Source organism: Glandiceps talaboti, chromosome 7 (assembly GCF_964340395.1).
Source record: "Glandiceps talaboti chromosome 7, keGlaTala1.1, whole genome shotgun sequence".
In the NCBI taxonomy this organism is placed as follows: domain Eukaryota; kingdom Metazoa; phylum Hemichordata; class Enteropneusta; family Spengelidae; genus Glandiceps; species Glandiceps talaboti.
This window is the reverse complement of record NC_135555.1, coordinates 19,690,538-19,762,626: the sequence shown is the minus strand read 5'-3', so window position 1 is coordinate 19,762,626 and position 72,089 is coordinate 19,690,538. Positions and strand designations below refer to the sequence as shown.

At 36.2% G+C, this 72,089-nt stretch overlaps 4 protein-coding genes across 5 annotated transcripts; 1 reads left to right on the top strand and 3 right to left on the bottom strand.

Annotated features, from left to right (window-relative positions):
* Positions 1–5,076: 5,076 nt before the first annotated feature.
* LOC144437746 (zinc metalloproteinase nas-4-like) lies at positions 5,077–18,311 on the bottom strand. The gene is made up of 15 exons (XM_078126759.1): positions 18,207–18,311; positions 14,182–14,262; positions 13,880–13,910; positions 13,335–13,409; positions 12,752–12,795; positions 11,443–11,518; positions 11,037–11,154; positions 10,368–10,546; positions 9,789–9,989; positions 8,710–8,742; positions 7,880–8,005; positions 7,497–7,517; positions 6,876–6,995; positions 5,954–6,085; positions 5,077–5,276 (listed from the first exon to the last, which is right to left on the bottom strand). The coding sequence occupies exons 1-15, from the start codon at positions 18,297–18,299 to the stop codon at positions 5,167–5,169; spliced, it is 1,440 nt and encodes a 479-aa protein (XP_077982885.1). The 5' UTR covers positions 18,300–18,311; the 3' UTR covers positions 5,077–5,166.
* A 6,555-nt stretch (positions 18,312–24,866) lies between these two features.
* LOC144437547 (uncharacterized) lies at positions 24,867–48,000 on the top strand. Of its 2 annotated transcripts, XM_078126500.1 has the most exons (14): positions 24,867–25,009; positions 34,374–34,478; positions 37,289–37,353; positions 38,239–38,391; positions 39,035–39,169; positions 39,513–39,644; positions 41,128–41,262; positions 42,004–42,138; positions 43,105–43,239; positions 44,023–44,154; positions 44,470–44,835; positions 45,638–45,756; positions 46,017–46,166; positions 47,262–48,000. In XM_078126500.1, exons 1-14 carry the CDS (start codon positions 24,894–24,896, stop codon positions 47,394–47,396), a joined length of 2,013 nt encoding a protein of 670 aa, XP_077982626.1. In that variant the 5' UTR covers positions 24,867–24,893; the 3' UTR covers positions 47,397–48,000. The 2 variants fall into 2 exon arrangements, with proteins under 2 accessions (XP_077982626.1, XP_077982628.1); XM_078126502.1 differs by lacking the exon at positions 34,374–34,478.
* On the bottom strand, positions 27,628–32,796 carry LOC144437303 (low-density lipoprotein receptor-related protein 3-like). The gene is made up of 5 exons (XM_078126227.1): positions 32,661–32,796; positions 30,751–30,893; positions 29,787–30,006; positions 28,550–28,675; positions 27,628–27,923 (listed from the first exon to the last, which is right to left on the bottom strand). The coding sequence occupies exons 1-5, from the start codon at positions 32,746–32,748 to the stop codon at positions 27,628–27,630; spliced, it is 873 nt and encodes a 290-aa protein (XP_077982353.1). The 5' UTR covers positions 32,749–32,796.
* Positions 48,001–49,543: 1,543 nt separating the features above from the next.
* On the bottom strand, positions 49,544–62,509 carry LOC144438065 (tryptase beta-2-like). Its single transcript, XM_078127096.1, has 6 exons — positions 62,419–62,509; positions 61,943–62,074; positions 58,398–58,763; positions 57,865–57,977; positions 52,948–53,094; positions 49,544–51,497 (listed from the first exon to the last, which is right to left on the bottom strand). The coding sequence occupies exons 1-6, from the start codon at positions 62,507–62,509 to the stop codon at positions 51,354–51,356; spliced, it is 993 nt and encodes a 330-aa protein (XP_077983222.1). The 3' UTR covers positions 49,544–51,353.
* Positions 62,510–72,089: the final 9,580 nt, after the last annotated feature.

The window sequence follows — 72,089 nt, the reverse complement described above, 5'->3', positions numbered from 1 at the left end:
ATTGCTATGATTGTGTTTGATTGAATGAGATGGTCCATTGAAGTGAATTGGTACTGGTTCATATTTTTTTTTTCCTGATTTGTGATAGGTGATACTGCATTCTTGTGTATCTCCGGTTTCTGATCATTCTGTATATATATATATATATATATATATATATATATATATATAATTCTGTATATATATATATATATATATAATATATATATATATATATCGAAAGATGAGCTATATATATATCGAAAGATGAGCTATGAAAATGTGAACAATTACATGTTTTGATTCAAAAAGAGGAGGCTTTCACATCTCATACGTGAGCGAGTTTAGTTGCCATGGCGAGCCATTCTTCTCTACCGCGTCTTGTCGAATCATGCGTTAGATCACGTGACCACAAAGCAGCGCGTACAGAACGTATTTTTGGTTCATAGACATGTGTAGGAAAACATTCCAGTTCAGAACACATGAAACTTGTGACTTGACTAGTTAGGCGTCTCTGCAGTGAGTGAAATTGTATGTATATTGGCTATATTCCGGTGGTTCATCGTACGAATATGGGTCAGAATCAAAGTAAACGCTTCAACAACTTGAAGTTCTCCATTCTGAAGAAGTTTGGACGTGGTCGTAGGTAAGTTCAAAATAACTTTTCGGTTCGTAACTTTGACTCGACTCTGACTTTTGTTGATAAGCTTACGCGTCTCGTAACAATCACTCAGATGTAATATTGTAAATCTACAGGTAGATTTAAGAATATTTTCTGATACCAATATTTGATATTGTGTTCAAATCTGGGAACAATTACTAAAATGAGAGAACACGTTTGATGGACAAACGGGTGACTTTGAGGTTAAAAGACAATACTCTCACGTTCAATTTTGTACACATCACGGAATAAAACGTACATGACTTTCCCTCTCACACATTAATGATTACTCTGCTTTTTTTTTGTTTTCTTCACCGTTTTCAGTTCTGTTTAGACTAAACCTATACATGTAAGTCTTATCTAGCGCCCTCAACATTTCTTTGATTATTGGCTAAATTGCGGCAGAATTCTCGTCCAATGCACATCAGTGGACGAATTGTGCATCAGGAAATGGGTAGTTGTATAACATATTATTGCGTTGTTGTTTTTTCTTCAGGAAAACTGTTGTTGAAACAATCAACCTTCCGTGTAGTCAAACTATACGTAGGAGTCTAGGAGATAAGACTAGTTTTGATGACGGACAGATAGTCATTGAAAGGAAGAGATCTCCTCTATCCAGGTGTGAATTAACGATGGACATGTCATCCAAGACTGTGCTGCCTAATGCAGTGAGTGGAGCAGTCTATGAAAGTGACATCACTAATGTTGTAACCAGTAACCAAGGTATGACTAGTAATCACGTAATGGACTTGTCCTGCATGTCAGAATTGTTAAAGAATTTAAAGATACCAGTCGATGGTGATGACAAAGATAGTACTCATCTTAAAGTAACTAATCTAGACCAATCTAAGTCGAAAATTCAGTTTATGAAGATTCCTGTTGCTGAGGGTCAAAGGTCAGATGATCGAGTCCTTCGAATTGTGATGGACGTCCTTCTGAAGAAAGTTGATAACTTAAAAGTCGATAAATGTATTAATGAAAATGATATATTAATGAGTAATAGTGAGAGCAGTTACCATGGTGCTAACGATTCAGAAACATCGTTGTCAGGCTTATCAGCATCAACAGTGGCTGTTTCAACGCCAAAAGGTAGCAGAGATGTATCTGTTGCGTCGGACTTAGTCGGCACGTTTCGAGGTAGTGACAATGACATGTCAAACTTGGACACCATAGCAACAAACAAAGGTGACGATATAGAAGTAGACCATGCAAAATACATTGAAATAGCAAGGTCTGAAAATACGGATTCTTTTACCACAGTCACAGAAATGTCTAAGTCTTGTAGCTAGTCTATAGGAAGTACTGAAGAAGGGGGTTCTTGCGGATCTATTGGCAGTCTCGCAAACTCAGTTACTATCTCATTTCCAGAAAGCATTGAAGGGAGTCCTTCTGGATCCATTGAAACTTTCGGAAACTCGGATAGTACTCGTATCTCCTTTGCAGAAAGTATTGAATGGTGTCCTTGGGGATCCATTGAGACTTTCGGAAACTCGGTTAGTGTCTCGACTGCAGAGAGTATTCAAGGGAGTCCTTGTGGATCAATTGACTCTATTGGAAACTTAACGAATTCCAGAGACACAGTGAGTGTAAAGTCTGTAATGGTGAGGAATGACGTCACAACAGTTCTTTCTGAAGTGAACACAAGTCTGGGGTCTTCAGAAGTTATTGAAAGCACAGTCGACGTCATTGGCAAATCACTCTACGCGAACGAAAATCTAAAATTCCGGTGTATGCACAGAAATTGGTATTGACCAAATACCTTTCAATGACTGCTCGTGGTCATAAGAAAACGAACAGGCTTACTAAACAATCTACAGGTGTTCCAGCTTTATCTAGACCAAAAAGTGTGGGCGCGAGAAAGGAAAAGCACCTGGCAACGGGTAACGTTAGGTTACTATCCAACGTTGGTGGCGTACATGGAGACGTGAGGAACAAAAGGTCAGTTGGTAGTAAATTCCATAATGAGGAGAACGGTCGGATTGGACCCGGAAGAGGGCATCTTAGCAAAATTCCCATCAGTCAGAATAATCATGTGCAATTGCACGAGACTTTGCGTGATTTGGAAGAAATGATGGAGAGACTTATTAAATCTGTCAACGTGACAAGGAAGTGGTGGAACCCACTGGTAAAGAAAACTTCACGTGTACATCCAAGAGGGGGAAATTCCACTGGAAAAGTTTTCAATAATATACACCCATCTGTCAATCATAATCCACTGATATCAAGAATCAAAGAGAAGATGATGAGACATCCCAGAAGATGTTGACTATCAACACCAAACCAAAAAAAAAACTGGTTAAGTTTAACCCCAATGTATGTATGTATGGCAGGATTAGATGTATCAAGGCAAAGAACTGTCTCTGTCATCAAAAAACACCTGTACAGCCAAACCAAAGACCACAAATGCTCAGGCGCAAACTTTCCAGGAAGAACCAACTGTTACAGGTCTGAACAAAGTGTGTGATGGAAAGATTTCTGACAGATCTCCTTAAATGTGATTTGCCACCTCCATACGACATAAAGAATATGAACATACAAGGAACACCCAGTGGTATCCCAGAAACTTCCTCCAATTATGCAATGTCCGAAGAAGAGGAAGACTATATTGCAACACATTCCATATCAAGAACACGATACCAACTCAGAAACACTATTATAGGCCTAACTGTTTATGATACACTAGAGGACATGAGTGTAATCATATAAGTATATACAGTCAACTCCAAAATATCACCTCCTGCAACTTAAACTCCCTGTTAAACTGTCATGTTAGTGATGGAATACCAACGGTAAACTGTCAAACATTGTTATAGCTACTGTAGTTGCAACTTGCGAAAAGCAACGTATATTAATATAACGTAACCCACAAAGAGGACAGTTTGACACAGAGAAAGATATCCACATCTACTCAGAGTGGCAATAAGACTGTGGACAAAATAACTTATGTGTTCAGATAGATCCACAGTGCCGGTGAAGCTGAAATGATGATATGAATTTGAGTCACGATTGAAATACAGGACAAATAGTTTGTATCGGAATGGTGTGTAGACAATATCTGAGTGAATTTGAAGAGACTCAGTTGATATTGAAGGGGAATATATTTAATTTATTTATAATTTTAATAAAGGTTGTTTTAAAAGTGTTGTTTCATATCCTATACAGCTTGTTGGTGTTTTTTTTTCTAATTTCAATCATCTGCATAACTAATGATCTTTACCAATTACAAATCTAACAGATAGCATAAATCATATGGCAGTTCAGAATGCTGGGTTAGTCTAGAGACTCGTCTTTAACTTTCTAATGTAGAGATCCATAGATATGTCGTCAAATGTTATGGGAAGACCATTTACTATTCCTACTTTGTTTAAATACGAGAAAACGCAAACCTTTCCTGTTATATACATGTATGGGGTTTAAAAAGAAAAGAAAAGAAGAAAAAAGAAGAAACATAAATGGATGAGTTGATGGATGGATAGAGGGAGGGATGAATGGACGGGTATGTATGTATGTATGTATGTATGTATGTATGTATGTATGTATGTATGCATGCATGCATGTATGTATGTATGTATGTATGTATGTATGTATGTATGTATGTATGTATGTATGTATGTATGTATGTATGCATGCATGCGTGTGTGTGTGTATGTATGTATGTATGTATGTATGTATGTATGCATGTATGTATGTATGAGTGTGTGTGTGTGTATGTATGTATGTATGTATGTGTGTGTGTGGGTGGGTGGGTGCATGCATGTGTTTGTATGTTTGTACCTTTATATGTATGTATATATTTATGTGTGTGCATTTGTATGCATGTGTGTGTGTGTGTGTATGTATGTATGTATGTATGTATGTATGTATGCATGCATGCGTGTGTGTGTGTATGTATGTATGTATGTATGTATGTATGTATGTATGTATGTATGTATATGTAGGTAGGTAGGTATGTAGGTATGTATGTATGTATGTATGTATGTATGTATGTATGTATGTATGTGTGTGTGAGTGTGTGTGTGTGTGGATGGATGAATGGATTGTTGAGTAGGTGGGTGAGTGGATTGAGGGAGGGATGCATTCATGCATAACGGAATTGAAATACAATTCTTCTCATTGTTTCCTACGAATACCCTAGCTTTGTTGTGATGACTTCATCACAGATCATCATACCACTCTCCACTTCGGAATTCAAACTAAGTCACATAAGTCGGTTGTCAGGGGCAACATGGTATTTAAAGGGGTACCGTAATTCAAGAAAAAAAATTTAATATCGTCGAAAAACCGGAGGATATAGACCATGTAGTCGTTTGATGAATTGAAATATTATTTGTGAATTGGCGGCCATGTTTTTTACACAAATATAAAAATATATGTTTTTACACCGATTTACATTCAATAATCACCCAACAAGCAATTTAAGATTATTGTATTGCAAGAAAATTTTTATTTCACCAGAAAAGGAGGATTTAAAAAAAAAGTTGAAAAAAAACCACCAAACAAATATGAAAGTCAAGCAAAGGTAATAACTAACACCATCCACAACTCCTGCGGCAGTAGTCCATCATATACAAAGGATTTTTGCTACACTCTCCACTTTGTGACCAACTATTACAATACGTATTGTAATCATTACAACCTATAAGAGATGAAAAAACATGGATTATAATAACGACTATTGAGTGATTTCCCGCCAAGGTGTATGACAGTGACGTCGACGTAGTCGCTGGTGACGCTCTGAGACTGTCGCCGCACAACGAGTGAACGACGCGTGACTTACATTTACTGTATACATATGAACACAGACCACTATTTTCTGATATTGAATGTTATATTATCTGCTGAAAAAAAGAAACGAAATTCGTCTTTTTTTAAAAAAAATAGTCAGACGCATGCACTGGGACCTTAAACGTTATTGCATAACATAACATGGAAAATTAGAAACACAAACAGTTTGAGAAAATTCTACTTCACTTATACTTACAACCTTATTGTGAGATATAGGCTTAGATTTATTAAGAAAAAGGCATAGCACTACTCTTTAAGGAACGCCATGAAATGCCTCACACATCAGTTAACCCCTCATCAGGAGGCCGGTGAGAACAGAGCGACATGATGTATTTTACAGTCTAGAATAGCACTAAAGGACTTCATAAAAGGGTACTTCATGCAGTCTGGGACGTAAATTATTCCAACGTCATTTCATGAAACTGTTTTTTTCCCCCTTTATTTATCTGTTTACTACCGACCGAGTACACTTACAAATCCTGCTGTAAGTATTCACCAATCTTTCTACAAGTGTCTCTTTATACTTACTCTCACTGTAGGCACTGTTGCCACACGAGTTGCAGCTCTTAGGGCAATTATTACTCATGTACGAAGCGTGTGTTCCCTGACAGAAACCTTGCCCACTCCACCATTGGCAGTTGGTATTCTTGTCTTTGCAGTCTGTTGGGAATTAAAAGAAAAAAAATTAAAATTGATATTCACTTGAAACACTCGCTATGTATGCTCGTCATTTTTATATTACTATTCATTTTTATAGAATATATTTTTGTATATTTTATAGCAATTGTTCAAAATGTCTCACCAGTTAGCTATTGTCTTGTGGTGCGGATCCAATATGGCCCCCAAATACATTGTAAACGCTATGGACAAATAAAGAATTGTCGATATCCCTGAAAACACGACCGTGAACCCCCAAGTTGCTGTTATTATTAAAGAAACAAACTTTCTTACAACAACTTTAAAGTTTGAAGAAAATTTCAGATAAAGTAGTCCATAGAACATCCGGGTACTGTTCTTAATGATTTTAGAACTAACATTGGTTCGTTTAAAAAAGTAAAGAAAGTGAAAAGCAAGACTATGGTGAAAAGATTTGGAGGGAAAGACACCTGTTCTGACGACGTCGTTTTTCCGCTATTTTGTTTTTGTTTTGAATATTTTAATAAAAACGCAACAATACAGACTGGGCAGAGATTGTTGGTTCGAAAATGGTGACTGACAAACATGACACATTTTACTTCATAAACAAATTATAATAAAACATCTTGATCGTGCATTTAACAGCCCCCCCCCCTACACACACGCGCAGCCGTTGCCAGTTTACCTAAATTCAAAGAAAGTAATCTATAATTTTTTTCTTTCTATTTTGTCGTTTTGAATATCGGCCACACTGGTACAAAAGATAGTGGTCGTTTGATATCATATTTAATTTTGAAGACTGTCATGTACTTACTCTGTCCGCCACCACACTGGTCACAACTTTTCTTACAATTTGGTAACATCCAGTCAGGGTTCTTTTCACATTCTCCACTTTCGGCCCAAGGACCACAGTTGTTGTGATTATCAACACAGTCTGAAAGAGAGAAAATCAACAGTGTACTACTCCAAAAGGGTTGGGTATACACTATTTGTGTGTAACACTAAAAACCTGACCGTTTTGTTTATAATATGTGCTAAAGCTGGGTTGTCTCGTAGTAGAGCCCCCAGCGGTGAGAGTCTGGGTTTCCGAGACTCGACTGAGTCGTGATTATCAATTCCCACAATGCACTATTCAAGATGGCGGATTGAACGTTTCCTTTTGCATTTTATCGTTTGATCCTTATTGCTACTGGTTTCTGAAGGTCGGCAACGTGTTTGTCACCAAGTTAACGTTGATGTAATAGTAAGTCACAAAAGAGCGATCAAAATTTACTTTCAGAATTATTGAATATGTAAACTCATACGTCATAGAGTCTGGGTAACTAATTCTAATTCAAATTCTAATTCTAATTTTGATATGTGATTGTTTCGTTTTCTTTTCCTGTACTTTTTATCTAAATTAATCATTTTGTTCTCTCATTGAACGCTTACTTACTTCCATTGCCGCCACCACCATCTGTAAGGACATGTAAAAAGTGTAGAAATTTAGATTACTTGAATGACAAACACATACACTGGAACGACATACATACATACATACATACATACATACATACATACATACATACATACATACACACACACACACACACACACATGCATACATACATACATACATACATACATACATACATACATACATAGACAGTGTCACATAGCTACATACGTGTGCATATTATCTGTAAGCCAAAATAATAATCCATGAGCTACGTTCGTCTATCTAGTTGCTGTGCAATACCAAATACAACTGGTTTATTTTGAACAAGGCGCAGAACAGACTTGAAATTGACAGTATTGACAATAAACTAGTTACCCTACCTTCATCGTCATCATCACATTTATTACAACTCTTCTTACAATTCTCTGCCATCCATACTTTGTATTGGTTGCTGTTACAATGAGCACTAGCCCAGGTCGAACAACTTCCGTGTTTATCTTGGCAATCTATATAGCATAAGATAGAGAAGATTAGTCAAGATGGTGTCTGCGTCTTTCCGATTGGCCGAGTATACTATATACAACATTTCAGAATAGAGTCAAAGTATGTAGTACTTGCATGATGACAACATCTACCCGGGAGCCAAGTTAGGAGTTTTATATTCAATTTGAATCGCTCCGATCCCAGGGTATGGTAGTAATAACTAATATTCAATATCAGGGCACATGAAGGCTTGGTCATATTTTGACCAATCACGATGCAGCAGTCGTGCAAAAAAGGACAACGGACTATTTCATACAAGGCTCCGTAAAATAATTATCCATTAGCTGATATATACTTGTCTTCTTGTATAATATGTAAAATTATATTATACCACTGTAAAAATAATGACCCTTTAAAGATAGAATTTTACCGATGTAATTAAAATGAACTACCCGGGAATCGTCTGTAGCTATCAGAATCCCCCGACAGAATGTAAGTGACTCTATAGAAATAGTTCTCCTCTCGTAGAGTCAGTTTACACCAAACAAACAAACCAGGCTGTATGAATGTTCCGTGTGTTCAATACCTGTTGCTGTACAACTTCTGGACACAACAACCCCTGATCAACATGTATAATGTCTTACAACAATATCCGGTGAATGTTTTGTTAATTGATTGTCTGATAAAGAATTACTCCAGTTACAACTAGTGCATCTTTAATACATACCTCCATTTCCACCAGTACCTGTACCAGTACCACCTGAAACACAAAAGAAAAGGCTATGCTTACAATAGCTATAATGATTTCTTACAAAGATTATGTAAATTTTGCATCCCAAACTATATTTTAACTTGTCGCCCTCAGCTTGTTTTACTTTGAAGAAACCGGCTAGGGTAATATATATCATATTTGGTTTATTTAAAACAAATACTAAATGTTGTCCCTCTACAGTGCGCTATTGGAAAAAAAGAGACTCCGAAGTGTAACATGTTAATTTCTTCTTTAACAGTCGGTAGCAGTCGGTGCCACAGGTGCTATATCATCGAGAACAACGCAAGTAAGGCGCCGAAAGTGTGAGCTACGAAGCCTCGTTCACGAAGTTCTCCGATGATATAGCAACGTCCCGAACACCTTTGGCCAGTGCTACAGTTAATTTTCTTGTTGAAGTTTCATAGGGCATTTCTTGTAGCTAAAACTAGCTACCTAGGAATCTCACAACTGCTTAGCACACTCTTGGTTTGTGTTTGTGTTTGTGTTTGTGTTTGTGTTTGTGTTTGTGTTTGTGTTTGTGTGTTTGTTTGTTTGTATGTATGTATGTATGTATGTATGTATGTATGTATGTATGTATGTATGTATGTATGTATGTATGTATGTATGTATGTCTGTATGTATGTATGTGTGTGTGTGTTTTTTTTTCTTTGTTTGTTTGTTTGTGTGTGTGTGTTTGTTTGTGTGTGTGTGTGTGAGTGTGTGTGTGTTTTCGTCTTAGGTCTCATGAAAAATATACATTTCTGTCATATAATAGTCTTTTGTTGTTGTTGTTGTTGTTGTTGTTGTTGTTGTTGTTGAAAAACCGTTTAGTAGACTGTAGGATGTGCCTTGTTGTTCCTGAGCCTTGTCTGACAGACGTAGACACAGGCTAGGGCGGAAAATGGAGTGATTAGCCGACAACGTGGTGCTACACATCGTATCTTTTAGACTACAGTTTAACACAATCGGTTTGAATGTTTATTTGTATGCATGTGAAACGGGTAATTTCTTTCAAACGAGACTTTCGTTACAATCATCTTATTTCTGTAACTTACTGCAGCTGTATAGTTTGTTGAGTTCTTGAATATCAGTTTGACTGAAGGAGTTTCGGTTTCCGATTTGGACGCTCTGCCTTGGAACAATTGTATCCCGACCATTGTTAGAGAATGCATTTCTAGGGTAATGCATGATAGAATAATAATCGTACTGAGTTCCCTGTGGGTCAAGGGCATACTTCTGGAAATTGTATTCCATTCCTGTAACCAATCACATAAAATATTATCAACGTGTAATAATTATTTTTTGGAACAATTTATCGATATGACACTCGCTCATAGATCATTGGCTTGTCAACGAATTACATTATCACGCCCCCAACGTCCAGCCAGACGTTTGTCTGTTGGATTTTTGATTGGGTTCAGTGATCTTGTCATGAGTGACCCAATTTGCAAGAAGTATTCAAAATTTGCAAAAATTGCTTCCAACAAATTCAATCAAAATTCGTATAAAAACTTCAAAAAATCAACTGTCCGATGTAGTTAAATAGGGCAGAGAAGCCATACTGAACATATATGATGTCCCATGACTTCGAATTCATGAAATTGTTTCAGGAAACACTTTGTTGGAGTACGTACCTCGCTGAATGTTTTGCCAGTAGATGGTGACGTAACTATCTCTATCCTGTCTCGTCTGTTCATGATGGAAGCCAGCAGCGTGCATCATTTCATGCATTATAGTACCACGTGACCAGTTACATGAGCCGCCAACTGACAATTCCTGCATGCCACCTGTTCGCCCAACAGCTGACCAACACCTGGTAAAGAAATTCGTTTTAACCAATCAGTGTGATTTATTCAGATAGTAATATCATCATATTGAATGCAATTCCTATTTTAATTTGTAAAAACACAGTCCCACTGTCACGTGATAGGACTGTAACTAAATAGAATAATTCGACTAAACATAAAATAGTCGTTGAAGTGATGGTCGACGACAATAGCGCATGGATACGGTGACGTAGACACTTAGGAGAGACCTTCACAATAGAAATATATACATATGTCAAAAACAAAAAATCCTTCTGAGAAGGTGAGCTATGAGTTGTAAGGTGAATACTTCATACTATGCGCTTAGAAAGTCTTCAATGAAATGTATCACCCCCCCCCCCCCGGGCTAGGGAGTTGAGAAAGTATAAAATGGTCGCTGTGCCGTTTTAGGTCCGTACCAGGGGGTAATATTGTAAGGCGCTTGGAGTACAGAAAATATTACAAATACATTTTTGACAACAAGGATGTAAAACTTACCCTGATTTCGGAACAAATCTTACATAATCCCTCTCATTGGTTCTTGTCACCCATCTCATGCAAGTATGCGTATGGTATTCGTTAATGGCGGCTTGAATACGAGCAACAGCGCCGCTATCTGCCGAATGAAGACAATTTCGGTCGGTAAAATATATTTGCATAAATCTGATTGTACAAGACATAGAAATATATTTGAATACACAATGCAATGGATATCCTCAATTGCGAATACGAAATGCTATTGTAGTCGTATAGCCAATACGCTATGTAGTGAATAGAAATCGGAATATGAAGATGAACTGAAGATGGTTAATTAATTGACTAATTAATTAATTAATTAATTAATTAATGAATAAGACAATGGGTGAAATGTTGTTAAAAGTTCCCTCAAGTTTAGTGAACTTACCGAATCCGTAGATTTGATATGGCACGCGAGCATTTGGCCATTTCTTGTTCATGCCGGAAATAGCATTTCGTGGGATCTGTGAAACAAATAAGTTAAAAGTGTATTCAAAATCTACTTGTCTCCTAGGTGATATTTTTTAAAAGAAAATTTACTTTTGATAGTTTAAGAAAGAAACTTGAATTAATATTATATACAGTAATATATATTTATATAATATATGGATATATCAACCTTTATACCACGTTCAAACCAAGATGTACATGTTCGAACTTTAAAATTATACCTGGTACTTTCACGTCACGAGAACTCGTTTCTACGTAAATTGGTTTTAGGATACTCAAAAATCGTAAAATCATTAGTATCACCTTGAGGTCTCGTAATGGCGCCCTCAGCAGTGAGAGTCAGGGTAACCAATTACTATCAAATCGTTAGAATATAGCCCTTATATTCACCATTTTTTTCAAATAAGCCTGCTCAGATATGCCATGATTATGTCTTTATTCAGTAAGAAAATACTGATGACGTCAGCGTTTAGTCACCCGTATTTCAAGAAAGAAACGTACCGGTATAATTTAAGGAATAATCTCTAACTTCACAACCACAGCCTTAACATTTTTCGATTTAAAAAAATGTACCATTATCATTTCTGTTTTCCACGACCATGTGTTTCTAAACTTCAAACAACCTTACTATAATTATCCATGTAAAGAATAATATGACACTTATCGTTGTTACAGTCCAAACGTTAATTTGAAATCGTGACGTTGTCATCACTACAATATTTTTTTTAACAGAAAACAATTTCACAAAGTTTTGGTCCAAAACAGATTTTAACGACCAATGTAAAGTGAATGAGGTACAAACTAAGATGTCTAAGATGACATACAGTTATCCATGCAGCGTGTGTATGTGTTGGGTGGGTGGGCGGGTGCATGTATGTGGGTGGGCGTGGGTGTGTGTGTACTCTAAAAACAGCCAAATCAGTGAAATTGTATGAATTATCAGTGGGAAAAGTGACCAATTTCACTATTTCCTGTTATTATTATTATTCAGTCGTTAATCACTTTCAATTCTATATAAATTACATCGATCGATAATTATAATACAATTCAGAATAATGTGGTCTCGGATTACTATTAGTTTAGTCATTTGATATCGATAGGGCATCGTTTTACTTGTCATTATAAATTAGAATGATGCACTTGAAAGTTCAACTTCCACTTTTTAAAACAACTGTAGAGAGTCAATATTAGGTGCTTTTGTGGTGATAGCACAATGTCATGTGTATGCTGTAAGACTTGTAACTCACCATTGGGCCGATGAAGATATCACCCTCAAAGAAACCATTTTCTCCTGTTCAAAAATCGAAAGAAAGAAGATTAAAAATGTCATATTTCACAGTATTCTGTCATCACATACTATCGCTTTACATCACATACGACGCATCACTTCGCCCCACATCACATCGCACCACCCTACATCACACTACAGCACAACACAGCACACTTCATAACATCACATCACATCACTTTACATCACATCACATAAACAACACCACATCTCACCGCACCACATCATGTCACATCATCATGACATCACAGCACATCACATCACATCGCATCGCATCACATCACATCACACCACATCACACCACACCACACCACACCACACCACATCATATTTCATCAAATAATGATTACAATCATAATGCCTCGTATCATGTGATATTGTATGATATCAAACCGCATAATATCTGATACATCAACAATTTACCGAACCAGGACTGTTCCTTCTACCATTGCGAAGTAATTGATACAATAAAATGTAAAAGTCTCCATAAATGCCAAGACAAACGAACGAACAAAAGAATTGAATGAATGTCATAATCTCACGTGTGGCGATGTTTTCGTTTTCTAGAAGGATGTACTTCATAGCGTCTTCTTCATCTTCACCAAATTTCGTCTGAGCTTTAAAACAAAAAGAACACTAAACTTGAAAAAAAAATGTACATTTAAAAATCACAATCTACAACTGCCATACTTGACACGAACTTAACGAATGTTACTTCTCAGATTAATATGAGAGTATGTTTGAAGTTCCACGGAAATCTTTCCAGAGATTTGTAGTGACAAGGCCCCCTAGGTCACCTCGAGCTCTATTTTACTTTGTTTAGCGACGAAAAATATTGGAGAGTAATATCCAGTTAACCATTATGAACTAGAACAGGATGTTAGATGCAGACATGTACATCACATCACATCACACCAGATCACATCACATCATATCACATCGTGACGTCACGTCATGTCACGCCACGTCACGTCACGTCACGTCACGTCCAACCATTGCAAGCGATTACATGAGTAAATATGTACTTGATAGTGGCACAAAATATGTCGAAAAAAATATGTCAGTAATCATTATATTTTGTTATTACCGTCAAACTGTGGTATTCTCGTATCAGTTGGCTGAAACATACAAAATAAGAATTATTTTAGCATTCATTATGATATAGTAAAACTTGAAAGTTAGGAATTAAACACCGAGGTATGATAACTGTATCTTTAATATTAATATCAACATTCAGAATCATCAATCCATAATTATATACATGTTAGGAGATATGAATTCTATTATTTCACGTTTTGAGCTTTGTAAAGTTAGAAAGTTTTATCTAAAACAAATTAACGAGACGTTTTTTTTGCCAACATGAAAGGAAATTTAGAATTATTCTCTTACCAAATCTGGCCAGATAGCGATGATTGGTTCATCAATGTCACCGTATGGATCGTCAACATCGCGTTCTTCACGGTGAATTTCCTAAACAAAATAAGCAAAAAGTACCAGATTTTTTAGGTGAATTTTCGTAGAATTATTCGCTCAGGTCTTCGACAATGATGAGTGAGACACTCCCGCGTAGCTAATATATAGCCCGAATATTATGTCTCACTTCCCAAAAATGCAATAATCGCCAGACAATGTGTCATTTCATTGAACTGTGCACATGCGCCTATCCGTTTAATTCGTAAGTTTTGACACACACACACACACACACACACACACACACACACACACACACACACACACACACACACACACAAAACAAACAAATTAATTTGATACTTTGAATATACCTTCGCAAGTGCTAACAACAACAGAACACTATTACGCTATTGAATGCATCTACCAGGTCACGCTAGAAGAGTACCAGATTTTTAGGTGATCTTTCGTAGAATTGTTCACTGAGGGTAATTTAATCGACTGGAAGGTTTTGTGGGTATTTGTCTCTTCGAAAACAATGGATTCTATTGTGCCACTTCATCTTTGACATATAACAAGATTATTTAGACTGAGGTGTAAACACTAGTTGTCTTGAAGAATCTATTCTGTGAAACCCCTATATTCTTACAGAAATTGCTGCGATGATAAGACAAAACTTGAATATTCTCATTACGGAAAACCTCGTATTGAAACATTGGCCTTTAAGAGTGTAGAAAACTACATGAGAATTCGAATTGCACTTCACTAAACAACTATTGAATGTCCATATAGCCATAATTCCATACACTGACTTGGTGGCCGTAGAGCTCGAGTCACGTGACGGGATTATGCCATGATTTCCTCCAAAATACATAGTTCTTTTCTTTTAGCTACTGAGAAGCAAGACTGTCCCATCAAAGCTTTTCTACTAAACGTACTAAGTAGTTAGACTGTCCAATCACAACATTCCTTCTAGTTGCTACGCTTCAATTTACACTCATGTTGATTGCAATCATGGTTGGGTCCTCATATCAAATGTGCGAACAGGGAAGTTTGAAAGAAACAGAAAACTTGTTGAGCTGTGAGGTGAAAAAAATGATGTCCGTTGGAGTCTATTTTTCTTGTAATTTTCTTGTAATCCATGGATTACTCAAAGTCGCGAACCCCAGACCCCTTTGCGACACCATCGTTGTAAAACCTCCCAGACCTCTTTGCGGCACAGTCGACGTCACAGGACCTTCAGACAACAGTTGAACGGGGGGGGGGGGGGGGGGCGGCTGACTGGGCAAGTTTGCCTAATTTTGAGACAACTAAATGTAATTACTTATAAACACATGTTCAATGACTTGTGTCGAAGACTCAATTGTAATATTCGTAATTACGGAAATGTACACAATTTGAAATAAATTAAACTTAATTAAATCTGAGAGATGTACCGTAACCTACAGTAATTAAAATTGAATAAATCGGAACTCTGAATCTGATAGAAACATTTAGAGTTAATATAATTACCATGAAATTACTCAAATTGACATAAAGTTAATTAAATATCGAATTTTGATAACAAATGTACCTAACCTACAACAATTAAAATTGAATAAATCGGAAGTCTGGAGATAGAAAATTTGTTGATCGGGAAATTTTAATGTAATTATTGGTGACCCCTGATTTAATAAATGGTGTAATTACATGACTATTTGGGCGGAAGAAGAAGAAGGTCGTTGTATTCTCTCATTACTGTACCATCCCTAAAAAAATTATATTCCTACATTTTCCTCACAGCATCAGTTAACAGCTATGTATTTGCAATTGTTTTACCAAATCCATATCGCAGGAGTTGTAATTCTAAATGCAAATAACGTATGAACTTGTGGACAGACAGTCCGGATTTAGAGAAAGTAAAGTTGTCGCAACGTCTTGTTAAGTTATTCGTGTGAGTGAAACTTCCATCACCTTAACTTCTCTTCACCCCCCCCCCCGTCTTTATCATCTACAGTTTGACTGGACACCAAATATCGAATATGTACGTCTTTTTCGAGTATCATTTTTTGTGTCAAATCATATCGTGCAGGATCTATGGTCAAATTAATGGATGGGATGCCATGGATAAGTCCATACACATTGTCGTAAGATGGTTTGTCGGACTGTGGTTGGCTGTCTTATGGTATTTGATGGTCGTTTCATTTGATTACATCCCGTGAGATAGTCTGTTTACAGCACCGTAAACGGGTTACTCGTAAGAGGGAGGTTTTATGGAAGCCCTCAACTCCCCCACCCCCACCCCCCAACACAACATCGACAATATGCGAAGGAAATTGAGGTAAATAAAACAATCGAGCCGGAATTCACAACATCAGATTTTAATCAGATTACACCCGGTTCCTTTTCATCACGCTCCAGTTACAAAATAAAGTTATTTGTATATAGTTGAAATGAACACAATGCAAGATTCACATAACGTCACGTAGGAGCATTTACCTTTTTTTGGTTTCTTATCTCATGACATCGATCATCAGACATAACCCCAAACCAGCCAGACTTTAATCAGTGACTGAACTTATACACAGTGTACACTAGCTGATTAATATCTGCAGCAGCTACATTTGTTTGATCTATGCTTGAAATGTCCATCCAGGGAAGCGTCCAAGACGAAAACATATAGACTAATACTATATGTAAATATTACGTATAGTATAGGAAACATTGCAAGGATTAAAATTACAAGACTCAAGCGGCGGTGTAAACAAAAATACAGTAATGCAATGGGACAAAAAACCAGTAGACCCCGGATTTTTATCAGATTGCCCAACATCGTGTACGTGCCGACACGTAGTGGAAATTCCCCGACCACAGCTACAAATTTATGGTCATCCAAACTTGCAGAAATCGTCGACTAGAAATTTAAAAAATCGTAATGACTGAAGGTTTACTCAAAACTCATGATTCTGAAAACAACTTTTGAGATGACATGTCTGTGTATGATTTATATCATCATAATCATAATCATAAAGTTTAATCCTTATAAAGCGCATTACATTAAAAAATAATCTGACTGCACTACACAAGGCTGTATATATGCTCTGCCATGATTCGATTTGAGTGACAGGAAGCTAGGTTTATTTCCAACAAGTTGTGAATTCCTCTGAGCAAAGTCTTTTCGATGGTTCAAAGTTTGTTACTGAATACAGCTAAACTCTTTAGGTTGACACTGTCAATGACAATCTATGTAACAATAACATTAAGAACTAACAGAATTTTGATACTCGACGCTTTGACAACGCTGCTAATAAATGTGTGTTTGGATTTTGCACTTTGCCAAAGTATGAAACTAGGGCGGGAATTGATTCCAACAAGTGTCTTCTACGTTTATTCACCACAGACAAGGAAAAGTCACTTTTCCCTTGTCTGTGGTTTATTCCATAAGGACTTAGAATTTGATGCCTAAGATTACAAATCGCAGCTTTGCATATAATACTGTCAATCGTCGGAAGGGTCGTTAACATAATATTATGAGATTATGTAACATCGATCGGCGTTAAAGGTCGAATGGTATACATAAATGTGTCGACTCAGTATTTCAATAGTATCTACGCTGCGATCACAATAATCGCTCTGTCCTTCAAGTTAGTGACTGATTAATATTCGAATGTAAACAAACAAGTAACGAAAAAGCAACGAGTTCAAGAAAAGAAAAACTCTACTTTTTGCATACAAGACAGGAACAGTTGCAACACAACGAAGTAACAACAATTTGAACAGTACGGTAACAAAGAGTGGCAGTATCGGGTAAGCCGCATCGACGCTCCGCAGAAGTAGCGCTGAGCAGCTACGCGACGCGACGACAACGGCCACGGCGGCAGCCGCCAACAACTTGGAGTTCATGCCACGACTCAGACGTTCTTCTAGACGTACATTACCATGCCTTGATTAGTTTTCCAAAAATCAATGACAGAGGCAGCATATGTCCGCGCTCGTGTTGTATTTTATTGTACTATAGTACTCACCTGTTCTTTTAGGTCTGGTATAGGTGATGACCCTGCAATGGCTAATACTAAAGCAACCACGACAAATTTCAACATCTTGGTCTCCGACATCATTCTTAGTGTTGCACTAAGGGGTAAATTAAGTTTCTTACCTTACTACGGTTCCATTTATATAGAAAACAAATAACACAAAATAAGGTTCGGAGTGTCTCCCCCGTGTCAGTATGACGTCAGAATGTACCAGGGTTCGGGGAAATTAATTTGCATACAATAGATAGGATGAGAAGCACTTCTACATACGTAAAACAAAGATTAACGGATGTCGATTTAAAAGATAACCATGACCACCTCCACCATCAACAATACGTTATGACGACATTGACCAGTCACAAAGTGTAGCTTTTGTCTGACGTTTGAATCACGCTTACAATTAGGCCCTCGTAGTAAGACTAAACCTGTAACGTAAACACGCGATTTCTTCGTCAATAAGATTGGCAAGTAGGAACTGAACAAGGACGGGACTTATTTACCACAACCCACAGGGAGTAGGAGGCATTCATGAGAGAGAGAGAGAGAGAGAGAGAGAGAGAGAGAGAGAGAGAGAGAGAGAGAGAGAGAGAGAGAGAGAGAGAGAGAGACAGACAGACAGACAGACAGACAGACAGACACAGTGTGTGCGTGGTGGGAATGTGTCTGTCTGTCTGTCTGTCTGTCTTTGTTTGTTTGTTTGTTTGTTCGTGCCTGCGTGCGTGTGTGTGTGTTCGTTTGTCCAGATTTTGTGTGCTATCTCATATTCCTAAGTAGTTACAATCACGGGCATTTTGTCACGTAAAACAAAACAATAATTTACCAAAGTAGAATGTCAAATGTTCAAAGTAGAATTATTTGATTTTGATTAAGTTAATATATCGTTTAATACCCCTAGGCCTATTAAAGCGGTCATATATTTTCATATACATTTATTTAGTGATACAGCCCTGTGTGTCCATATATTGTCTGTATTTATTACTCAACGAGCTGTACCTATTTGACACTAGTACTGTACAATATTTGTCAACAATTGTTTATAAAAGTGCAATGATCATGCTATGACAGGTCTGCTCAATGTATACATAAATAAACCCAAATTGTTAACGATAGTTTCGGGAAAACGAGGATATAGGTGGTAAACAGTGACAGCAGCGTCAAGATGTAACGAACAGAAACGTAGGTTACCAAGCCTAGTTTGGGGAGGGCACACCTTTTTTTTTCACGAGCGGGGGTGTCAAATTTTTCCCAACGAAATATAGGGATGAGGGTGGAGCATCCAACATATTCTTGTTTTATAGGAAGCATTAAAAAAACAAACCACGTGGTTCTTTTATGACTGTACATTTTTACTGTAAACGAAATGAATCGCGACTCTGCCACTTCTCAATAAAACACGACCTCGAGTCGTGGTGTCACTAAAAATCCATCGTCTTTATCTGTTATTATGTGATTCACTTTCACTAGCGAAACTCTCACCGGCATAGACTCTCTAACCAGTCCTCGGGATCATCGCTATTTTGTGTGCACCAATATCTACCGAATAATTGTACTAGAATATCCTTGTTCTATTGACCCTCATTGACTACATAGTGCTAATCATTTGTTGACATGCATGTGACTGTGACTCCGTTCCGGCATCGCAGTAACACCATAACGTCAACACATGATTAGCCCTATATGTAGTCTATCTGCTCGACCTCGGATGTTCTTCCGATAAAATACGACACACGACCGAACTTCGCTATCGAGGATGGGACACTCACTAGTTACTTGCCCACATTAACGCATTATGCCGTGAGTGTAAACATCCACTGATCCGACTAATGGAGGAATGCCATTAGTCGGACCAGTAGATGTTTACACTCACTGTGCGCAGTGTGTTAATTGGGCAATTAGAACGTGAGTTTGTTCATAGGGTAAAGGACAAATAATCAATTTTGTTCTCGTGATTTTCCGGATTGCTAATATTATTTTCTCTACATTTCAAATAAAGTTTTAAATATTGTTTCCTCTCATTCCCCCCCCCACTAAGTTCTACTGTTACCACTGTCTTATCAGAGTTTTCCAACTTTGCATTAATTAGCAGATTGCTAATCCTAGAACAAACCGGTGTTCTAATTGCTCAATTATCACATTGCGCAGTAAGTGCATAGACCCTGGTAAGTGTAAACATCTACTGATCCGACTAATGGCAGTACACGGACTTTACCTCCATTAGTCGGATCAGTGGATGTTTACACTTAGGATTATTAGCAAGCTACTAATTAATGCAAAGCTGACAAACTCAGATAAGACATTACAGTGATATCAGGTAGTAAATAGAAAAAAACAGTGAGAGGAAACAGTATTTAAAACTTTATTTGAAATATACAGAAAATAATAATAGAAATCCGGAAAATCGCGAGAACAAAATTGATTATTTGTCCTTTCCCCTGTGGTTTGTTCTAGGATTAGCAATCTGCTAATTAATACAAAGTTGGAAAACTTCTGATAAGACAGTGGTCAAAGTCAATGGAGCAAATATACATTGTGGTTCCATATCTGATGGCATCACATCAACCACAGTTCCTGTATTGATACCTTAATATACACCCTCAACGTGATGTCACTAACCAGCATATGCAATGACAGTGACTGTGATAGTGATAGACTCTATCACAGTCCTCGGGGTAGACTGTCGACAGTCGTTCGTGCCTTTTTTGCTACGTTTTATCTAAAACTAAAGTCGTCGCCTCGCCGCTCCCATCCGGAGCAATACTATAACCGCGTACTGATTGAACAGCGAGTGCCGCCGGATCGAGGCACTCACTTGTTTGTGCCTTCGGCACTGGCAGTTCCTACCAGTACGCATTGGTATTCAGTGCTACGGAGCGAACCGACGACTTTGTTTTAATCAGATTGGGTGAGTGACAAATAACTCCCCCTTTAAGTTGATGACAAATCATCCTCCCCCTGGAGTTTAAAATGTACACTTCCTTAGTCCGCTACGAAGGCCAAACAAATGATGACCGCTACAAAAAACTTCATCGGTTGGTTCATTGACCTGGAGGTCGAAGTCAGGTTCAGACTCTACTAAAAGGCCACCTTTTGTTTGCCCGCGATGTGCGCCGGGGTAGGTTTGTCGCCGGGAGATTTAGAAAAACCAAACACCTTTCGTTTTGCTCAAAAGTTTCGTAAAATGCCGTATTTATACTATTGTAAATGGAAAGACGGTTCAAATATCTTCAGCATATTAAAGTGCACACATATCTAAATAGTTATTTAAGACAATCAAACTTTGGACTGTGACATTTAGATTTCACCATGACTGTCTAGTACAAACAGAAAATGAATCACCAGAAAAGTGAATTTTAGATGATATGCTAGCATTGTGGGTTTTTCTGTGTTTGTCGCCTCCCCCCCCCCCCCCCCGTGTCTGCGTGGAATGTTTCGGGGGAATTCAAGGACGGCAAACAAAGCATTTATTTGACGAAGACTTAGACCCGTACGAAAGCCCAGCATTGCAAAAAAGTACATTGTGGTTAAGCAATTAAAAACAAATTAGGTGCTAAACTACAAATGACGAAGATAATATTTCAATTTTAGATTTACGTAATAAAATACAATTTTCGAACTACGAAGAAAATGGATTTGACATTGCATTTTGCAATTACAATTGGAATATTCATTATGTCATTAGTGGAGTCGTTTACTGATATGAGCGCATCTATTACTCATTGCATTCATGACTATAACATAAAAGTGATGGGGTAATACAAGCAGTAAGTTATCGGCTGTATATACATATGGATGGAAGAGCGACTCAGACTTCCGACTTCCAACTTCCGACTTCCGCTTTCGTAGACTAGCAAGGCAAGCCTCAAAATAATTATTTACTTCAGACAATTTCTGTGAATTACAAAGAGTCGCAACACAGACGGTATAGGAAGAAGTACAAAATGTGTACTCCACATGTGTTATTTTGTGGAACTGAAATCGTGATTCAAGTATTTGTAGGTTGGCGTACTTGAACTGATCAGAACCACTTAAAAATTACCTTGAAGGGGGAAAAATAGGAAATGAAATTTACAGTATTGTAATGAATTTTAAACCTGCACTAACTGTTTCACTAAAAATTTGGTCAATTAATTATAAAAAAAGACACTGTATATCGGCGTAGGGTCAATGTTATAGTAGCTAGTGTAAATGGCAAGTTTAAATCTTGTCTTGTCGCCATGTTCAAGTTAAAACTATATAATTTTTCGATCAGACAACCACACTGTGACATATTCACTGTAAATTGTTAAAATGCCAATAATTAGACGCCGTACATGTTTATCAGTAGTTGATTATTTCCATCATAAGTATTACAAAAACAGGTTGAAATTGTAATTGCCGTTGAGGGTGCTAATTTTTAGGTGTGGACCCAAAAGTCAATTTGATTTGATTTATCGTAAGTACAGCTACAAAAAATTATTTCTCGAAAGGTGATGCTGTTCACGGTGTACAATATTACGAGTGAATTAATGTACCTAACAAAAACATTTTTTCGTATATAAAAAAATAAAACGTTACAATAAAGCACGTAACATCGTAATTCAGAGGTCGGCTTTTATTTTCATTGTAATCCGAAAATTCGTACCTATTAAAGACAAAATAACACCAAAAAAGTGTACAGTAATTGTTCGATGTTTGAAGGACTTATCACGTACCGTGCCCTCGAGCCATAGTAATGATGATCCTAGTACACCACTGTGTTGTCAATTACCGTACATGTACTTAACTAAAAATAGAAGGAAGTGACTCGATGCAATGTATCTCTGGGGCGGGGGTCGGCCGGGAATCCAACCCATGCTTAAAGTGTTGGGAGGAAATGAATGATTGAATGTCCCTCTTGAATGGTGGAAATCAAAGTGATCAGAAGTGCGTATTTTTTAATCAGTTTAACACGTTGATGACGCAATATAACACTACGTAGAGCGCATACTATTGGTCATAAGATTTTAAAATGGTGGGAGGGAGACACTCCGGTCCCAATCCTGGACCCAGCCCCCACTCGGTCGCTCCGCTCCTCGTTATTATAGTAATTTCCGCCTACTTTTATTATTGCCTGTTACATCTAGAATAAAATTCATCACAGGAGTCTTGAGTTGCTCTTCCATCCAGATGTATATACAGCCGATAACTTACTGCTTGTATTACCCCATCACTTTTATGTTATAGTCAAGAATGCAATGAGTAATAGATGCGCTCATATCAGTAAACGCCTCCACTAATGACATAATGAATTTTCCAGTTATAATAGCAAAATGCTATGTCAAATCCATTTTCTTCGTAGTTCGAAAATTGTGTTTTTTTCAACGTAAATCTAAAATTGAAATATTATCTTCGTCATTTGTAGTCGACTATGGTTGTCTTTTTACTGTCACTTTATTTTCAATATTTTTTAATGTATAAATTTAAGGTTTTTCCTTTTAAATTTATATTTCTAATATTAATATATTGTCACAATTCAGTAGTATGGCTGTCAAGTAGAGCTAAACCACTGTTATTGGTCTGTGACTGATCGCGGCCAACCTATAACATATGTGAAATAGGGTGGGCGCGATCGGTCATGGACCATTTTTATTTATCATGATTATTTTATCTTCCACTCAATAGTCATGTTATTATCGTTACAAAATATTCTGACATTTATGACTATTTGTTGCTAAGGGCGTTGTCATGGTTGCTAGGGCCAGTTGTGTCAACGTCTTGAACAACATCTGAAGAATAACGCCTACAGCAGCTAGACTATACTGAAAGATCGGCCGTTGTGGACACTCGTCTTATCACTGGGATTGAGAATGGGACGAGATGATAAAGGCGCCCCCAGCGACGAATGTTATAGTCTACTTTAGACCCAATCTACACCCAATTTCAGCCTCGTGCAAGAAGGTTTCTAGATATAATGTTTTGACCAAAATTCAACCTTTCAGACCTATCGATGGCAAATAGCGACGATGTCGTTGTAGTAAAATATCGATTATATTCAAAATCATTCATTAATCAAACAATTTATAATCAATATTGATAAACTGTCATCTTTGGCGAAAATAACATTTATATATGCGATCAAATAATCTTCCTTTGAAAAATATCATACCGACGCCTTAACAAACACCACTACTAACTATCACATACTAATTGTACATACTTGGATATTATTAGGGAGTCGTCACTATTTACAGCCTGGGGTCAGAGGAAAAAATTGAGTAATGCCAATATCTCATCAATCTCAATTAACACACACACACACACACACACACACACACACACACACACACAGTATATTAGTAACGTACGTATACTTTCCACATATAAGTGATGTCAAAAATATGTATGGGATGGGGGCACGTTGTTGGCTTTGGTCATCGAAGCTGGAGGTGATCAGTTTGAGCAAACCCCTGGTCAGAATCACAAGACCGACCTCTCCCAGTTACAATGACTGGCCCTTATACCTGTCAGTTTACGACTCAACAACACGGCGTGATATATGGACGGAGTAACAAAGTTCATAAGACAAACACTCATTCTATGTTTGTTCTGAAAAAAACTCTACGTGCACTGACTTTATTATTATTTAGTATGTAGGGTGAAATGAGAATATAGAACAAGTACGGTAAACACCTCCAGTGCGTTGTGTGGTTCTTGTCGAGTATGGCTCGTAAACAGAGATTCTCGTTCATGTTTGTCACCGTCGTCGTTATATCGTGTTTGGTATTTCTACCTAACCGTGCAACAAGTGGGACAGTGAAATGTAGCCACTTAATCAGGTACGTTAGTCTTCCCGTACTGAGGGTGAATACTCGAGTTCTTCAGACATTTCTAATTATTGACGTGTACGTACCATACGTTTAAGAGAATACTGAGGAGTGAAACACTTAAAGACCCGTCTTATTACGATTAACATTCAAGTGTGAAAAACAGTTGTCTAGATCTCAGGCCATTTTATTCTCTATAGTGGTCTGAGTCTAGATCTGGCAGAGGTGTGTGGTAAAATTGTTTCAAAACAAAGGAAAAATCCGATATACACCTTATGGTTCCACTGATAACAAAAACACTCATAAGAGAATCTGGATAGCAACCCGGGTCCTTGAAAGGAGAACAGAAGTCTAATTTCGTCGGAGCTGCATTTTGTATGCTTAGAAAACAAAGCAAGCCCAGTAGCACTGACCTGCTACGTGCAATTTTTCTTAAATAGAGAATGTAAAGATTGTCAAATTTTGCTTGCTAAGATAAGCTCTGGGAAACCTTCAGTAATTACATATACAGGGAGAGGGCCGGGGAATAGTGTTGAAATGGAAATGTTGACACTGTCCCTTCAATTTTGGGAGTGTGCTCATCTTTGGGAGTTGTGGGCTTCAGGTCAGCCAATGAGATCCAACACTGCCTTCACACATGTTCACTGTGGTAATAGTAATGGAAAACAACAAGTGCCTTTAAAACTACCAATGTGGTAGCATTGATTTTGAGAACTTTTTTAGACAACATTATAACCATGGTTTCTAATTTACATATGTTTTTAGTGCGGAAATTTGTTTTTATGTCGACCAACACAAACATAAATGCAACCACTCATTCTACAGATACCTACTCAAGTTTGGGACTACGTGACTCAAATTCAAAGTCGTATTGTGAGTGGGACAGCATACCCATCGATTCTGTAGAAAACCTAACCTCTGTTTGAGGTCAAAGAAAAATCCCCTGTCTCCACTGGGATTCGAAGCCATGACTTCACGAATGCTGATCCTGAGCTCTAACCCACCACACCACACAGAGCGAGATTAAACTGTGTTTTTGAATGAACAGTTGAGGGCCATGTTTTAGTGAAGGGAAATTGAGGGAGTGCCATTTTTTAGCTCATTGAAGCCAGAGGAGGTCATATTTTATGCAACAAACCGGGCTTGATTTCCCCAGTTGTAATTGCTGAAGACTCTCTTAGGAGCGTGGCACCTCTTAACCTTTCCTGAACCTATTTCTATTTGACCTCGTTTGTTTGTTTGTTTGTTTGTTTGTTTGTTTGTTTGTTTGTTTGTTTGTTTGTTTGTTTGTTTGTTTGTTTGTTTGTTTGTTTGTTTGTTTATTTATTGGTTTGTTTGTTTGTTGGTTTGTTTGTTTGTTTTTTGTTTTGTCTTCTGCTGTTTTACGTCATGAGCTACCAGTCTTGCATGGAAACTTCTAAAATTCACAGCCTTGTTTAACCACATATAATCTGATGCAACAAATTAGCTTTGTGAACTAACTCATCACGTGCCATGGCTGTTATTTTGATCTGCTTCTTAATATCGAGCCGATAGATTTACTTCCAACTTTGCAGCATTAGCCTATAGGTTTGCAAACAGTAATTTAATTGGCCCATCCATTTGTCCAGTATATATACATGTAATTTCTTTACAAGACTCATGGACACCGAAGGGTCCATGCTGCTAAAACCAGCGATTCGATTGATACGCATGTACCATATGGGGTACTTCAAAGTTTGTAAAGGGAAAACGAATTGGTTAATTGTGTGGTGACCATATCGAATTTGCTGAAAACAACTGATCAATTTTCAAGTTCAAAAACAAAATTTTGATTAGTCACACAATATGGCAGTTATATTTGATGTTTGTAAAACATACTTGTCCTCTTATTGACTTAGCATTGCTCAAATACGGTACTAATTTAAACACTTCTTTCCATTGAGACCCTAAAACATCTCAACAAAAAAGCAAAACTGATAGAGTCATTGAAAAATGCCTTCAGTACTCTGACAGGTGGATGTAAGGGAACAGTACAAAATAGACATAACAACACAAATGCATGTATATTGAACTAATGGACAAACAGGTAAAAATTTACTTGCTGAATGATAAAGTACACTCGTGGTCGCTCAGGTTTGGGAAGACAATTGAAACTGAGGGTACTTCATGAAATACTGAAATAAGACTTCTGTTTATTCATTGAAAAAATGCCAATCACATCATTTATGATATAAGTATATGAGTTAAGGATTGATGGGTTTTTTGTCACCTGTTGGCTCTTGAACAAGTCCCTCTGTGACGTCACGCTATTGCGTGGCCGAGGTACCCCGGAAATATTCGAAAACACTCGAAGTAAATCCTAAGGGACGAGACTGAAAAAAAATGAAATTTCTAAAGGCGAATCATGGGGTATGTAAACCCCCTAGTAGTCCATATAACTTCATGGGGTGGTATGGGGATATTGTCAAATATATGAACAACATAGCGACTCCTCTTTGAAAGTCCATCACAACAATGAGCAGCTGGTGATTTTCGTAATGGATTTGGTATGTGTGGACGTTTGTTAATATTTGTACATGGTACATACAATTTTGGACAAAACATGATTGTTCGTTACTTGACTACTTGTACTGAAAAGCCGTTACTATTCAAATCGAATGCCTTATCCCAGGAAGTCTATTTGAGCACGCCGGCATCTCAACCACGTGAGTCATATTGGGTGTTGTTGAGTGTGCGTACATTACATAGTCTTTTGTACTTTGTTTCCTTCTTTTCCGGAGTTGTAGATAGTCATTGCCTGGTCCAGGAGTCGGTTTTCTGTTGCCTTGACGTCGGATGCAGTAATAATAGAGACAACACCAAAACATCAAAAACAAGCAAATGGCAAGAATGCCCCCGTTGATGACCAATAAAAGATCACGACTATCCAGCGGTATCAATGAACCTATGGAATATAACATATAAACTAAATTCTTTACTTCAATGTAGAATGCATTTCGGAAATAATCTCCTTTACAATTTTATCGTTACTTTGTTCAAGAACATTTCAACCTATTCTCAGTCAAAATCAATTTTAAAAAGCTGTGGTCACCATGCAAATTTTTGAAATAGAGTTCAAGATGATATCAAATTTAGTCATTTTAGTTAGGATCCAATATGGCAGCTCTATTTGAAAATGAAAGCTTGTCGATTTTCTTGAAAACAAGATGGTGAACGCCAAATTTATTTTATTATAGAGGAATATAGCTAGGAACAAGCATATGACAAAACGTTTGAAGATAGTGAAGAACTTTGAAATTTATCCCAAATGCTAATTTTTATACAGTAGATTTAAATTTGATCCAGTTTTTAAAAAAAACCATATTGCTATAATACATTTTTGGGAGTGGAAGTATTTAACTAACATTAAAACACAAAAACCGAATGAATAAGAACATATCCTTAACCCACTAAAATGAACTGTGAATTTTGCCAAGCAACAGTTTTCAAAGAGAAATGACTTAGTTAAAGTGCAACAGCTTTACGGAATGATTATGGATGCATAAAGGAGTATATGTCAATGGAACGTACCAGGACAGTACCACTCATCAGACAGATCGCCACAGTTGTCTACATCGTTACAACGGAAAGTTCCATTAACACATCGATCATTGTTGCACTTGAAATGGTCTATACTGTTACATGATTGTGAGATACCTGCAAAAATATGAGTAGAAATTAAATGTATATCTGTACTACTGTAAAACTTACCATTTGAAAAACTATGTATTACCACTAACTTACCATTGAATAACTATGTATTACCACTAACTTACAATTGATAAGCTATGTATTACCACTAACGTAGCACAGTTTTTCCACTAACTTACCATTGCAAAACTATTGTATTACCACTAACCTACAATTGAAAAACTACGTAATACCACTAACTTACCTTTGGAAAAGTATGTATTACTCCTAACTTACCATTGAAAATCTATGTATTACTACTAACTTACCATTGACAATATCTAGGTATTACTACTAACGTAATTGAAAAACTATTTATTACCACTAACTTACCATTGAACATATAGGTATTACCATTAACTTACCATTGAAAAACTGGGTATTACCACAAACTTACCACTGGAAAACTGGGTGTTGCCACAAATTTACCATTGAAAATATAGGTATTACCACTAACTTACCATTGAAAAACTATGCATTACCACTAACTTACCATTGAAAATGTATGCATTACCACTGACTTACCATTGAAAAACTATGTATTACCACTGACTTACCATTGAAAAACTACGTATTACCACTAACTTACCTTTGAAAAAGTACGTATTACTCCTAACTTACCATTGAAAATATCTAGGTATTGCCACTGACTTAATTGAAAAACTGTTTATTACCACTAACTTACCATTGGACATATAGGTATTACCACTAACTTACCATTGAAAAAACTGGATATTACCACAAACTTACCACTGGAAAACTCGATGTTACCATAAACTTACGATTGAAAATATATGCATTACCACTATCTTACCGTTGGAAAAGCATGTATTAGCACTAACTTACCATTGAAAATTTGTGTATGATCACTAACTTACCATTGGAAAAATAGTTATAATCACAAACTTACCATTGAAAAACTTGGCATTACCACACACTTACGATTGAAAAGCTATGTGTTACCCCAAACTAACCATAATACTGGATATAATCACAAACTTACCATTGAAACACGATGAATTACCACAAACTTACCACCTTACTTACAATCGTAAACTAGGTATAATCATCAACTTACCGTCGTAAAATGCTGAATAAACAATACTAAACCCCTTCCCTGTTTTGGTAGCATCACTGACGAGTCTCAACGTTATGCTGTCGGACGATGATACGACATCAAAGGGTACATAATTACCACAAAACCTTTGTATTGGTCGCATTGATGTATCAGCACCATCGTAAATTTCTAAGTAGTCAACGCAACCATTCTCATATTTTTCAAAATCTATCCAGTCAAACTATAAAAAGCAGAAGTTAGAAAACATAAATCGCAATCGGTAACTTCAACGTTAATAGATTTGTGAACACGCAGTTGGCTCAATAACTAAAATGCTAAACTTACACAAAATACTATACTGCAAAATGTCTATATTGACTCATCATGTAACAAAATCGTGTTATTAAAACTGAAATTGTAGACGCCGGAATTCTTAATTGGAAATTTGTGCAGATGAAGAGAGCCAGATTGCAACAAAACTAGAACCGCGACAAAAAGAAGACTTGTGTCGATGCAGTGCTCTATCATGTTGTTCCACTTTAACCACCACCACCACCACCACCACCGCCCGCCACCACCACCACCACCGACATCAGCAGCACCGGTACCAGAGCAGCAGCAGCAGCAGCAGCAGCAGCAGCACCACCACCACCATCATCATCATCATCATCATCATCATCATCATCATCATCATCATCATCATCACCTGAACCAGCACCACTATCACCAGCACCAGCACCAGCACCAGCACCACCACCACCAACAACAACAACAACAACAACGACAACAACAACAACAACAACAACAACAACAACAACAACGTTAACAACAACAACAACAACCTCTAATTATCACCAACCAAGCAACACCTTACATAAAATCCCCCATCATCCATGATATTAACAGAAAATTGCAGCAGATCTATTTTGTTCTTTCAAGTTTCCCCATTATACTACTAGCTTGTATGAATATATGACGAACTTACATTTAAAAGTAATCGTTGGTACGGCTCTATTGGTCTGAGAGTTACAATACAGTCTAAATTGTCGTCATAGTTACTGGATAATTGTGAATTAAGACGGCCACCCATAACGTACACAGTTCCATTGCACAACGCAACCAGTTCTCCTACAATGAAAAGGTGTAATAGATGATATATACTGAGCTAGCCTTCACTTGCCCTGAAATTTGTCATTAGCTTTCTAATCCACCACCACCACCACCACCACCACCACCACCACCACCACCACAGCAATAACAACAACCACCATCCCCATAGCAACGGTAACAACAATAATTATCAAACACCGATGAGTGCCACTGGCACATGTACACCACGTCAAGTTGTAAGCGTCTCACATTTTTATTACATTTTCGTTAAAATTCTACTCCTTTATATTTGTCCCTTCGCCAACTCCGAGTCTTGCCCACTGAGGAAATGGCGGTTTCCCCTCCCAATGACAATTACAATAATTCCCCCCAACTCGTGTACGATAAGCAATTTGTAGGAGGACCTTAATTGGATGCATCTTATTCAGAACCGACTCCTGTGATGGAAAGATCATATGCTTGGCATAATTTATAGAACGATAGATAGAAATCCAAAGACAGGTGCATTTATATATTTGCAATGATACCTTATGTTCGATATATCGTTGAACCGTTGCTGGGTTGTTATAGAGGTCTTCCTCGAAACAACATAAGTTTAATATTATTAATAAATGACCATATTTCACGACTTGCTTTCTTCTCATTTATGCTACAACAATATGCATGCCTGAGGTGTGCACCGTAAAACTGTAAAAATGCGATAAATTATAACCACCGGGCCTGTTGCATACACAACCCGCGAAAAAATACCAGTGCATTTGCCGGAATGAAGTTAGCCAAGTAAATAGTTCATACACAAACAGATTACTAGGTAAAAAAAAAAAAAAAAACTGATATAAAAATAACATCGGGTGTCTGTGATGTATGTCCAAGCAAAGCTTTCAATTTAAAAAAAATATGTTTGTGGAAGTTATAATGTAACTAACAGTAATAGTCATACTGGTAAAATGTTGCATAATATTATTCAATCATTTGTCATCAAACATAATTGTATTCTCTGGGCGAGCAAAAAATACCGTGCACTGCCTAAAGTGTACACCATCGACAAGTGTTTATATTGAGCTAGTCATACGCATATAGCATGACCTCAAAAACCTGCAATGTTTCTGGTTAACAAGCATGTAAATGTATGTTCCAAATATAGCTCGTACACGCAAAAATAGGGGTAGAGACGAGACAGCCGCTTCCCCATGTTTCAACATGAATGATACATAAATTATGTCGTGGGTAGCCATTATTTTCGTTTAATTTTGTTTAATGTTTAACGTATACTACCAAACCAGAGTGTCTATAGACTTTCAATTTGGCGGCAAGGTGATTTTTTATCGTCTGACACAATGTTATTTTGTTACAAATTACTTAAAACTAATTACAGACACTGATGGCGGGCAGCAGGCACATAAAGTGATACATTTTATCTCACTATAAACACAAATCAACATCACTATCAGATGAAACAAGGAAGATTCAAACACAAGTGTTTATATTTGTGTTCATAGTGGGATAAAATGTAACATTACATGTGCGTTCGCGCTGTCAGTTTATGTGTTTTGTTTATGTAATTCGTAACAAAAAATAATATCTGAGATGTGAAAAACATCATGTCACCTTTATTGAAACTCTATAGTCTGTCTGGTTTGGGAGTAAGGTAAAAAAACAACAACAATTTTACGTGTGAACATTTCCATAAACTGACACACTTAAACATTTTCTGAAGCTAAAATTGACAATCCTGAGCTATCTGTAGTTTAAGTCGAAGACTAAAACACAAGTAGACCTACTTACCACCAGCGACCAAACGACCCAGGCATGTGAACAAAATACATACAAATTGATACAGTATGGTTCCAGTGGATGATATCGGCGTTTTCATCGTGGCGTCCAAAGTTCAAAAATTCCAAATAACATGTTCGTGGTTATTTTTCAATTATAAGGGTTGGTATATCGCATGATTTTGTGATTTTAACAAAACAGACCGTAAAATTAACACAAAATGGTGGATAAACGTAACGTTCAACTTTAACTCAACTGTACCAGTCGATATCAGTCACGACCTGGTTCCGGGTTCCAGTGGGATGATATCGCAATCGACCCCTATGATATCAAAAATTAATCTATGTCATGAGGTCAAAGGTCACTCTCGACCCACGTAATTTACAACCTGTCCTGACTCGACATAACTCCGACTTTTTATAATATGTATTCAATTTAGTCAACATGGAAACATGGTTGAACTTGGATTACGTGTAAACTTAAATCGAAGCCCCCATTACTAAGTATTACAGCAGAAATTGATACAGACACACAGTCACAAAAACACGCACAGAGACGGGCACACACTGATACACACAGAGACACACATGGACACAGACACACACATACTAACACACTTGGTACACACACACATACACACACGCGCGCGCGCACACACACACACACACACACACAATTTCATAGATGTGCCTCATACAGTTGAGGACAAATTAATAGATCTGCCCTCAAGTCTACATTTTTTTGTGTATGTTCACCAAATTTATGTCTCTGTAATTGTTAGGCTGGTATTGAAGTATTTATATCTGTATGTTAAAACAATCTTGTTCCAAGGGTGAAATGCCACACCAACCCACATTCTGCTGTAAATTAGGAAATAATCAGTCTGAGTGTAAGTCTGTAAGTAACGTCGTGACGGGGCGCCCTCACACATTGGTTAACCCATTCAGGTATGAATATTTATTTTGATAGAGCGAGCCGGTGAGGGCGGAGCGATACAGTCTGAGTTAACCCGAACCCTTCCTGAAAAGTGTACAATTATATAATCCACTGATACGAAAAGTGAAACCGCAGGGGCATGAAAGTACAATGAATTTGTTTTACTGTATATTTTGTTATTTTCAGAAAGTTGGATTGATTTGGTATAACCTTAGAAGGACGCAACAGTCTAGCCATAATACTTTTTTTGAGGGGTGATGATATGTTTTCAAAGCCATTTTGCTGCACTGGGTTAAGTGATTATAATGCTAAAATTGTTGGACAACATAGAGCAAGTCCTACATATATCATGTATATTGATCGCTACATGTTTACCACAGGTGCACAGAGATGGATGTTTTTTATGTTTATGTCACGTTTTCGATCATCTTTTCTTATTATGTTTATTGTAGGATACTCATTTATATATGTATGTATGTATGTATGTATGTATGTATGTATGTATGTATGTATGTATGTATGTGTGTGTGTGTGTGTGTGTGTGTGTGTGTGTGTGTGTGCGTGCGTGCGTGCGTATGCGTGTGTGTGTGTATGTATGTATGTATGTATGTATGTATGTATGTATGTATGTATGTATGTAAGTATGTATGTATGTATGTATGTATATGTCTTTCTCTCTACATTATATGGGAATACAGGGTTACAAAAGACAATGGAGATAACCAAGAGTACTTAGATCTTGAGAATTCTCAATAAGATGGCATTATTTGGCTTTTCAAACATCTACAGTTCAACTGTTTCACGTCAAATACGTGTGGTAGACAGGCGAAGGTATACAGTATTGTGTGATACTAACCATGGCAATCTGTTCCTAAGAGAATGTACCAAATACAGGTATGAATATTTATCTTGTCTTGTCTTGTCTTGTCTTGTCTTGTCTTGTCTTGTATTGTATTGTATTGTATTGTATTGTATTGTATTGTATTGTATTGTATTGTATTGTATTGTATTGTATTGTATTGTAAATCCCATTACCATTCAGAACATACAGAATTCAATAATGGCAGTACTACCAAACCAGAGTTTCAATAAGCCGGCACATCTCCCATTACATAGTGTTTTTTTTTACACAAATGAACTACAGGCATTGATAGTGCGCGTGCACGTGAAATGTTACCTTTCATTTCATTTCACTGTGAACAAAAATAATCAGTTCTGTATTTTAATCTTCCTTATTTCACCCGACAGTAATGTTGATTTGTGTTCACAGTGAGATAAAATGTATCATTTTATGTGCTTGCACACTAACAGTGTCTGTGTTTTGTTGTATAGTTAACAAAAATCTTTGTGGGGCAGTGTGTCTAATTGTCGATAACTGCAGTAACATTCTGCCACCTAGGCAGGTCATGAAGATAAGGGAGTGTACATTTTTAATTTCCAGGGGGAGGCCGAAGGATTTCTAATGAAGCAAGGGATTTTTATTGGTGCCCCCCCTACAAAAACTGGTATAAATTATCTGCCCCCCCTAAGACTTCTTGTTTTTATTTCATGCCCCCCCCCTGAAACCACTAACAAAAATACGCACAGATGAAACACAGATACAGCAACACATAGATTTGCCAGCAGTTGCTACATGTATTAACTTATTCCATATTTATACTTACTTCAGAATTGAACCAGTGCACAAAGTTGTTGAATCATGGTCCGCATGGACACTCATAAAATCACAAATAAAGACTATTATAAGTTAAATTGGCTGACAGGATGTCTACTTACAACTGAGGGGTGACAGAATAGACTACTGGTCTGGCTTCACTTTTTCTTGGATTTTTAGCCCATCACTGACATAAATAAATTAGCAAATAAATGAACAAGTAAATATATATATATATATTACTTATTTATCACAGGTTTGGAAAAAATAGTGCAAAATTGCACCATGAGGAAACTTTTTTTCCATGTGAACATATTCAAATTTTAGGATTAATTTGCAGTGGTTGGTCACACAATCATTTATTATTAGTTTAAACACTTCATAAATTACTCATTTTAGAAACATTTTTAATTGCAGTGCAATATATTATAGTATTCATATTATCTCTACGCAAAATATAAAACACTTCTGGACTATATTTCAAGAGACTTTAGTAAACTGATGCGCTGGGGAGGGGGGGGGGCAGTACATGTATCACTTCAAAGGGTTGAATAATATTTTTATGAATGCATGGCTTGTTATGAATACATTCCTCACCCAGCACCTGTGAATAATTTTGTGTTTAATTCAAACTCACAAAAGCTATCATATAATACTTGAACCCTACCATGGTGATAGAATGAAAACATCTCTTCAAACTTTAATTTCAGAATTAAAATAATTCTACCAAGTGAATATTAAATATCACCTCACACTTTGAAAAGTAGGAACTGTTACAGAAGGTTTATGTTTAGTTGATTACATTATAAGTAATGTCCATACCAAATATCAAATCAATCAGTCCCATTGATTTACACACTCATGCACACTGTTTGACTTTAACACTGTTTGACTATAATGACTATGACTGGTTGCAGTTATTCATAAGTGGAACTCTAGAAAAACTGAACCTAAAAGAGCTAGATAAATATCTAGACAAGCATAAATTGCCAAAATATAGAAAATTAAAAGGAGAAAAAGTAGACATAATATCAACGCACATACTTGGAACACCTGAATTTAGGTCAAGAAAAATGACTGCAAATGAACTTCAAACTACAACTACAGACATCAGTGATACATATAGTAGTGACTCTGAAAGTGAAAATGCTACAATAGGTGTTATAGACAGTGATGATTGTTTTTCTGATAACTCTGAAACTTCAAGCACGGCTGATATCTCAGACAGTGATTGTGATGAAACAAGTCCTACACAATTTCATGGGAAAGTTACCTTGAGAAGTGGCAGAGTCGCCGGTCAATTTTTGTTTCACTGAATACAAATATTGTGATTTAATAGGTTTGTGCACTGTTTTATCATCGATCCATGTTAAATGCTACTTCTGTAGGACATTGTGCACAGTCAAGTGTTGGGTTTTGCCTATATTTTATTTTATATACTTATCTGGCACTTGTCCATCCTGACATTCAGGTTTAGTTTTTTTTTGTGCCCCCCCTAACAAATAGTGAAATTTTTGTTTAGCCCCCCCTAATTTTTCTTGAGAAAAATTGGTGGCCCCCCCCCTGAAAATCCTCCGCCCCCCCCCGGAAGTTAAAACTGTACACTCCCTAAAGACTATTCGATTTTTCTGTCTAAACCATAACTTTCGCTCCACATGCATTACTATAGGCGCGCATAAGAATAAGTGGTGGGTGACCTTCTTGTTGCATTTTGACCATCTATATGTTATTTCAGGCACCGAGAATTGAAACTCTATTGTCACTTTGATTTGGTAGTAACATTTGGCTTACAAGGTTCCACTGGCATATAGTCTCAAGCTTTTATAGTGAGTTGTCTTTGGTAAAAAATATCGTCAGTTTAAAATCGGTCATTCAAACTGCTTTATTCACGTTTTTGTCCTGTTTCCAACAATGTTGTTGACATTTTTGTTGTTCATATTATCCACTTCATATGATCGTTTGTGCTAATAGATATCTTAAAGTTGTACTCACTATCGAACGAACATTCGGTTGGTATTACGTTCGAATTCGTTCTGTTTTTTTTTAACAGGGAGATTGTTGAATACCGAACAGAGTATAGTAAACAGTACATGATGGGTACAGTCATATGTCCAGGTAAGAATTGCTAGAATGTATTGTGACAGAAAGTTGTCAATTGTTTAAACCAGTAAGCATAAAACAATAGCAGAGCATGGCCTAACTCAACAAATTTCTCACTAAAATTACACCAATTTATGAGCTGGCCTCACAAACATCATTATGATAAATTAGTTAACATTGTTTCAGTTTGTTTGCGTATGATACCTGTCTAGTATCTTTGATCTTACCGGATTGTTACATTGTAAATAATTTGTTCTGATTAGGCCTAAAGAAAAGGTGTTTGGTTCCAGTTACCCGACCCCACCTAAAAAGGTGTTTGGTTCCAGTTACCCGACCCCACCTAGTTTTTCACGCCGACTCTAAACTTTAAAAAAAACGCATTTAAGAAAAATATGAAAACAATTGTGAAATCTCGCAAGAAATGGTGCATGCGGAAAGTGACATCAACTCTAATACAACAGACAACATAAATCTGAATGGCTGGACATCTGATGAGAAGAAACCACTAAGACAAAGACCATATGGAAAACAACAGAAAACATAACTACCCGAACTAGAAACTCAAATATGAAAAAATAAATAGATACACAAATAAGATAACAAATCTACCTACAACAACTATTCTAAGATTGAGCGTAATCGGAACCATACATTTTTTGTTAGGCCTTGAGGCACGTTTTTTTTTAATTTGTTGAATGTATTTAATTTGTTACATTGCGAAGTGACCCAGTATTAAACTCAAGTAAAAAAATCTGATTTTTGTATGACAGACAGATGAAACCAAAACTTAAATACTTATAATGAAATCTATGGTTCCATATTTGCTGAAACACCTTAATATTGCATCGATGTATCAAATCATTCCATTTCTACTCCATAATTGATGCATTTTGCTTTCAGAATGTAGAAATTGGCATTTCACAGAAGATGTCTGCAAAAGTTGTGGTCACTGCACAAAATGTCAGTGCAATATTAAGAATTCGCTCTCTTGTAGCAAGACTGACGGAAGCTGTTCATGTAAAGCTGGATGGAAAGGTGTCAAATGTGAATCTCGTAAGTTAGATAAATGTTCGTTTATGTGTCATGTTTGATTGACTGATGAGGCCTGTTTTTTTGAGGGGATGGGGGTGAATAGATGTATATAACCCTTAACCCCAGATTTCCTAAATGTTTCACTTAAGGTCATATCTTGAAAACATGAATGGAAAATTCATCGTTCGTCTGATATGAATGGCTGGATAATGATGAAATGCTGTTTGTTGACAAACACGGTGTGTCGCGATCGCTACATTATTAAGCTCTCATGCCACGGTATGAACTATACGTGATCAATTTAGAATGAGAATGAGTTCATATATGAAATGTGAGTGCAGATGTATAATGAGTATTACTAGTATAAAATCCTCACCACAAAAGGAGCCATGATACCATTAGGAAATGCCAACGTGCCTTGTTGTATTTACTTTACTTACCAATCCCAAGTTATGGTAAATTTGCATGAAAGACACAGGACAGATTGAGAAAACATTTTTTCTAAAATAATGTAAATTTATGCTCAGAATTAGATATAAGTTTTCGTCTAAGCGTTCCTAGTTACTGATTATATTTTTGTAAAATGATTTTCTTTCAAGCTTAACGAACGTTTTTCCTTGTTACATTAAACAAATTATAAAAAGTCAGTTTATTTCTTTTTCAGCCTGTTCAGTGGGAACATATGGAGTGAAGTGTATGCATCAATGTACTTGTGACACACAGAATACTATTTCATGTGACGTCATTTCGGGTAGTTGTAACTGCAAACCAGGTTGGACAGGATCCAAGTGTCGTCATGGTAACAGAAACACTTTTACTTACTACTGTTAGTTGTGCAGTGTTTTAGACTTACAAAGTAAATTGAGCAAACACACACACACACACACACACACACACACACACAAACACAAACACGCGCGCGCGCGTATGTCCCACGTTTAACTCGAACTGGTCTTACTATTTGTGTACATCGATTGCTTTCATTGGAAACATATATATATTCAATCCATAAATTGTTTACCATGTTTATAAGATCTAGATGTTCTCACTCTAACCAGTAAGTGATGTCAGTTTTTTTTATCCTGAGCTGTATAATGCACAGATATACAATAGTTGCACTTTATTCTCTGTTATATTTACAGTTTGTCCACTGGGAATGTATGGGAAAGAATGTGCCAATCCGTGTGTTTGTCAAGGTGTCTACACTGATTGTGATCCTATTGATGGCGCGTGTCGCTGTAGTGATGGTTGGACAGGGTCAGAATGTAATCAAAGTAAATATTAATTGCTAAACTATTATATTATATATATATTATATATAGTTTTGGTAGTACTGGAACTCTTTCTTGGTTGTAACTCGGAGTTTCACGCATTGCGCGATCATCAGACAACTGATGATCGCGCAATGCGTGAAACTCCGAGTTACAACCAAGAAAGAGTTCCAGTACTACCAAAACTATTGCGCTCTGCCACTGCGGTATAGAGCACTGTCTTAGCAGATTGATACTCACCGCCTTATATATATATATATATATATATATATATATATATATATATATATATATATATATATATATATATATATATATATATATATATATATATATATATATATATATATATATATATATATATATATAATACACATTAGTGTTATTGTCGACAGTGTAAGAGCGGAGATTGGGCTCTAATAATGTTTGCGTCATTACAATACTTGAAAACGTTTAATATAATTAATTAAGCAACAACTTGAGCTAATAGACTTGAAACTGCTGTGAAAATGTTTTTCAAAAGTGTAAATCAAACTTTCAAAAGTGTAATCATAACACCAATACTGCCAATACCGTTTTGGCCCGTAACGAACCAGGAACACTTGCAATACCATACCATCTACTGGCATCATTATTGAAGGTGATTACATTTCTACAAGCAGTTGTATTGTTTTTATGAATTTACTTTTAGACATTGAAGGGTGGCTGATGTGTCTCCTTTTGAGGGATCAAGATGCAAATGCAATTCCACAAGCTATGGGTCTGGAGAGTAATGTTTTCGTGACTTTACATGACCTACAATTACTTGCGATCTCAGAACAAATCATCAAGTTCACCCTGTGCCTTTATGAGAGACGTTTGACACTGAAGGAAATAAGCACTCATGAGTCATGAATATTCATTGTGCAACCATGAATATATTATTTGTAGCGATTCCCATTATGCGATGGCCAAGAGCAAACATACCGTATAAAGCCACAAGATCAAATTGATGTTTCTCTGAAATAGCAAGTAATCGTAGATGATGTAAAATTGTGGACTGATTTTCCAGGACCCATAGTTAATGAAAATGTCCTGGAGTGGTGTTCCCCTTTATTAGATTTTACAAATGATATCACCGCATTGTTACGTATGTGATGATTGAAAACAAGCATACCCAGTGTTTCTCACTCCATTGACAATAGTAGATTCATTTAGATAATTTATTTTTACAAATCAACTCTATTAAATGTAAAATCGCTTTTGTAGGATGAAATGTCAAATGGCTCAAACTCCCAAAGTAAAAGAATTTAGTTTTTTTTATCCTACTCGAACGATTGACCTCTCCCCGTAGTACATATAACGTGTATGAATTGATCAATGTTAACCTTGTTTTACGATATTTTATAGTGAATAGTTTTCCAATTTATCCGTCGCTAACATGACATTGCAACACACATGGAAATGATATAAATGCTAACTTGTTTCCCATTGCGTTTTTGACAAGTCTGTCCAAAGGGACGTTATGGAAGACAGTGTGCCAACATATGTGCATGTCTGGGCGACCATAATACATTATGTGACCCCTTTGATGGGACATGTCGATGCAAAAGTGGTTGGCGAGGATTATATTGTGATCAACGTAAGTAGAGCTAGAAATTCTCCACTGAAGAGTCATTAATACTGCAAGTCATTCTACACATGACATTTGTGTTTGTTGGGCTATGATGCGTAGCATGCTCTGCTCGCTCGCTCGCTCGCTCATTTATTTATTTATTTATTTATTTATTTATTTATTTATTTATTTATTTATTTATTTATTTATTTATTTATTTATTTATTTATTTATTTATTTATTTATTTATTTATTCATTCATTCATTCGGTCAGTCGGTCGGGAGAGAAAAAGAGAGAGAGAGAGAGAGAGAGAGAGAGAGAGAGAGAGAGAGAGAGAGAGAGAGAGAGAGAGAGAGAGAGAGAGAGAGAGAGAGAGAGAGAGAGAGAGAGAGAGAGCACCGTCAGACAAAGGAAAGTAGGTAGATAGATAGATAGATAGATATATTGGATTTGTAGATGGATGGATGGACGGACGGACTGAGCAACAGACAGACAGGCCCTAGAGAGACAGATATATATATATATATATATATATATATATATATATATATATATAGATATAGATATAGATAGATATAGATATAGATAGATGGATAGGTAGGTAGATAGATAGATAGATAGATAGATAGATAGATAGATAGATAGATAGATAGATAGATAGATAGATAGATAGATAGATAAATGGATAAATAGATAGATATATAGATAGACAGACACACAAAGAGAGAGGTGGATTGATAGATAAATGATCTCTACTTCTTTTTCAGCATGTCCAGAAGGAAGATATGGCGTAGACTGTTTTTATATTTGCATGTGTCATCTGAACAATACCAAGTCATGTCATCACATTACTGGGACCTGTCATTGCAAAGACGGTTGGATTGGATCACATTGTGACAAAGGTTTTTGAATAACTTATTATGTGTTTGTTAATGAAGAATTACATGCTGTACATGTATGAACAATCCTTTCAAGTATTATTTTGTATTTTTTGTAAAACAAGTTGTCACCTTATTAAAAAAAATTAAGCCAGGTATTAACTAAAAGTGTTCTCGTAGTTTCTCACACGATAAGAAAGAATTTTGAAATTCATTATGCAAATTATGCTTATTAATATACATTCATTTTCTTCAAAATCTATCACATGGGGCTTTATGCAAGTAGTATTTCTTTTAACAAAATACAAAAACGTGTCTTGAGTCAACACTTATTCTGCTTAGCCTAATTACTATACAAGAGCTTTAGAAAAACAATAACGTACTGGAGATGAATTCCTTTCGCCCTTGAGATTGTGACGTCATGGTTTAACGGTAATGCTAATTATATGCAAAAGAAATGAAACAGATGTCAGCAAGTAAGGCACTCATATAGAATGAATATCTCCTGCAAATTATTTCATTCAGCCAAATTTTGTTCTAGATTTTTAGAAATATAAAGTTTTGTAATATGATATGCAAATTAGAGTAATTAATGTGCATAGTGTTATAGCACAAATCTCGTCACCAGCTACAAGATCAATTTAACGTTCAAATTAATTATCAAGTATTTATCTCAATGTTTTATTGTTTACAAATTTAAATACGAAAATTCAAATAAGCAAGTTAATGTTCAATATATTTGATGAATATTTATGCCGAAGTATCAATCCTTCAATTTCACGGTACTGTAATCACACATAAATGTTTCTGCCAACATTTTTATTAATATAGATCTTTGTATATATATATATATATATATATATATATATATATATATATATATATATATATATATATATATATATATATATATATATATATATATATATATATATATATATATATATATATATATATGATAATTAATCTTCCAATTACTTTTTTATACAGCATGTCAATCTGGAAATTATGGCGTTAACTGCCAACAAAGTTGCATGTGTCATGATGACCACACAGAGTCTTGTAATCATGGAAACGGGACATGTGACTGTAAAGATGGCTGGACAGGATCCAAATGTGATCAAGGTAAGTCCACTATCTTGCATCTTGCATCAAATTTTAAGATAACGTTGTTCTCTTTTCATTTTATAGCCGATACTGCGGCGACGTTTTCCAAAACTATTTCACATCAAAATGTTACGAGTGTTGTTTCTGAGGCGCTGGCTGTCTGCGAGCGGCGTTGGATATATCATTATGCTAGCTCTCGTTAACTGTCTATCTGCTTTTGCTAGCATCAACGTTAATATGTTAATTTAGCTCCATCGATCAGCCTTAGCATAAATGTTTGAACAAATTTAAATAATATTTGCGTACATGTAAATTATGTCAATGTTCCCAATGTTTATCGTCAGCAGTTATCAGCTAGTTAACTACATAAATGTACCCATAAGGTGTTACAGTTAATTGCTCAAGCTCTTTTGTAAACATTAGCTGTCTGGCTGACGTTTTGACAGATATCCATATCAATGAGGTATTTGCATAATTTATGTTTTTACGAATTAAGCAATACCAAGCAATGTCTTGAGAATACATGCATGAAATTACATATACTTTGTCGCATTTTCATTGGTCATTTGTCTGAGTAATTGATGTGTTAATCTTTTTATCGTTATATTAAGAAAAGCATTCAGTTTCAGGGCTCGAAATTAACGCCGGCCCAGCGACCCGCGGCTAGTCAATCTTCAGGCTGGACCGGAAGATTTAGGAAAGACCTGCCCAAACTGCTTACATCAGATTAAATGTTATCTAACTCTTACGGAAGTCATTTCATGTTGCATCTTATATTATCGTGTTGCGTTATCTCGACAGTCTGTCCAGTAGGCTCATACGGTCACGCCTGTTCCAAGAAATGTGAGTGCATTAATGAGCACACCAGGTCATGTGATCCAGTTTCTGGAACGTGTTCCTGTAAAGGTAAATGGACAGGATATACATGCAAAGGTAAATGTCATATGCAATTTGAGAGAGAGAGAGAGAGAGAGAGAGAGAGAGAGAGAGAGAGAGAGAGAGAGAGAGAGAGAGAGAGAGAGAGAGAGAGAGAGAGAGAGAGGTTGATTGACAGACGGACTGACACAGACAGACAGGCAGTGTGTGCATATCTGTGCTCGTTAGTACATAGACTCGAGAGAGTAAAGAGGGAGGGGAGAGAAGTTTTTAAATTCTATAAAGATATTTTTTTTAGAACTTTTCATTCTAAGTTACAGTGACTTCTCACTGACTTTAGTTCCTTAGTCTCATTATTTTATAATATTACAGACGGATGTGGTAGACGCCGTCCTAATGCGAGGATATACGGAGGAAGAGCGGCCAAGAAAAGAAAATGGCCATGGATGGCAATGTTGTTTGATTCCAATCGAAAACAAACGTTCTGTGGCGGCGTATTATTGAATCGACAGTGGGTTATAACAGCAGCCCATTGCATTCTGAATTCCGAAACAACTCGAGATAATCTTCGAATTTATTTGGGAAAATACTACTCGAGCAAGACCGAGCGAGAGGAGCGGGAGTTCAAGGTGGAAGATGTTCACCCACATCCCAAGTTTAACCAATCGACGTATGATTCAGACATCGCCCTTGTTAAATTATTTACAAGTGCAGAATTAACAGATAGAATCACACCTGGTAATGGAGGAATACATTGTATAATGCTTTATGTATGACACACGCACACAGACACAGACACACACACAGACACACAGACACACAGACACACACACACACACACACACACACACACACATATATATATATATATATATATATATATATATATATATATATATATATATATATATATATATATATATATATATATATATATATATATATATATATATATATATATATACTAATTCAGTGTAAGAGGTAAGACATAAACTGAAGGAAAAGTGCTCAATACTGAGAAGTAGAGCTGTATTACACAAAATACACAAGTTATGGTACGGAGCCGTTACTCAGAGTTTCACGCTTGAATGCGATCTTCGGACGACTAAATTTTAACGGAAATTCAAGTGATTGAATTCGAACTCGCCGAAGAACTGGTACCCGGATGTGATGCGCGTTAAGGTTTGACATGGTGGAATGAAAGAATGTATTTGTTTTCATGGCGGCACTTTGGAATCAGTTCTGATCGTTTATTAAGGAGTCATGTGCGTATTTCTAGTCTGTATGGTTAGTATATGTAATATGTGTCTGTGTGTGTGTGTGTGCATTTGATATAATCCACGGGACAACATTAATTCCGAACCAATTCAAAGCGATTCAAAGCATTCGTTTGTTGACACTTGGAATGATTTCATTTCAAACCACGATAGTGGTCTACGGATAACCTATGCAAGCTCCAATGCTATTGAATATAGCCAGATCCCATGCAGACCATACCCAGGTAATATGCTAATTATGTGGTGTTAATGGTTCATTTCAGTTTGTGTACCAGATGTTGTTGTTGCAAATAACACCCTTCAGTCACAGAAATCGGGCTGGGTAACAGGATGGGGTAGAACAAAGCTAAAGCATGACAATGTACTAGGAAAGCTACAACAGGTAAGAGAATGTACAATGTATACTTAGATATAGAATCATGCGTCAAGAAGATATATATATATATATATATATATATATATATATATATATATATATATAATATACATATACAAAATTATTGCTAACTTTAAACTTAGATAAATATTTTTTTATAAAAAAAATGTTAACCTCCTGAGATTACGCGCATCTCATGACTTTAAACTCTTTTAATTTTTCGTTTTGAATTTGTATTAAGACCTACTTCAATTTGCTATTTATAGGTACGACTACAAATAGTTGAGCACTTGCAATGTGCGAAAAAATACGCTGACGCTGCTATAACAGACAACATGTTCTGCGCCTTACCAGCCAAGAGAGGTCAGCGGAAGGATGCATGTTCAGGTGATAGCGGTGGTCCGTTTGTAAGGAAGGTAGGCACTAGGATAACACAGTGAGGTTTACATACAATAAACATTTTATACAAACACTCGTGCAACGAACTAATAACTTCACCAAAAACTAACTGCAACTGGGACATTATTTTCATCCCTTGACCAATGGTATATTTATTTAAAAATTGATCAATGACATCGTAGGTGGTGTAGTGACAAGTTTAAATCTTGAGCTAAAGCTTGGTTTTCAATCTGTCTTCATGTTAAAACGGTAATAGTTTGTAACTGCAGTATCATTTTTCGATCACGCAACTACATTCTATTCACTGAAAATTGTTAATTTTAGAATACACACATTGTACATAATACTAGTAACTAGTGGTTAATATTATATTATCCACATAATAGCAAAAGTTTGAAATTGTGGTTGACATAATTACCTTTTATAGGAACTACTCGTCACAAGGAGGTAGTTTTAGCACATTTCTTGAAATTGGTGACCGAGGTAGCTAGCTGGGTAAAATCCATTTGCAACTTTGTAAACTCTTTTTTCGAAAAGATGTTAGATGATGAGAAAATGGAGAAATGGTGGGAAAAGAATGAAAGCCGTGCAAACTTTCTTTTGAACATATATTTTTCAAAGAGTGTTAGAGCTTGAAGGGGGACACAAATGGGCGTAAATTGGGTGGGCGTAATATTAGTTGTATTTTTATTCTTCAGGAAACACAGAAGTACCAGCAGCTCTACTAATCTAAAAGCACGTCTTTAAAAATCATGGCAAGGCATACTGAGATAAGACCCGTTGTAAACTGGGGCGAGGCATCATGGGAAGTTAACAATTCAAGATTTAGGAGCTTATTAAAGTCCTTTGAACCATTGTCCTAACAATGCAGAGACACTTTTAAATCGTTCCTTATATATATATATATATATATATATATATATATATATATATATATATATATATATATATATATATATATATATATATATATATATATATATATATACATATATATATATATATATATATATATATATATATATATATATATATATATATATATATATATATATATATATATATATATATATATATATATATATATATATATATTCCATTCATGTCCGTAGATAAGTGGTCGATGGTACTTGATTGGTTTGGTGAGCTGGGGTCAGGGCTGCGCAGAACCTAACTTTCCAGGAGTATATACAACTGTGTCCAAATTTAATGACTGGATTCGACAAACTGCGATTGAGAACTACTGAGACTGCTGTTAATAATGTAATAATGTTAGTTTTTATATTATAGCGCTTTCTCATACTACTCAAAGCGTTTTACAATATTATTACACCTGGTATGGACCTATAGTGGCATAACGATCCCTTTCATTTCCTCGTGGGAAGCATACGATCCTCTCTGCAATGGATTAAAACGTTCATGTTACGTCTTCTATGCTACCAGATTCCCGATTATAGAAGGGGTTGATTTCCGGGACACATTCATGGTTCAAGTCTTGCTGAAGGATTGTATGTAAAACTACTGTAACACTAAAAATATACCAAAACCGGTAAATATTAAACGGCAGCAGCGAAACTCGAACATGCAGCCTGCAGATTAAACTTGCACGAGCTGCAACTGTGATTGTTTTAAACCAAGTACCCAAACATATAGTCATGTTTGAAACTGTCTGTTAATTATTGATTAATATTATTGGTAGGTAGTCACAGTGTAGTGACAAAATACAGACACTGATGGCGCGCAGCAGGCACATAAAATGATACATTTTATCTCACTATAAACACAAATCAACATCACTATCGGATGAAACAAAGAAGATTCAAACACAAGTGTTTATATTTGTGTTCATAGTGGGATAAAATGTAACATTACGTGTGCGTGCGCGCTATCATCAGTTCGTGTGGTTTTTTTTATGTAATTCGTAACAAAAAATAATATCTGAGATGTGAAAAACATCATGTCACCTTTATTGAAACTCTATAGTCTGTCTGGTTTGGGAGTAAGGTAAAAAAAACAATTTTACGAGTGAACATTTCCGTAAATTGGCGCACTTAAACATTTTCTGAAGCCAAAATTGACAATCCTGAGCTATTTGTAGTTTAAGTCGAAGACTAAAACACAAGTAGACCTACTTACCACCAGCGACCAAACGACCCAGGCATGTGAACAAAATACATACAAATTGGTAGAGTATGGTTCGAGTGGATGATATCGGCGTTTTCATCGTGGCGTCCAAAGTTCAAAAAATCCAAATAACATGTTCGTGGCTATTTTTCAATGATAAGGGTTGGAATATCGCATGATTTTGTGATTTTCACAGACCGTAAAATTAGCACAAGTGGTAATCTGAAGTCAGTAATATGTAATTTTAAAATGGTGGATAAACATAATGTTCAACTTTAACTGTACCAGTCAATATCAGTCACGACCTCTGGTTCCGGGTTCCAATAGGATTACGTCGCAATCGACCCTACTCCGAGGTCGAGTATAGCTCCACGCCGTGCTGTCATTTCGAATTCTGCTATGATATCAGGTCAAAAATTAATCTATGTCACGAGGTAAGAGGTCACTCTCGACCCACACAATACAACTTGTCCTCACTCGATTTAAAATAACTCCCACTTTTTACTATAGATTTTAGTTAACACGGACACATGGTTGAACTTGGATTATGTTTTATAATAATATAATATAAATCGAAGCCTTTTAACAGACACTGACAGGGGTGACATGTGCACAGACAGACACACAGAACCCACAGAGACAGGCACAAAATTAGACACAAAGATACACATGGACAGACACAGACAAGCACATGTACACACACACACACACACACACACACAACTTCATAGATGTGCTGCATACAGTTTGCTACAAGTAATCGAGGTGCCTTCAAGTCTGCATGGGGTATCTGCATACACAAAAATCATTTATATGTCTCTATGTCTCTCTAACTGGCATTGAAATATTTCTTTCTCTACGTTAAAAGAATCTTGTCCCAAGCGTGAAATGCCACACCACATTAACCCGCTTTCTGCTGTAAAATAGGAAATAATCAGTCAGAGTGTGAGTCTGTCGGGTACAGTGTACGTCGTGACGGGGCGCCCTCACACATTGGTTAACACTTCCAGGTATGGATATTTTTTTTTTTAGATAGGAAGCCACTGAGGGGGAGCGACACAAAGTATCTTACAGTCTGAGTTAACCCACAGACCGTTGGATATGACGTTTCAATACGTCTACTAGGCGCCTTGGTCACAGTGATTTAATTAATCGGTTTTCCGACACTGGTGGAATAATATGAATAACAATACAGTCAAACAATAACCGACAACCACGAGCACTTTATTGTCTATTTGCCAACCATTTATACAGAATAAATGACTTACCGTTAGTTATATCAAATACTTGGCTGAATATGAAAAAATCAAAACAAAAGTGTCTAGTTAGCTGAAATCTAATGAAAAAGTCACTTGGATAAACTTGAAGCCATCGACAACACGTGTTTTAAAACACGACGTAAGTATAAACGTAATGAATAAAACAGTCCTGATCGATAAGTTCAATCCTAAAAAATAAACAACAGATACGATATATGCGGCATTACGTACAGTAGGATAGAGTCAACGTGGTATTGAAATATTCCTCCGTAACATCGATGCTTTCGGATACGGAAATACAACTGTGGAAATCAAGATATAGGCAAACCAAATTAAATATAAACTCAAATGTTGCAACATGCTGATATATGCAGCTGTCAATAGAAACTGTTGTTACACTCTGAGTCATCAACCTAAACTTTGTTGATGTAATGTACAACCCAAACCTTTTCACATACAACGAAAGCTAGAAGGTGTATTTTTACCTCCCGTAAGGGTACGGGAGTTATTAAAAGGGGGTATATGTCTGTCTGTCTGTCTGTCTGTCTGTCTGTCTGTCTGTCTGTCTGTCTGTCTGTCTGTCTGTCTGTCTGTCTCTCTCTGTGTGTGTGTGTCTGTCTGTGTGTGTCATCATTTTCTCAAAACCAGCTGGCTCAATTACAATGAAATTTGCTACACATCTTCCATATGCTAACGGCAAGAACTGATTAGATTTATAAAAAAAACATCCCAAGAACATTAATTAGTTATTTGTATAATTAATGGTTTTGAGTAATTAGGCTATATCTTTTGAACGCATACTTCAAATTCAATATAATTTGGAGCATATGTTCACTATAACAAGACGCATATATTCTATAAGGTTTGTTGATTTAGCTTAAAGCTTTATGAATAATTTGCATAATTAAGAATTTCGGTAATGCACTAGCTGCACGTGGAACCTTTGTTTCATCAAGAATGAAAGATACATTCACTAAAATCTAGTTATAGTGACTTATAAAAATACATAATTGCTAGCTAAAAGTCAATATATCTGTAGATGGTGTAGTGGTAAGTTTACAATTTGAGCAAAAGCTTGGTTTTGAATCTGTCGCCATCTCAAAACCGTACTAGTTCTAACTGGAGTATCATTTTTCGAAGACAACCACAATATATTCACTGAAAATTGTTAAAATGCCAATAATTAGACATTGTATATGTTAATCAGTGGTCGATATTATCCCAAAGTAGAACAGAAACAGGTTGAAAGTGTGATCGTCGCGGAGGAAACTGATTTTTTAGTGCAGACACAAAAAACTAATATTTTATTTTGTTTATCGTGTATACAGCTACAACAAATACGTTTACCCACAGGTAGTCTGTAAGGTACACCGTTACGGGAAGCCCGCACACATCGGTCAACTCCTCATGCGCGCCGATGAGGGCGGAACGGCACGACGTATCTTACAGTCTAGGGGAAGTTATTGTACCTCACAAGACATTTTTAAAAAACCGTTCCAGTTGCAGCTAGTACAGCTTTAACGGTACACCACCTTCATTTTGACGACAATTGACTACTAATATTTTGAAATAATAAGTAGGACAAACAGGAAATCGAACTTGGGCTTCTGGCCTTTTTGTATAGCAGTGAGAATTCGGCTTGCCATAATCACCTACCCGAGTGCTTCTGGATGTTTTAATTCTCATCTTAAGTATACTTCGAATACAATGGAATTTACACAACAACTAAAAATAGAAAATCACACACCAGCACCACAACAGCCACATTATAAAGGAATGCAATTTCTTTGTAGGGTATTCAAACACAGATTACTTAATATATCACTCTGAATCTATAGATTCAATCGCAGTTTGTCGAATCCAGTCATCAAATTTGGACACAGTTGTATATACTCCTGGAAACTTAGGATCTGCACAGTTTACACCCCAGCTCACCAAACCAATCAGGTACCATCGACCACTTATCTAATTAAGGAAATAAAAGAAAGATTTTCTGCATTGTTAGGAAAAATGTTCAAGAGATGTAAAGCTCCAATAGTTGGCACTTGATACTTCCAATGATGCGTCACCCTATGTAAACTAGTCTCATCTGAGACAGATTTGCAATTTTTCGTAGCATAGCGGCAGAACTGTTTCCAAAGAATAGAAATGCAACAGTGATGAAATCAGGTTGAATGTGTTGGCATGAAAACCATACGATACTTTTAGTTTTTTCCTAGGGAAGGTTTAGGAAAGTTTGCTATGTTTCATTGTTTCTTTATAAATGGTGTCAATGGTGATGTAACGCAAAAGCAGAGTTGGTGCTGTCATTTTCAGAGGGTTTGATTGGTACGATATTACTCTCTCTTAACAAGTTGATTCATACTCAATAGGTCATACAGGATACCATTGTGTTTGCTTATAGGTGTGCCCCTGTTTCTATGCACATTTGTATAGCTGTTGCTGCGGTCTAGAAGCATATGTGAAAATTTGTGAATGATTATCAATCCTTGTTGTAAGCTTTGCAACATATACCATAATTGCACTGTTGCTGTACATGGCCGATGTCTTAGTTGTTAGCTGAAAATGTCAATTATTTGAATGTTTATCTGATTGCCTATCCAGCACTTCTGTGATCTTTACAATTTAGACCATGGTCATGTTACTAGGTATATGCTTGTTCATTTTTTGAATGAACATCCATATGCTAATCCATCCTCATTGTTATCTATGTAATAAACACCATCGCTTCACTGTTGCTATGACGGGTGTAGTATTCTTGTTGCTAGGCATATATATGTTCATTTACACATACTTAAAATGTTACGTCAAGATATAGACAAGCCGCTGTAAACAGTTAAACACAACTTTGTTTGATACCTGCAACTGTAAAATAATGTACTCAAAAGTAATACATATTGGCGGTCTGGCTACAAATAAAGACTGCCAAGATCATATGCATGCTTCTAACTTAAATGTGGCTGGATAATGTGATCCGAAAAACTGACAGAGTACAGGTGAAAGATAAGGATGAGAGTGCAGAAAATGAGTTGAAATGAAATCGCAGGTGTACAATATAATGAATTGAAGTGGCAGAAAGAAAAGACACAGGCAGCATTACACATACAGGACATACATTTATCGTTTAACGCAGTACACTTAACATACCTCAAATGTACAGTATTCATGACTGTCACAGTCACTTCCCTACACATCTCTATTTTGGATCTTTGCTATACACTATCATTTTATACTGTCATTTTAGAGTTGCTATGGGCGTAGTCTTATTGCTAAGCATATTTGATACATGTTATGAAATCAATGTTTATTCACTTGCATCCCAATGATGTAAACATTGCAAAATATACTGGCAAGTGGCTGTTTCTAATGCCGTGGTCTTGGTTGCTATGTAAACTTCATTGTTTTAGATACATACCTTCTTGACAAAAGGAGAACCACTGTCACCTCTACATGCATCCTTACGTTGGCCTTTACTGGCTGGTAAGGCACAGAACATGTTGTCTGTTACAACGTCTGTGTGGCTTCTAGCACACGTCGAGTGATCAACTATTTTAAGTCGTACCTGCAAGAAGCAAACTTTGTACTCAAATACACAATTTAGAAAAAACATTTAAAGTCATTAATGAGCTGTAGGTAATTTCTGGCTAAATGATAAATGAATTTGAATTGTAATACCTAACAGCAGTAGTACTAGTACATTGACAGGTAAAACATTGATTGATTATACACTAGTGTCACAAAGTTTACTGAAAAGAATAACGATTTTTCCGACTTGAGCTGTACCAGTGTGATAAAATATTAGATTTCGGAGAAACCTTTCTAAAATTGTATGGCTGTAAAATTTCTATCTCAAAATAGACTTTTTCCTGTGCCACACTATAGATTTTGACCTGTGTCAAGTAATATAAATGTGATATAATTTCTTTGGCTCAGAAATCAGCCCTCAATTTCGTGAACATAATTCTCTTTATTTATATCAAATCCTCAGTGCAGCATGCATGACACTGTAGCAATTCCAGAAATAATGACGATATTGAGTCTGTATGTGTCCGAAAACGGTCCACTTCCTGACTATTCCATAATCATGATAATGGTAACACAGGGAATGTATCGCCCTTTTCATATATTGTACCGATATCAATTAAGGCGACACTGTAGCAATTCCAGAAATAATGACGATATTGAGTCTGTATGTGTCCGAAAACGGTCCACTTCCTGACTATTCCATAATCATGATAATGGTAACACAGGGAATGTATCGCCCTTTTCATATATTGTACCGATATCAATTAAGGCAACACGATAAAATTAATGTTAAAATCAAAGCTTCAAAGGTATGTTTGTCACAACACTGCCAACGTTGTGAGTGCACTGTTGACTAAATCTCGTGATTTACCATCTCAAACTGTATTTTTGCTATACTTGGTTTGTATTAAGACATGTATTACACTCTTTGTCATAAAAGTTTAGCATTTGGGTGTTTGAGACACACACAGCATTTGGGTATTTGAGACAGAATCCTGGTGAACTTACTACAAAATAGGGCATATCAAAAGATGCGTCAGTCTAAGACAACTTTTCAACCTTGCATACTGTTATAACTCCGTGTGGTGTTCGAGACCACACAAACTTATCGTCAGTCCACTAACTCTGTTGCATATAAATGTTAAAAATGACCATCAAAAGATGCGTCAATGTGGATATACACAGCAGTCAGTCTACGCAAAAGCCGCAGTGTATTTCAATAACGAACACCCAGAACCTTGGTACTGTATTCAGCACAGACAGGGAAGAAACTTGTCAGTGATTTCAGTGACCAACATCCAGCATCCTGGTATGTAGTCCTGCTTGCAGACGGTATAATGTTACCATGGCAACGGATGTTCAATAAGAATTACTTATTACAAATAAGAATTACTTTTTTTGAACTCAGTATAACAAACTACCTCAGGTAGGGTGGATTCTAACCAAACAGACCTGACAATTTTCTCGTTTACCCAAAACATGACATTGTTAGGCCTAATTTTCCATGGAAACAATGATCCAGTTGTAAATAAATTGTGTTACAATGGACATCACAGACTCATAAAGAATGCAATAAGCAAAGAAATGTTTTCCTATTTTTCATTTTTTCTGTTTGATAGCTAACTTTTCAAAAATCAACATATTATGGTAATTTTCGTTACCATGACAACAAATGTTCGAATGATAGTTAATTTTTTGAACTCAGCATTACAAACTACTCTAGGTAGGGTGGATTCTTACCAAAATGACTCTACAAATTTTCTAGTATTACAAACATAATTTTCACCAAAACATGACATTTTTATACCTAATTTACATTTCGATGGAAACAGCTATCTCGTTTAAATAAATTGTGTTACAGTAAATAAATACCATAAACAAAGAAATTTTTTCCTACTTTTTTCCAATATTTATAGCTAATGTTTGCCAAAATCAACATATTATGGTAATTGTCGTTACCATGATTTTCTAGTATTACAAATATATATTTTATCAAAACATGACAATTTTAAGCCTAATTTGCATTTCCATGGAAACAGTTCTCCCATTTTAGACAATGTGTCACAACGGATAGCACCGACTCATACATGTTAAAGGTTAGGAAATTTCAAATCAAATTTGGCAAAAAATCCACATAATATGGTGAATTTGGTTACCATGGCAATGCATTTTCATAAAATGACCACATTTTTTGAACTCAGCATAACAAACTCTTCCATGTAGGGTAGGTAGTATGGAAATAAACGTTATTTGTCAGATGCGTATGTAATTTAAAAAAACACCATTTCCAAGCATACTGTACATTTCCATGGAAACAGCTATCCTTTTTTGGGGGGAGAGAATGTTTGCTACAACAGATAGCACCAACTCATACATGCCAAAAACAAGGAGATATTTTTTACTAAATTTTTTTTTCAAGTTTTATGTGAATGTTTGGGAAAATAATCCACATGTTATGGTGATGTTGGTTACCATGGCAATAGATGTTCATAAAATGACCCTCTTTTTTGAACTCAGCATAACAAACTACCCACTTAGAGTTGTTAAAATTCAAATAAACATGATTACTATTATTATATAATATTATTGCATTATTATTGTTGTTATAACAAGGGAAGTGGCTTAACACTATATAATAATGCAAATCGCAGAGTTAAAAGGAATGTAGATGTACAAAGAAATACTATCAGGGATTTATGTCACTGTCCACTGGAAAAAGTACTCATACTAGATTATGCGTGCTCACTATTTGTCTTCACCTTTTCAGTTCTTCTTAAAACTTGAAAAAGATTCAATTTAAAAGTGAAGGAGTGCTTTTAGGATATATTCTGCTGTCGAGAACAGTTGCTATAGCAATTGTCATTTGAGAGAGTACATCTTTATTTGAGAATTGAAGAATGTAGCTACTAAACGTAGCTACTGAAAATAGCTACTGAATGTATGGTACATGCGCATGCGCTTTTGTACTATTAACTCACCAGCTTCATAGAAAAAAGTTTAGTACGGCCGCAATGTACTTATGTACAATATGTACGCAATGTACAATATACTTTGGAAACAAATTCCTTGCAATGAAGGTATGAGGCTGATACATTTACATTTTGGCTTACTTGCTCAAGAGTTAGAGTGAATTCAAACTGATGGCCGCAAAATGTGTACGATCAAATGCTGTGAAAATTGGGACAGTTTTAGGATTGATGTATGTACATCTGTACATATGAATTATGATCATGATGTAAACATCGCTATGCATCTGTAGTATGAAAAGAAATTCATTGCAATGAAGGTACGAGGCTGATACATTTACATTTTGACGTACTTGCAATTGCTCAAGGGTTAGAGTACTTTAATGTCTGAAATGAGGACCACAATTGCAAAAGTACATCTCTGTTTTGAAATAGGCGAAATAGGCATAGCAATCAACGCAATCACAGGTATTTGATTTTGTCTCGCGAGCTTTCCTCAAGTTATCGAATGAAGCCCCCGAAGAGAAATTCAGAATGTTGTTTTTTGAAACCTCCTGAAACCATGTACTGTACAGGGATTATTGTAATATCTGCCGGCTCCCTGTAGCGTAGTGGTTAGTGCACAGGATTAGCAGTCGGGAGGTCACGGGTTCGAATCCCACTGGAAACAGGGGATTTTCTGTGACCGACCCAAACCCAGGGTGAGTGTTCTACAGACTCGATGGGTAGGCTGTATCACTCAGCCGTGTCTCACTCACAAGACGAGTGCGAATTTGGGGGGGACGGGACGATTACTCACGGAGCCCGCAGGTGCTATGTTTGCCGGGCCTGGGTGACTCTGGGATAGCCGGTGGACTGACTGGGAAAGCCTTGACAGTTCCACAGCAACGTGATATAGAGCGTGCTACATAGCCCTGTCACGTAGTCCCAAACCCGAATGGATCTCTGTAGCATTTGTGTTTGTTTGTTTGTGTGTATTTGTCTGCATAACAGAAAATCGCTGGGAGGAATTCCCAGCATAAAAATTAAATTAAAAGAAATTAGAAAAAAAAGAAAAAAAAAATATCTGCTGGATTCACTTTCACGGAAATGATTAAAAAAAGAAAAAAAAAGAAAAAAAAATATCTGCTGGATTCACTTTCACGGAAATGATCATGAATCAAGGTCAAGGAGCCGTCAAAGTTATTCAACACCTTTCAAATTAAACGGACTACAACACCAGTGTTTACAACTCAGGATCTCTTCTTCACGTTTATGGACTAAGTATGAAAACTTTCTACCAATTTTGCAGAATTTAGGAAGGTAGGTGATTTTGTTACCATGGCAACTGATTTTCATAGAATGGTAACTTTTTTGAACTCAGTATAACAAAGTACCCCACGTTGGGTACGTAGTCAATATGCAAATAAACATAATTATTATTAAATTCATAAAACTATTTTGTCAGCAGCAAATGTATAATACCAGAGCAACATTTTTAAGCCTCCTGTATGTTTCCATGGAAACAGCTATCCTATTTCACTCAATTTGTGTTACATTGAATAACATCGACTCATGCATGCCAAAAGCAAGGACCTTTCTTTACTAAATTAGTTTTTCCATGTTTTATGTCAAAATGGGGAAAAATAATCTACATATTACGGTGATTTTCGTTACCATGGCAATAGATGTTCATAAAATGACCCCTTTTTGAACTCAGCATAACAAACTACCCCCCTTACGTTAATATTCTAATAAACTTTATTTTTGAAAACTAGGTGGGGTAGGGTAAGTGGAACGAAACAATTATTTTTGTTCGGCCTTATGAATCTATTCCTAATATAAATTGTACAGCCTCTCACCTGTTGCAGCTTCGGTGCAACAGCGTCCTTTTCTGTCTTACCCCATCCTGTCACCCAGCCCGATTCCAGTGATTGAAGGACGTTATTTGCAACATCAAGATCGGGTAAACAAACTGAAATGAACCAATGACAACACAAAGTCGGCATATCAGCTTTGATAGTCTCAATATGAAGCGATTAAATCGAAAGGTGTGGTGTTTGTATAAGTAATCCAAGAAATCTTGATCTTGACAACTGCCATTGAATGTATCTATAGTTATCCATGCATGAATAAACAACAAACCGTCTTGAAATGGTTCCTAAATGATATGATGTGAATCGTATCTTATCAAACACTGACACACATACATGTAATACAGAAAGAACACTTTACATAATTACACACACACACACACACACACACACATAGACCTGACACTCGTATGTATGTATGTATGTATGTATGTATGTATGTATGTATGTATGTATGTATGTGTGTGTGTGTGTGTGTGTGTGTGTGTACTGTATACATGTAAACTGTATACTTCAATTACCTGGTGTGATTCTACCCGTTAAATTTGTACTTGTAAATAATTTAACAAGGGCGATGTCTGAATCAAACGTCGACATATCATAATTGGGATGTGTATGAACTTCTTCCACTTTGAACTCACGTTCCTCTTGGTCGGGCTTTTGCGTGTAGTATTTTCCCAAGTAAATTCTAATAATATCTCGAGTTACTTTGGATGACTGGATGCAATGGGCTGCTGTTATAACCCACTGTCGATTCAATAATACACCTCCACAGAATATTCGTTTTCGATCGAAATGGAATAACGCTGCCATCCACGGCCATTTTCCTTTTTTTGCATCACTTCCTCCATATATTCTCGCCTTTGAACGACGTCTACCACATTTGTCTGTAAACAATATTCACCAATATAATAAACACACAAGACTTCAGAACTAAAGTCAGTTAGAAATTATAACTGCGAGTGAAAAGTTACAGAAACACATTGTACGATATCATTAAAAACTTTTCTCTTTCCATTTTATCTTCTGTAAGGGGAGGTTATATCGATGGAAAGTATGTATGTCTATGTAGCCGTTTTCTCAAAAACGGCTGGCTCATGCTCAATTCAAAGGAAACTTGTGCACATACTATTTAGGGTAATGGCTAGAAAATAGAATGATTAGAGGTTTGGTAAACGTGCCTTCAATATCAATGCGTCATTTGCATGATTAATGATTTTCGTACATACTTCGAATTCAATATAATTTGATACATACTTCAAACAAAACTAAATGCACATGTTCTTATAAGCATGGAGATGTAGTTTTTAGTTTTAATGACCCAGTTGCATAATTACGGTGGCCCCTAGGTGACAATACAAAATCTATTGCTTTGAATAAAACTTCTATTTTTCAAGAATAAACTTTTAATCCTTGAAAGGTAACTTCTATTTTTCGAGGGTAAACTTGTCATTCTTTGAATAAAACTATTCTTTCAAGAGTAAACTTTTAATTCTGTGGGCAACTTTTCCTTCTACACTTTTAATTCTTTGAACAAAACTTTACTTTCTAAAGAACGAACTTTGAATTCTTGAAAGGAAACTTTTAATTTTCGAGAGTAAACTTTGAATTCTTTGAACAAAACCTTTCCTTCCAAAGAACACACTTTTAATTCTTTGAACAAAGCTTTTTCCCATAGAACGAACTTTTAATTCTTGAAAGGAAACATTTCTTTTTCATGAGTAAACTTTTAATTTGAAACAAAACTTTTGTTTCGTAAGGACAACTTCTAATTCTTGAAAGGAATCTTTTATTTTTTAATGTATGAAAATTATCTTTTAATACTCTGTACAACAGATTTACATCCCAAAAACAATTTAAGTTTCGTCCTCAAGTACAAATCTTTCTCTGCGTGGGTGTTATATGAACTATTTGCATGCAAACTCTCTTTTTACACACTACAAACTCTTTTAATGGCAGTGGAAGTGAAGCTATCCCACAATTCCTTGGTCGAGTACTTGCAGCATTACACATGCCTGGCGACATCAGCTAAGACGAGAGACAGCCATGCTATGGTGCTATCAGACCTGATTTAGGGACCCTGCCTCCCGGGTCTTGCCTGTCACACTACTATCCGTGGATTGAGATAATATTGTATGAGAGATACGATGGTGTCGATGTCACAACTTCCGGAAGTTCATATATTTTCTTTCGTCGACATCATCGTATTTCTCATGTTATGCCACAGTACCTACAAGTACAACTGTTACAATGGACGCGTGATAAGAAATGTGAGAAATTGTAGTTTATTCCCCTGGGCTTTGTCCGTTCTCAAACATACAGGCAGTAATCAGTGAGCGAGGGAACACTGAATGGTACGATAATATGAGAAGTCTACCAGTGGAAAATTACGACTCCCTTAGGATCGCATAGACTGTAGTGATGTTATTACAACCTGATTGCATAAACATGTAAATGTTGACCTTGTGAAATTGTTTGTGTATTATAAGATATGTGTTCTCCGTTTACAACACAGTCAGTAATTAGCGATCTAGGAAACCTTGCAAGATATTATAACACCGTAAGCCTGCCAGAGGAAAATTATGAATCATTGAGGACCGGAGAGTGTAGTACATGTTATTACACCATGGTTGTGTGTTACATGTTTGTCGCCGATATTATGGTCAAAGTCAGGTGTATTTATTATTGTGCAACTACATCTACAAAGACATTCAATGCAAAATACAGTGGTAGGATGTTTGCATTTCTCTAGGATGGAAGAATTGGTGCGTTGGAGGACACCGGCCAATGCCAAGGCTGGTGTTTGAATTTACAGCAGGGGTTTTGGGGGCTGGGGGAAATTATTTTGGTTAAAAAAATGTTGCATCCCCCTCCCCCTCCCCACTTTGCGCTCTCAAAAAAAACCATGTACACATATTCTAATTTGTAATTATGCAGTCCTCGACTCCACTTCAGATATGTACAGCATGCAGAGCACTACATTAAAATAAAAATCAACATCAGTGTGATTATACTGTTCCCCACGTACCCAACGTCCAGCATTCTAGAGATATACAATTGTATAGTACACTACATTAAAATAAAAGTTGGAAATCAACCTCAGCGTCCAAAAACCAAGGCGAGACTGCTTTACATAACAGATGTGGGCTTTGCAAAAAAGGTCTCACATTAGGCAATACTTGTAGATACTTAGTCAGCAGGGTTTTACCTTTCAATCATGATTTTGGGCCGAAATAGCATTTCCCCATTATAGTTAATTTTGTTCTTAGAAATATTAATATGATTGTTTACATTGACAAGATCGTTAAAATACTCTAGAATTCGAAAATGCCGCTACAGATGTGTTCCAGGGGTAATAATTGTAATACGCTTTTGAGCATGAGAGTGGGGAAAGCTCTATATAAAGACCACCATTATTATAATAAAAGATTCTGTGTGTGTGTGTGTGTGTGTGTGTGTGTGTGACTGTCTGTCTGCGTCTTCCACTCCCTTGTGTCTGCCTTTATCTCTGTCACATAGATAGACACACACACAGTTTCTGTATCTACATGTACATTTCCTGTGTGTAAACATCCGTCCACCCGTCCGCCTGACTGTCTATATCTCTGTTGCCTGTGTGTTCATCTGTCCGCCCGCCTGTTTGTATTTATTTATTTATTTATTTATTTATTTATTTATTTATTTATTTATTTATTTATTTATTTATTTATTTGTTTGTTTGTTTGTTTGTTTGTTTGTTTGTTTGTTTGTCTGTCTGTCTGTCTGTCTGTCTGTCTGTCTGTCTGTCTGTCTGTCTGTCTGTCTGTCTGTCTGTCTGTCTGTCTGTCTGTCTGTCTGTCTGTCTGTCTGTCTGTCTGTCTGTCTGTCTGTCTGTCTGTCTGTCTGTCTGTCTGTCTGTCTGTCTGTCTGTCTGTCTGTCTGTCTGTCTGTCTGTCTGTCTGTCTGTCTGTTTGTTTGTTTGTTTGTTTGTTTGTTTGTTTGTTTGTTTGTTTGTTTGTTTGTGGGTGGGTGTGTGTGTGTGTTATCTATAATAACACTATAATAACACACTGTGTACTATAATTACCTTTGCATGTGTATCCTGTCCATTTACTTTTACATAAACACGTTCCATCAATTGGATTACATGACCTTGTGTGCTCATTCAAACAATCGCATTCCATTGAACAGGCACGACCGTATGAACCTACTGGACATACTAGAGATAACACAAAATACACTATAATTATTTCAAGATTAGATTAACTCTGTAACTGAAAATAGAACGTGAATGTAAGAAAGAAAATGTCATTTTAAGCAGCTGCAGTGAGTGCAGCATTGTCTTTATTTTGAAAATCAACACAATTAAAATGTGCCTCGGAAACAAGTGTTAAACTTGTTCTGTATTCTTGAAACGAAAACAGCATATCTCAATATTTACTCACATTACTCATTTCAAAATGGCAACTAAACTGTGTTTAAAGTATATTGGGAAAATACATTACATTAGACGATTTCTTTGAAAACAAGCTGGTGAATAACGAAACTTCCAGCGTATTTTACCTTGATTACATTTTAATCCAGTCCAGCCATCTTTACAGTCACATGTCCCATCTACATGATTACAAGACTCTGTGTGGTCACCATGACACATGCAGTTTTGTTGGCATTGTTCGCCATAGTTTCCAGATGGACATGCTGGATGAAAATATAATTATGTGTATGTACCAAGATGTTAGCTGTAATAATAGCACCAAATGATAGCTACAAGTTAATTATGTTTGCCAATAATAATAATCATGATCATAAGCATTACTAATAATAATTATACTTGAAATGTGCTGGGGGGGGGGGGAGGAAGAGTCACAATGGAAAACAACATGATAAGTATATATATTTTCACTCTGGTGCCAGGAAATGACTCCATATATAGCAATTGTAATTTGTCAAAACTTTCTACAGTGGGAAGGGGATACCTCCAATCCTGAATGTCAACGATTTAGTACTAGTTACATATTATGATTGCTAGTTGAGCATCAACGTAGGGTTATAATTGGGTTATTTTTCATTTACTCACATTACTGATTTCAAAATGGCAACTAAACTGTGTTTAAAGTATATTGGGAAAATACATTACATCAGACGATTTCTTTGAAAACAAGCTGGTGAATAACGAAACTTCCAGCGTATTTTACCTTGATTACATTTTAATCCAGTCCAGCCATCTTTACAGTCACATGTCCCGTCTACATGATTACAAGACTTTGTGTGGTCACCATGACACATGCAGCTTTGTTGGCATTGTTCGCCATAGTTTCCAGATGGACATGCTGGATAAAGATATAATTATGTGTATGTACCGAGATGTTAGCTGTAATAATAGCACCAAATGATAGCTACAAGTTAATTATATTTGCCAATAATAATAATAATAATCATGATCATAAGCATTACCAAAAATAATTATACTTGAAATGTGCTGGGGGAGTCACAATGGAAAACAACATGATAAGTATATATATTTTCATTCTGGTGCCAGGAAATGACTCCATAGATATTGTAATTTGTCAAAACTTTCTTCAGTAGGAAGGGGATACCTCCAATCTGAATGTCAACGATTTAGTACTAGATACATATTATGATTGCTAGTTGAATATCAACGTAGGGTTATAATTGGGTTATTTTTTCATTTACTCACATTACTCATTTCAAAATGGCAACTAAACTGTGTTTAAATTATATGGGGAAAATACATTACATCAGACGATTTCTTTGAAAACAAGCTGGTGAATAACGAAACTTCCAGCGCATTTTACCTTGATTACATTTTAATCCAGTCCAGCCATCTTTACAGTCACATGTCCCGTCTACATGATTACAAGACTCTGTGTGGTCACCATGACACATGCAGCTTTGTTGGCAGTGTTCGCCAAAGTTTCCAGATGGACATGCTGGATAAAAATACAATCATATGTACGTAGATCTTAGCTTAATACCTGCATTAAGCCAACAAAAACCTTGTGGCAATTATTGGTGTCTCCAAAGCACAAGGCCAAGAAGGAAATGTATGTGGAGTAGTGTACCAAATTCATTGCCAGGCCCAGACCAATGTCAACATTCATACATAGGGGAGACAGAGAGATCACTTAAAACCAAATATTTGGAACATACAAGACCTATTTCCAGCATATCAGAGGTCCCCCAACACACCCACATCGAATCACCGGGTCACTCAGCGAACACAGACAAAGTAAAGATTTTTGACACCGAAACTAGACATTTTCAACGGGGAATGTAAGAAGCTATTTACATCCGGACTCTTAAACCATCACGAACAGAGACGGAGGGCGATATAAATTTCCAGGCACTTATAATATGACCCCTTATTAGGCTCATGTGTCAGCAAGGTAACGTGTACTGACTAGCGAGTCAATCTGTTGACAAAGACTGAAGTGTGCAGTCGAAAATGTCAGGTAAATTTTCGAGTTGTTTTTGGAAGAAAAGCTCAAATTGAATATGGAGGTCAACGTTAAAGGTCGAGGTATATAAAAGAAAGCTATCCTGCGTTTATATGGGTATAGACATTAAACAAGGCCTTCAATGGGTGTACTCAACATCTTGAATTACTGTAGAGAGAAATTTGGCTATTTGACCCTAAAGAGACATTCAAAGTGACTCGCCATATCTTTAGAGAAGGCTCATATTTGGTAATATTGATTTAGGCACTTGGATGTCGCTACATATGACACCAACAAATATGGCTGCCATTCACCTATATTTGATTCAGCCACATATCAAAGGGACGTGCGTATGTCTTACATAGTATGTTATCTTTGTGCAAGGTTAGGATGAAATCTGTCGGTGCATGCCAGAGTTATGATATTGAACGCACGCGTTCGCAGAACCCAATGTAATAGCAGTGCGTTTGTCACATACACTTACCTTAATCTTACTGTTATTTGAAACGTCATGCTTAGGCTGGTAAAGTCGTAATTCAAATTTATTTATTTATTCTGGTGTTTTTATATCACAGTCAAAAAAGATGAAATTTTGCATGACTGCAAAATCTCGCGTGATTGCATTTAATTGGAATCAGAAACAGAAAGAAAGGAACAGGTATGGGTCCATGGTCTACTCAAAGGGTTGATCAGTTAAAATGATGCAAGGATGGAAGAATGATCATGACTTACCACTTTGAAATGTAATGATTTTCATCAATAAATAATGTCCCAGCCTAGTTTTGTAAACTTGAAATGGCGTTTATATAAGACAAAAAGGGGTAATTGTAGACAATTTCTCATTACCCCTTGGAATAGCAATAAAACATCTTTACTAGAGAAGTAGCCTTCAATAATTCTCTTCTTGAATGGCCGAATATGTCTAAAGTTAAACTTCCGGAGGCTAACTTAATATCTATGCTGTCATCCATTATCGTTATGTGAAAGTCTGATGTTTAATCCTAAAATGTAAATTGCCAGGGTAATTTACGAGGTGAAAGTTCAGGAGTCGCGTTCTGAAGACAAAACGATCGGGGACGTTCAGAAAAATTTTGTTCATGAACGACTAATTGTCATAGTTTTTCGCGGGCGACCGGAGAAAAAGGAAGGCGGATGAGTAAGGTGACTCGCGAAAAGCCAAGGTGGCGGCTATGAATTCACACTTCATCAATGAACTTGAGTTTTTTTGCAGGATTAATTAGTGCAAATTAGTTTTGATTCATTTCTGCAAAACACTTCATGAAATTCACCATTTATAAGTGGGCACATTATTTAGAAACATAACTACACATTAGCATTTGGTACGATCGATTATTTTACCAGTGAGGAAAACAACCTGAAACCTGCGAGTTGCAAAACTGGAGCCACCTGCGACCTGAGAGTAGTAAAACTTCCACGTGCAACCTACGACTTGCAAAACTGCACCTGCGACCTACGAGTTGCAAAGCAGCGACCTGCGAGTTGCAAACTGCCACCTGCGACATCATTAGAATCGAACGTTCTCTCGTAACACCACATGTACAGGGGTCGGCAAGCATGTAATTGATTCATCGATGGATTGAATGTTCAATTCTTGTCGAGCAATATTACTTATTTTGTGTGATATTGATCAATTGACTCATTTATTTTTTTGGTGATATAAATGTTTTTTGAAGCCTCGAAAAGCTGTCTTTATTATAACTCGGTGAACTATTTATCGTACTGTTCGCCGCGAAGTGATCTTTGACGTGACCTAGCTTCAAATGTTGGGACAATGCAAACGCTGTCAAGTAATTAATCTTACCAGTATACATGTGTTGTTTTTTTTTTAAATGGGAACCATTAGCCGTATTCGCAGGAAATGCTACCTAACAGATTGCTAATGGGCTGTATCTTCAAGGCGCCCCTAAAAAATCCTAACGTAAAATATAACAATTAAGTCGCAGTTGTCACAGTTTGTAAGTGTAACACTTTCCTAGTCGCACTCGTTGTCCTCACAAGTCTTCCACATATAGACATACATTGAGCCATGCAAAATAGTTTGAGGGCAGGTCACAGGTCAAGGTCACAGTGTTAGAATGCAAAATTCTGAGCTATAGCTATTATACATAATGCACGTAAAATATAATTTATTCCATTACAATTTTTCCTCGTTTACTCCTCTCCCGCTATCGCTACTGATCGGAAAAAAAATTGCTCGCCACTGTTTAACAATGGTGTGACTACTTTGTATGGATTTAAAAGTGGCCACATCAAGTGATCGATGTAAGCAATCCATGGCAATATGTTAATAACGAAAACTTCATTAAATTTCTAGTGTCGCCTAAGTGAGATGCGGTTATATAGATATGGAAAGATATCCCTCTCCCACATCTGTCTACAGAGGGTGCAAAATATACCAATTGATCAAAGCTAAAATGGATAAATGCCACGCCCAAATGAATTTAACGAATAATTGATTTACCACACTTTCCAAGGAGTTCAATGGACACAAAGGGATTGGATACCAGATTTAAACTGAATGCCTCCCTTAAAGGCATGACTGCCTGTGCCTGGCACCCTATTTTGCATATGACTGACTATGTTTTGGGGGTGGACTCACTGGCAAGTAATCACCAAATATAAACATTCCCTAGCTGGGTTGTTCACTACATGCAAATGTCGCATATTTTAATAATCCTGAGTGGCACACAATCCAAACAGCTGTTTGCAGGAGCCCTTGTATCATTTTGAAAGGTTTTTACATACTATGAAACAAACAGATTGATTTTAAACTAGTAGTATGGTCTTTTATTCTGTACATCCAAGGCCATCGGCCCAAAATACAAATGTAGTTGCTTGATTTTTGAAGACAGTATTAACTACAAAAAAATTTTAGTGGAAATCTTACAAAATTAATGAAATTATGATAAATTTACATAAATCTCTCTACGTAATTTCATAGCATGAAATGTAAATACAGCAAGGCGTTGAAGAATATGTACATTATCTGATGAAAGTAAATTGATGAATTTATCAGTAGTTGGAGGTTCAAAGTAAAAACTTGGTAAATACTTAGTTCTCACAACATTAAAAAAGGAACAAACTAACAGAAAATGATATTCATCCTCTACCTCATTTGAATCACATAGCTGGCATAACCTCATATATCTTTCAATACCATGTTTTCTATCTGTTTCTACTCGCAAATAGTGCGAAGAGCAACGAAGTCTTGCAAGCATTTGCATATGAACGGTGGTTCTAACTGAAAATACATATCTTGCAGGATCCAGAGTAAACTTAAATCTGCGATACCAATTTTACTTTTCAAGAGTACAAACATCACTATACCATTCAGAAAATAAAAATCTCTTGAATCTTTCGGTAAAGGTGTCGACAAAATCATTTATATTATTTACTGCTTGGTAATTCCAAATATCCTGTAAATTACACACAAATAAAAGATTTTTTACATCACGAACCCATGTTTTCCTAGATCTAACTCCAGATTCTTCTATTTGATATAACATATTATAACATTTCCCGGGGTATCTATTTGTTGGCATATTAATAATTTTTGCCCAGTACTTTACACACCGTTTTGCAGTATAAAGAAATATTAGGTAGCGGCCACACACTCCAAGAACTGAGACGTTTGGTGCGTTTTCGGAGTCGCCTAAAAATGATCTACATGCCAAGTATTGAATCCTTTCAAGACTTTTATACGTTTCAAACCCCCAAATTTCTGACCCATAAGTAAGTATAGGTAAAATCATAGCATCGAAGATTTTAAAGAATGCTTCAAACGATAGCATTCCAGTTATACGAGTAGCTCTAAGTATGGAAAAAAATACTTTTCTGGCCTGTTGGGCCAAGGTTTTTGTTGCAGTTGACCAACTCAATCTACAAGAAAACATAACACCAAGATATTTATAATAAGAAACAGCCTCTAGAGGTTCCCCATTAAAGATCCACTTCTCAGACCTAGAGAGCCGACCACCTGCTTTAAACACAACTACTTTCGTTTTACTCAAATTAACTGACAGTTTCCAAGTCTTACAATAGTCACTAAGAGTATTTAGAAGATTTTGTAAACCAATCACCGTGTCTGAGAAAATTGCCACGTCATCTGCAAAGAAAAGACAAAACAATTCAACAAGATCCGGGAAAAGTTGAATACCACGTTTCCCACATGTACTAAGTTTCCTTGACAATTCATTAATGAAAAATGAAAATAAAAAAGGACTCAGCATACACCCTTGCCTCACACCTAAAGGACAGTCAAAATAATCAGTTAAATTTTTCTGAGTGCGAACACATGATTTAACGTCTTGATACATGGCATGTAACAACTTAAACATTTTACCTTTTACACCTCCTCTTAAAAGAATGTACCACAACCTTTTCCTTTCAATTGAGTCAAACGCCTTGGAAAAGTCTACAAATGCACAATAGAATTTTCCACGCTTCCCAGTAATGTATTTTTGAACTAGGGACTGCAACACGAAAATGTTGTCAACGGTGGAGTAACCACGCCGGAAACCGGCTTGACCCTCATCAATCTTACCAAGTGCGTCTGACCAAAAAGTGAGACGATTATTTAAAATGGAAGTGAAAAGTTTGCTAAATATACTTAGAAGTGAAATGCCACGATAATTTTCCGGTGAATTTATCTCGCCCTTTTTATGGAGGGGTACTATTATAGCCTTTGCCCAATCCTTTGGAAATATACCCGAGTCAAATAATTTATTAAATAATACTGTAAGGTAAGGGACTAGTAGCTGCTCTGATGATTTGAAAAATTCACCCAATATGCCATCAGGACCGGCAGACTTTCCTGCCTTAAGTCTCTGAATAGTTCTTGAAATTTCTTCACTTGTAATGGGACTATTTAATATGTCCCACGAAATATCATTGGAACAATGGTCAACTGAGTCTAAAAGATCGTGCAATTCATCTGACAAGGCAAAGTCACAATCATTTGAAGAATTCGGAGAAAAAAGATTACTAAAGTAAGAAAACCAATCTTCCGAAGTAATAGTATTCGCTACAGAACTAGTACGCATCAATCGTTTCAGAGTAGACCAAAAATGCTTTGTATCAGAAATGTCAGAAACAAGAGTATCTCTCATTTTGCTGTAATATAAACGTTTCTTATTACGATAAGTGTTTTTGAAGTTCTGTTTTACAGACTTAAATTCACGAAGCATCTCTAAGTTGTTTGTTTTGCGAAAAGTTCTTAGCAATCTATATTTCTTCTCCTTCAACTTCTGACATTCCATATCATACCAGGGAGGTTGCTTAAATTGATCCATATTTCGTGGGATTCGCTTTGCCATGCCGGACTGCTTGGCAGCATAAATAAAAGAATTTTTTAAACTCGCTACAAAATTTTCCGGATCTGCATTTGGGTCATCAGTTATATTATTTAAATCATTTTTGTCAATTTCAGACTCTAAAGATCTAGAAAATAAAACAGCATTTTCCCTTGACCAAATAAATTTAACAAGGTCATGGCACTCGTTCTTGTTAACAACTCTCTTAAACACCCCAGTAGAAATACTAAAGGACATAGGAAAGTGATCTGATTCTGGTCTTAAAACAATCGAAAAGGACGTTATTTTTGGAAAGAGGGTAGTCGATACCACCGTATAGTCAACAACACTGGTACCGGCATTGGCTGTACAAGTGAATTCGCCATGCTCGGCATCAACAATTTAAACTAATTTGTGTATGAAGTTTCCATCCTACGATATTCACCAACAATTTCTACATGATTCATGACCTGTGTGTTTCTCAGAGTACCGAAATAAAAATACTGAAAACAAGACCCAGAAGCTAGTGCTCTGTATAGCAGTTTGAATTTCCCGCATTTGCATAGATTAGCCATAATCCTCTTTATATAGAGCAGTTCTTTGTTTAAGGGCAAAACCGAAAATTTTTGGGCCTACACACATTGTTGGAATTCAAACCGCTGAACTATAGCTATTATACATCATGTATGTACCACTTAATTCGAAAACTAATGATACAAAACTGTATGAAGTATGAAGTATGAAGTTTACATACTTTAACATATTGTCTAATTATTTTAAAAAATCCTTAATTATGCAAATTAACCATTTAGCTTATAAGTTTAATACATAACCAAGCTTTAAATTACGCATGTATGTCCTTAGCATGCATCCATGTTCTAAAGTATCTGAAATTTAAAGTTTGCATTATAAAGATATATCGAAATCATTACTTGTGCCTAATTATGGAAAATCATTAATTATGCAAATTATCCATACAAATAAAAAACTATACCAACACTTTAGAGGATATGTGTTTTTTCTGATGATTGATGTATGTGATAAATTATATGCATGTAATCCACAGATATAGCCTAATGGCTGAACATCATGCAAATTATTCATTAAAAGTAAAAGCTACATAAACCGTATGTGCGCATTGTTAATGGTTGGTATATGTACCAATTTTGCAGTTTACCTTCTTAAGATAAAGCCTAATTACCGAAAAATCACTAATTATGCAAATATTTCATCAACACTAAAAAACTACGCTAACAAGCTTTTTTGGACAAGAGTGCCTTCTTATGGTTAATATATGTGCCAAATTATATGGAATTTGAAGAGTGCATGATACAGATTAATTATTGAATATCGAAAATTATTCTAATTACTCATTAAAGATAAAAGCTGTATCAATAAACTTCACAGGTGCGTATTATTATGGTTGATATATGTACCAAATTATACGAAATTTGAAGATTGCACTATTAAGATACATCCTAATTACCAAAAATCATTAATTATGCAAATGTTTCATTACACCTAACTACATCAACAAATGTTATAGAACATGTGCGATTTGTTATTGTTAATGTATGGAATGAATTATATTGAAATTGCAGTATGCATTCTTAAGACATTATTAGAAATAATGTGTTAAGGAAGACGGAAAATGGTGTATATTTGTATTTCAAATGTCCATTTACAGTCAAATATTGGTTAAATCACAAATTTCATGTCATATTGAACATTCCACATTCACATAAACATGTGGACAGATAAGGTAACAGGTTAGCAGTCTTTATAGGACATGTGTGCTTACTATGGTTGATATATATATACCAAACATTGCAGAATTTGATGTATGCATTCTCTAGAAATGGCCTAATTACTGAAATCGTTGATTATGCAAATTACACATTAAAACCAACAAATAAGCCACTTACCCTATTAGGACATGTGTGCTTGGTTATGGTTGTGCATTCTTAAATGAGATATAGCCTAATTACTACAGATCAGTTTTGCTGATTAGCATGTGGAAGATTTGTAGCATGTGGAGGATTTTGTGATATTGTGTCCACAGATAGACACACGCGCGCTCGCACACACACACACACACACACACACAAGCATAACATAACATCCCATTACGGGATGCAAAAACTAGCATTTTGAAACATTTTTGCACCCTCTCATTTCTGCAATGGTGTGTAATTTAATTATGCATATCGTCTTTTTAGTGATAAATGCTGAATGTGCACAAATTGTGATGTTCAGCATGCATAAAATTGTCCAGAAGAGGGCTAGGTATGGATTGCTATTGATATCATTTTAACATAATGTATATCAATAGACTAATGAGTTTGTATTATTGTTTAGGTCGTGTTCATTCACGGTTAACGTCCATATTTGCATTTGAATATCTCATTAACGAGGGGATCGTAGTTGACCGTCGATATACGTGCTTAGGTGAAAAGCCACTATT

Coding starts and splice junctions, on each gene's coding strand:
- LOC144437547 (XM_078126500.1), top strand. CDS start 24,894: ATGGCTCGTAAACAGAGATTCTCGTTCATGTTTGTCACCGTCGTCGTT. Junction 38,392..39,034: donor AGGTGTCAAATGTGAATCTC/GTAAGTTAGATA, acceptor TTTCTTTTTCAG/CCTGTTCAGTGGGAACATAT. Junction 43,240..44,022: donor AGGATCCAAATGTGATCAAG/GTAAGTCCACTA, acceptor TTATCTCGACAG/TCTGTCCAGTAGGCTCATAC.
- LOC144438065 (XM_078127096.1), bottom strand. CDS start 62,509: ATGTGTCATGGTGACCACACAGAGTCTTGTAATCATGTAGATGGGACA. Junction 58,764..61,942: donor GACAGGATACACATGCAAAG/GTAATTATAGTA, acceptor TATTGTTTACAG/ACAAATGTGGTAGACGTCGT. Junction 51,498..52,947: donor GTTCTCCTTTTGTCAAGAAG/GTATGTATCTAA, acceptor TTCCTTAATTAG/ATAAGTGGTCGATGGTACCT.
- LOC144437746 (XM_078126759.1), bottom strand. CDS start 18,299: ATGATGTCGGAGACCAAGATGTTGAAATTTGTCGTGGTTGCTTTAGTA. Junction 14,263..18,206: donor TACCAGACCTAAAAGAACAG/GTGAGTACTATA, acceptor TATTTTGTTTAG/GAAATTCACCGTGAAGAACG. Junction 13,911..14,181: donor TCGCTATCTGGCCAGATTTG/GTAAGAGAATAA, acceptor TGTATGTTTCAG/CCAACTGATACGAGAATACC.
- LOC144437303 (XM_078126227.1), bottom strand. CDS start 32,748: ATGAAAACGCCGATATCATCCACTGGAACCATACTGTATCAATTTGTA. Junction 30,007..30,750: donor ACCAACGATTACTTTTAAAT/GTAAGTTCGTCA, acceptor TGCTTTTTATAG/TTTGACTGGATAGATTTTGA. Junction 28,676..29,786: donor TTATTCAGCATTTTACGACG/GTAAGTTGATGA, acceptor ATATTTTTGCAG/GTATCTCACAATCATGTAAC.